At 37.2% G+C, this 72,089-nt stretch overlaps 1 protein-coding gene and 1 long non-coding RNA gene across 8 annotated transcripts; both read right to left on the reverse strand.

Moving 5' to 3' along the window:
* Window positions 1-6,280: 6,280 nt before the first annotated feature.
* Window positions 6,281-11,653, reverse strand: LOC142078214 (uncharacterized). Its single transcript, XR_012672157.1, has 3 exons — window positions 11,480-11,653; window positions 7,659-7,731; window positions 6,281-6,499 (listed from the first exon to the last, which is right to left on the reverse strand). It is a non-coding gene; the product is annotated as an uncharacterized LOC142078214 (long non-coding RNA).
* A 14,796-nt stretch (window positions 11,654-26,449) lies between these two features.
* Window positions 26,450-58,021, reverse strand: TMX3 (thioredoxin related transmembrane protein 3). Of its 7 annotated transcripts, none has more exons than XM_075142162.1 (16): window positions 57,922-58,021; window positions 57,572-57,626; window positions 53,043-53,082; window positions 51,647-51,770; window positions 48,414-48,459; window positions 46,752-46,832; window positions 45,247-45,346; window positions 44,915-44,992; window positions 42,587-42,653; window positions 39,871-39,969; window positions 37,787-37,844; window positions 36,902-36,955; window positions 36,530-36,586; window positions 32,842-32,971; window positions 30,525-30,593; window positions 26,450-29,439 (listed from the first exon to the last, which is right to left on the reverse strand). In XM_075142162.1, the coding sequence occupies exons 1-16, from the start codon at window positions 57,965-57,967 to the stop codon at window positions 29,173-29,175; spliced, it is 1,371 nt and encodes a 456-aa protein (XP_074998263.1). In that variant the 5' UTR covers window positions 57,968-58,021; the 3' UTR covers window positions 26,450-29,172. The 7 variants fall into 7 exon arrangements, 4 of the variants coding, with proteins under 4 accessions (XP_074998263.1, XP_074998264.1, XP_074998266.1 ...); XR_012672390.1 differs by having other exon boundaries at window positions 29,022-29,439; window positions 30,525-30,685; XM_075142165.1 differs by lacking the exon at window positions 26,450-29,439 and adding an exon at window positions 29,979-30,071.
* Between the last annotated feature and the right edge of the window lie 14,068 nt (window positions 58,022-72,089).

The following is a 72,089-nucleotide window of genomic DNA, read 5'->3' on the forward strand; positions in this document are numbered from 1 at the left end:
ATATACAGGGTCATCTGGAAAAGATGCAGAGCTATCAGTCAAACAATATGTACATTTCTAGCACTTCTGTATCTTCTACTTCACTGGATCCGTCTTTCTTTTCCTACCTGTTTTTGATTTATATTTTTATACTTTTAAACATTTTCAAGGGTGCGGGCTCTTTAAACACTCACAGACAATTCATTTCTACTTACAGCTAGATATTACCTTTATTAAGTCTCTCCCTGCTGTAGTACACCTGAATTACAGAGCTTGCAATTTATCTTCACACTAAGCTGTTCTAGGAGTCACACACTGTGCACTGAGAGTTGTGTATCTGGTTTTGATCAAATCAAAAGCACAGACAATGTGCATATTTGCCATGTAATGATTTTAGCAAGGTCATACAGACTCCAGAATTCCTTGCTATCAGAACCAGATATACAGAATTTCATTTGTATTTGTACTATATTATTTCATGGTGATACCACAGAATTCACAGAATCACAGAATGGTTGAGGTTGGAAGGGACTTCTGGAGGTCATCTGGTCCAACTCCCCTGCTCAAGTAGGGACACCTGGAACCAATTGCCCAAGACCACGTCCAGACGGCTTTTGAATATCTCCAAGGAGGGAGACCCTACAACCTCTCTCGGCAACCTGTGCCAGTGCTCAGTCACCCTCACAGTAAAAAAGTGCTTCCTGATGTTCAGAGGAAACCTGTATTTCAGTTTGTACCCATTGCTTCTTGTCCTGTCAAGACATTGTAAAAGTGGGGGAAAAAAAATTACACTACATCCCTACTACCATTAAGAAACCAAATCAAAACACTGGCTTGAACTTGGAGGAAAAAATAAAAAATAACAAAACAAAATCCCTCCTTGTTTCTCATTATTTCTGTGTCTCCATCCCTTACTTACCTTACTTACCCTTAATTGCAGCTAAGTAATAAATATGTTCAAAATTTTTACTCGTCACTAGCATTTTTCTTAAAACTATCTGATCATCACTAGAGTTCTTACCTGCACACCAAGGGTTAAAAAGGACATAAAAATCTCCAAGACATCGCTGATATGTGTGACCACAAGATGTGATTTGCATATTGAGAATATAACGGCCAATGCAGGCGTTGGAGGGAGGAAACACGCTGATATTGATGCATTTGGGCTGATGAATTTTGTAGGAAGCACTCCAGCAGGTTTGATCTAGACATCTGCCCATTGGGAAGGTACATTTCGTCTCATTTGATTCGCAGGGTCTGAGGCCTTTTCAGAAAAATAAATACAACTTCAATCAGACTAAACAAAGCACATGTAAAAGGCAAGTAATTTGCTTAGCCATCATTTGCAATGCAAAGCTCCCAAGGGTGGATTTCTTTTTCACTTGTCACTTCTGTAGCAGAGTGAGAAAACTTTATGTGTTAGCAGAACTGCCTGAGTTAGGGGAAGGTAGTCTTTTCACACAGAAGATGAATGAGTAGGTACTATTTGTCACTGAAGACTGTGGGAAACATTAATTACCAGCAAAGGACTGGGAAAGACTACACAGAGTTTGGGAGTGACTACCTGTCTCCACGGTGAAAATGGCCTGGTCCACGGAGTCATCCCATTCCCGATTTTGGAAGCGAGCATAAAAGCTGAAGGCTTGCCCTCTCCTTATTATCTGTCTGTCAGTTCCGAAGAAATGAGTATTATGAATTTGGCAGTTGGAAGCACAGTTCAGGTCGACTTCTCCCAGCTCAATGACTGCAGGATGGAGAAAGGAACACAAAGGAAAAAACAGATAATTCAATTCGCATCATTGGCTGACGTCAAGATTACATGAAAGAGGAGATAATGATGAAAGAGATAATGTTTTGAAAAATTCATTCAAGAGTTTGTTCAAAATTCAGCGACACTGAGATTGAGACATACATCCATAAAAGTATCCTTACAAGTTTATCACTTCCCTAGCTTGCAGGTGGAAACTTGTATAACACTTTGATTTATAAAGCTGTGCTACAAGTTTCACATCTTTTATATAGTGCCTTCTCGCTTTATAAATACCTGATGCTGAGGGACGGTATTAGTATCTCTACTTGAAAAATTGATTTTGCGTTGTAATATTCTCTCCACATTACAACACGCTGTCTACAGTTACTTTTCAACCACAGCTAGACAGCGAAAGTTTTGCACACGCTATCAGTTGGGAGTTGTTTTTTATACAAGCAATAAAATAATAAAGTAAATTGAAAATATTTGATAACAAACGTAGGTGTTTGTGACACCAACGTAGCTTAAGTGACACTCCAAATGAGTTATGAAAAAAAAAGATAAGAATAAATATCACCCAAAATTGTAAATACTGTTAAATATGCATGCAAATGTCTCAATCTGCATTTCCCAAAGTCATAAAAGGTTTGCAGACATCTTTAAGGAAATTAATGGAGAAGGAAATACTCACAAAATGTGACATTTAAAAAAATGCTGACAATCTATCCCAAGTGCTATGATTAGGTTGACAAAAATCTAAGCTGATCCCCCCTTAGGCATCCTGCCTGGATATCAGTCATTTAATAGGGGTAATTATGATCCTGGTGCCAGAAGGATGGGTGGCAACACTCATTTTTTACTTATTTGCATACAACTTTTTATTTTCAAAAGTGCTTCACTCTAATTGAAGACAATGGGATTCACAGATTCTCAGCAGTTTTGGAAATTGTGCTTACTGAACTACAAAGTCTTGTATATTATTTTAATTCTAAAGGGTTAAGTTTGGTCCTGCTAAGCCTGCAGAACAACGAAACAATGCAACTTCTCTAACTATATTAGCACTAAGTTGAATACAGAGTTGTCATTTAGGGGAAACTAATTTTTCCCATCCAGAACCAGGGTGTATCCACATAAAAGGAGACTCATAGCTAAGCCCATGGGACTGGGACACTTTTAACATAAACCAGTGGACTTTCCCAGGATCACATCCTGAAGTAAATCATAATTGAAATGAATTGGGAGAGAAGCGTGGGCAGGAAAAAAAAAAAAGCAGCTTTTTCTGATTTGTTTCCTTGAACAAAAATAATTTCATTTTTCATCTAACCATGTAAATTTGGTAATGAATTGGTCATTCAGCCCTTCAGTAAAGATCAGCAGATAAATGCAGACCTGGGCGTTACCCATGTTAAAAACATGCACACTATCAACAACAACAAAAAAATACGGCAATGCATTACATCATTATTGCTCATGAATGCATCATACCTGCTGACAAGAAAGAGTAACAGAATTAAACTGAAAATCTCATACCTTAATGAGAGTTGTCAACCATAACGCAAAGTGTTCTGGTTGAACAGAAAGGATTAGAAGTGATTATAGCACACATGATGAATTCCTGTGGTCAAGAACACTGAAAGAACCTGATAGATCCTCGCCCATCCTTTGGAGGCGTTTATAAACCAAGACAACTACACTTCATCCACTCATTAATCCAGCTGAACCGGAACATCAGGGAGTTGAGATATTACATGTTTCCCAGGGAAGTTCTCTAAAGTCAGCCCACAGTTTGCTTATCAGTGTTAATTATCACAACTGGATCACAAAGGAGCTAACAGTTGCCTTCTTAAGCAAAGGCAGCTCAGAGAAAATACTAAAGGCTAATCAATTTCACATCTCTCACTGGTTTTCTCTCTCTGGTAGAAACCCGACCTTCAATACCAGTCACTGGGTTTTCTCTATCAATTCCCATTTTGCCTTCAATCCAGACAGAATACTTCAGGTATCTGAATACTTTCAGGTATTGTGAAATAATTGCTTCCAACATGAGAATACTGAAAACTAGTACTTTGTAGTTTATGTTGGAAATAAAATGTATTCTTTTCCATGCTTTTTCTTATTCTCAGTATTGGCTGTGGTTTCACCGTTTCACCAATTCTTCTCTGTAGTTCTCTTTTTACTTTATAAAAAGAAAGGTTTGTTCCAAAGTTTTTTTTTTCTTTCTCACTAAGTCCACAAATAAAATCTAAACCATAGAAGTAATCCCTAGACTTGATTCCACACAGCAATATGTACATTTTTTTTTTTGTCCTTACACCTGACCTTTTAATTATTTCCGCTTTCAGTGCTGAGTCAAGTGATAGTAAAGTTTCAAGACACTCACCTTCCATTTTTCTTCTACATGTACTAGTATCTGAAGCACAGTACTGGTGGAGGTGCCTGCTCCTCAGCAAGATGCACTGCAACGTCTGGCTGATCTCCTCTGCGAACCAACCTAATTTCCTCTCAGTAACATTTATATTCAGAACTAAAAGGCTGTCACACATATTGCATCAACAAAATACCAGTTTACAAAGAGGCCCCACCCATGTGTCTACTGATGCTCATAAATGATTCATTTTAACTTCCAGCATTATTAGGTAGAGTCCTGCAGCTGAAGGGAGGGAGAGATCTTGCTACCTTACCTATAGCAGAGTACTTTCAACGTCCCACAACTTGCCATGTCTCAAAAATATTTTAAGACCAGGATGAACCTAAATATATTCAGCGTAAGCCATTATTTTTAGCCATTTAAAGTTCCCATAAATCCCAGCACCTACTGTTCCCTTCTGGCTAGACATCTTCAATCACCTACAGGAAAACAATAAAGAACACTAGACTTAAGCTGAATTTAGACTCTCTGAATATGACCACCAGTGAACATTTTTATTATAATAAAATCAGAAATCTCAGTTTTCAGAAAGTCTGCATGGCACTCCCTCCAAGTGGAGTTCAGAGTAAAATGAACAGTTACAAACTTTCCCAGCTAAATTGTAAAATAAACAGAGGACATGCATTAAATGTTTTTGAAGTTGTCAGTAAAATTTAATCTAAAAATTATAGAATTTATTTATACTTCGTGTGTATTTATGTTCTAGCACACAGTCAGTTTTGCAGCTTCTTAGCTTACTCCACCTCCCTTCCCTCAAAATTATGAAAACCATTTGAGATTTTTCCAATAATTTCTGTGAACAGAAAACATTTAAATATTTTGACACAAAAATGTATTATTTTATTTAGGTTCCAGGTATATTTAATAAAATAAAACAAAACAACTACAACAGTGTTCTCTCTGCACACTCAGTGATGAGGACATCAGCCTGCAAATAGGAGAGATGGATTGAAACTTCCTCTGCCAAAACCAGAATGAACATTTGCTACCGTTGCCTCCTATCATTCTTATGCCTCTATGCCAAGCTTTACTCCATAAGATATCCTTTGAATCTGTCCAAGTTATTCTAGTTTGGATTAAAAAAAACCCCTAAAACTAAAAAAAAAAAAAAAAAAAACCAACCTAAAACCAAAAACCAGACAAACCCCAGACCAAAAAATTATTCATTGATACAGAAAGAACACAATGACCGAAGTTCAGTGATTCGCATAACTGCCTGGATCCTAGACAATGCTTTAAGAAATCATAAAATGAAACAGCTTAACTAACAGTGAAATAACTTAGTAAGCATAACTTAACAGCTCAAGTATTGTGAAATAACTTCACAGAAATTAAAGCAAAGAAAAAAATCAGCACATCAAGGTTTGAAAGAGAGTGGTTAAAATAGTTCTATGACTGATGCATATGAAAGTGAACATAATATTCAATGTGTTCATATTTGAAATTTGTAAATATTTGGCTAGTCAGTAGGCATACATGAAAAAATATGTGAATCCTAAATATTTCATTAATTTCTCATATGTCTGAAAACTTTCTTTTTCTTAATATTTGTCATTTGACTATTAAACTTCAACTCATTGAAAAATGAAAAATTAAAATCAATACTATTCCATAAGAAATAATTTAGCAACCATAAACACATAATCAACTTTAAATCAACATGTAAAATGGGAATGGTAGTGGTCTAGTCACCGATCAGAGACCTGCCTACAAACATATGCCCATACTAGTGTCCAGAGAACAGAACAGAAAAGTACCAAAGTTGGTCATAGTTTCCAAGAATAGATTAAAATCCCCCCAAATACCTCTAGTTCAATCGTCTGCCTAAAATATTTTGGTAAATGAAAGCCTGTGACAAATAAAAGACAACAAATAAGCATCAGCAAGTGGCTGCACCTGTGGGTTCAAAGAGACTTAATTAAGAGTTTAAAATAATAAAGGCCTGAATCAGGAGCGGAACACTTTCTGTATGGATATGAGTCACTGACTTTAGTAAGTATGCTTGCTTAGATCCTTGAAGCTTCTTTGGTGCCTATCTGTCTCTGCAGGATCACTATATAGATACCCAGCCCCAAAACAAAGCCTCCCAGATACCCAAGGTCCTGCCTATCAGTGTTTGCAAAGCCATCCAATTGCTGTTGCCAGCTCACAGCTATCAGACTGGTTGGTCCTCTCACTCAAGCCCAAGTCCCAAGTGCCTAAAGTAAGAATCTTTAACAAGGTAGAAAATCATAGCATACTAGCTCTCTAGGTGCACTCAAGTCTATTCTTACCCCTCTTGCCTTCCAAGACCTGCATCATATGAGTTGGTCTCAGGTAGTCCATACAACAGGGCCACCACCCTAAAGAAAGAGGCGTGGGAGACCGAGCACTAACAGGAAATAGAGATATGGTTCAAAGAAAGGTTTTGCCTCTCAGCTTATGGCCTGTCTAAACAACTGATGCGTCCTGATTGATGACCTCCAAGGCAGGTTACTGCCCTCTATCCAAGGAGTCTCCTCCTGGATAGAAACAGTTCCCCTCCCTGCCTGACAGCGAGGTACGCCAAGCTAAGGTTGATAATCCCTTGGTCTCAGCTGGAGGTGCTTTTCCCCTCTGCCTCCGTCTTTTTCCCTAACACTTCACTCAGCGTTCACTCAAGCTGTCCTCTCCACATAACTACAGTATCTTACTTACGCATCCAACATTCCCTGAAATGTACAAAGAAGCTGTATGCCTGATGCAGGCCTGAAAATTCTGAAGCGTAGCACCTTTATGAGGATTTAAGCATTTCCAGAATTTAAGCCATTTAGGTTATTAAGTTTCTTTAAAGGCCTTGACTTTGGCCTTTACTGCACAAGCATCTCTGCGATAGTAGTTTAAAGAGGATTTTTAAATTTCTGGAGTAATTGGGTACTTACAATAGTACAGACCACATTTACCTTTTACAACATTTTTTTTTTTTTAATATTACTTGCATTACAATAGACTGACATATGATGAGCATTGACAAAGTCAAGTGGTGTGCCTGCTAAGGCTCTGAAATCTTCATAGCTTTCAATTGCCCATCATGCCACTAGGAAAGGGCGAGGATTGAAGAACAGGGCATCGCAATCACAGAAAGAACACCTGTAAACTGGCACTGATGCAGTTCCACTCAACACTAATATATTCGGGAACAATAGAGAAATTGCAGTAATCAAGCATTTAAGGAATCCTTTCAAGAAAAAGGAACACAAAATGACAGCCTAACAGGGGATAAAGGAAAGAATCGGAAAATATGGAATTGAGATTAAAAGTGTTTTGGTGAAAGTGTCATCTAGTGGAAAGTTGGGGTAACTACAATGCTTAAAAAACATTTTAGCTACTCAACTTAAGCATGTGTCAATAGGCAGCCCTAAAGTTCACTTTTTGCACTTGGTCATATAATTGTATTCCTTTGATCACTGGACCTCGAGTTCACCTTATTAACGAACTCACAATTTTGTAGAAATAGCAATGAGTGATACAGTAAAAAGTTACCTGTCAAGTTGGGATATTTGAAGTCATTAACTGGCATCACTATCTGCTCCCAAGAGTTCAGGAATATTCATGTCTAACAAGCAAAGGGGATAGAGAAAAAAAAAAATTGGATACCATAGGTTAACTCTAAAATAAGCACATGTTTGTCAGGAATCCACATCCGACATTTAGAAGCTTCGTATTACAAGGGCAATAGGCTGGAAAACTAACATGAACTCTGTCACAGAACACACCCACAAGTTTCTTAAAATTTTTAAATCAATTTGCAATGAGGGTGCCTTTCATTAAAGAACCTGAAAGCACTGGCAGCTACTCTGTTGAGTGTAAGCAAGTATTACAACACCCTATTTAGAGATGAATTAGGACAAAGAAATACTTCAAAAGAAATCTTAAACGAGAAGCCTGTATGTTTTAAGAAGTACATGGCAGCTTTGTCTTTCTAGAAGCTGGAGGAAATTAGTAGCATTAAATAATTATAGGTGGTTTCTGACACAACACCACCACCAGTCTTCATACAAAGAAACCAAAAACTCCTTCAAGGCAGCTCCCATCCAAGCTGGTCCATAGGACTCGCTTTGCGTTCTGATGGAACTACTTGCTCTCTTGTCTCAGCCTTTTGCTGTGTTTCCATTAATTGCCTAAGCCACTTTTTTGCTCCATTTAATAGGATGTTTTTTCCCAATATCCACAGTGCCAATGAGAAAGACACACACACCTATAATGTTGCAGTATATGCAGAATGCAGAAAGGTCAAACAATTATAGGATGTGTACCTCATAAGAGCAAGCAACAACATCATTTGTGCTTAAGGCATATTGTCATCATATTTAGAACAGAACCCAGGTAAAATGCTAACCTGAGTCATACTGTAGGCCTTACTTTTGTACTTCACCTTTGCTCTATAGCACTTCTATATATTTTTTTTTTTTTAATTGGCTCTTTTTTCATGCACCTTAATAACAGTAGCAACGGTGACCGGGTTAACTTAACAGAATAAAACTATAAACATTGCATAAATTGCAATTAATAAGTTTCAATAAAAAAAAAAATTTTGATTTGTCTACCAAAAAAAAACCAAACGCCTTTTCACAAACTGAAGCTAGAATTTATAGCTGAGTAATTTGCCAGGTAACCTACTCTGGGTACTGTAAGTTCACTTTCAAATGAGCTTGTTCAGAACTGTATTTAAAAACGGAAGCGGAATAAGCTAGCAGTACTGTAAATTCAAACCTCAGCTCACTAAGCAATAACTTTCCCACACAGAGAAACCTATAAACCATCAGGCCTGTGATTATAACCCACCAGTCTAACTGCCCAAGCAATGGAGTAGATACCATGGATCTTTAACTGGACACGCAATGCTAATTGGAAAAGATTCAGTCTGAGCAGTGTGAGTTGAAAGAATAAAACAAGGAGGGACATTTCCTGGGTTGGATCACAGGAGGTTTGAGGCTCTCTGGAAGAATGCAAGTTGGCTCCTATTCTGTTCCTTAATTTAAAGCTTCAACTTGTAACGAAGCTCGCTTGTTGTTTAAAAAAAATGCATTTTCTCCTCCAATGCTTTTTTGTAGATGTTAATTTAAAATTTCTTTATATAACAGTAGAGCTCAACAGGTCTAAAATATAGATCTCCATCCCAGCAAAGAAAGTAAGAGTCTCGAGTACTGATATTTACAATATAAAGAGCTCTTGCTTTTACCTGGGAACTATCTAATGTTAAAAACAGAGATGAGGAAATATTTTGGTTCTGACAAACTGAGTTCAATACCTGCCTGATGTAACTTTTTCAAGATTTCTAAAATTTCCCATGCATTGCTTATTTTGAAGTTAAAAAATATGTAGTTATGGTCTGTTTTTATTTTAAGCAGTTGGGAGTAGACGACTCATAAGTTAAAATTAACAGGGACAGGCTCTTAAAATTCTTGGCCATTTCAGATCTTTATAGTGGACATCTTACACATATACACAACATGGTATATAAAGAAGATAGTATTGTGTACTAAGAGTAAGGAAGAACCCATGTATCAGAAATGCAAACCCCAATTTTTATTCTTTTTTAAATATACATACAGACACGCGCTTTCTTCAATGAGAAATAGCATAGTAACTCGCTTGTAGGCTCCAATGTCACGTATTTTTGGTGGGGAAAGAAACAAATATATTTCAACCTATTTGCAAACTTTTAAACTTTTTTTTTTAGATTATCAGGCTTGACAGCTGGTGATTCCTCTGCTCATTCAGGAATGATTAGATAGCAGGTTTGGGCAGACAAACTAACACATTTGCTGGAATGCCAGGCAATGACATTGATCTAATGGTATTTGCCTCAGCTTTCAGAGCCTTCCCAATAGTAAGAGGTTAGCAATTGATTTTAGTGAAACATGAAGCTCTGTTTTCAGCAGTATAAATACAGCACAAGACATAGAATGAAAAGTTGTCAAAGAGGGATAGGGAGCTGGAAGCGCTGGTTTAGATGGAGGCAGGCAGTAGAGCAAGTCAAAGCCATAGCTACTGTTCCCCCATGTTGGAAGTAATCTTCCTGGATTGGTTTTAGATATGTAATAGGCTCCATTCTACTTCTGATTGCTCATCCAACTCATACTCTGCTCCTCCAACAGATTTTTTACTTCTAGTTCATTACTGTGGCATGAGGGACAGGCAGCTCAACTCAAACACTGATGGTAATGTATGAAAGGATGTCAAAACATAAGCCAGGACTAGCACGAAGACAGCTGATGTCTCTCAATATGAAGCAGTAAATACTTCCAGCTCCTGTACAAGCACGGTGTACAAACGTAATCTTAGAATGATGCAGCAAGTACTTCCAACTCTTTTACAAACACAGCTGTACAAACACAGGTATAAATGCCAACACCTTTTCTTTGAAGGCTCTTGCCTCCCTTTACTAGAAGTTCCTGAGTCAGTAGGCTTTCTTTACTTCAACAAACATTCTTGGCTTGCTTTCACATCTCTGCCTCTTGGCAAGATGATCCTTCATGTGTCATTTAGCACCTTAATATATAATGGCCACAATCAGATTTTTAACAAAACCATTTCATAGTATTTTATCTCTTCTACAATAGTTTCTGATACACACTTCATTTTATATTTATTAAGCTTTACTAAGCAAAATACCCATTAACATATTCTATAAAAGCTATATAGGTGCTACCGTCTTCAAAATGAAAAAGTATCATAACAAAAGGAACTACCTTAGCTTAACTTAGATTCAATATACAGTTTTTATTCAGTAAGCATTAGACATAGAAAAGCTGTAGTACATACAGTACTACACAACACTGTGGCAAAACATTCTGTAGTTATTCTTGATTCAGCATCAGTTTATACTATCAAAAGATATTAGAGAGTTCAAAAGAAGATAGCTGGTTTGGTTGTTTTTTTTTAGCAGGATGCAGTATATAATGTCATTATGCTCACTGGACTGAATTTTAAGTAAGTTAAAGATCTAAGTTAAGACAAGTGTAAGGTGCTAATTTCATCTAGTCATGGTTTGTTTTGTCCTGAAAATTGGCATGGACAACTTGTTTTCACAACTCTTAAAGAAATTCCTTCACACGTTATAGAAAAAAATAGCATAGGACTGAATATGCATCCTTTTATACCAAGATGACCAGTAGTTCAGATATGATTGGCTACGTACTGTTCCCCATTATACATAGGCAACTTCTTCACCTAACACATCCGAGCAACAATTCATGATGCTGAATTTTTCGCATATTGAATTATTTTCAGTAGAAAATCCAAAGTAAGATTCTGCTTTCAGTTACTCTACAGTAGTTTTAATTCCTAAGTACACAAACCTTCCAAATTTCAGCTGATACACAGAAACAAAATCCAGCTCACACCTTTCTTCTTGGCACTTGACTATCAGAACAGTGAAAAATACTTCATTAACCTGGCAAAAAAAAGTAGAATGACAACTTAATTGCATCATGAAAAGAAGCAGGGAGACATCTACACACCCAGGTATCACATATTTCAAGCAGCACCTTCCAGTTTTTCTAGTCAGCTTTTAAACAGGGCTATATTTTACGGACATACTAAAATGCTTTGGGCTAGTTTACTACATACAAGCATGGACTTTCTGCATGCTGAAGTTACAGTAGCCATGACCTTGGTTTAATGCCTTTTAAATTAATTCAGATGTCTTCAGTAATGTCTTTGTCTAATTCTGCTTTCAATTATGTTTTAAAACTTTTTTTTAATATCAAGTTTCTCAGCTTCTGTGCAAAGAAACTGAATATTCACAAGATCTATCACAAATAATTTTGCTACGCTTAGAAATCAATAAGAATATCAAGTTTATTCTTTGCTGGTTTCGAACACCACACATTAGAGAGTGCCATCCTAACATCCCATACAATAATCTGAAATGAGTTCTTTTTTCATAAGCACACATCCAGCTGAGCAATAATTACAGTGAAATATGCTGTCATCTTCCCAAAGAATAGTAATTAGGGATGTGAGCCTGGATGTCTTGTATGCTTATGGAAACATTTTTCTTTCCAACTAATGATCATCCAAACAGCAAATCATTAAAAGGAAAATGGCAAAGGGTGTGGATAGTGGCTGTCATCAGCCTTGTGCACCAGCTCCAAACTCTGTCATCTTCCTTTGGAAGAGAAAGCATGATGATGCAAAAGTTAAAATTCGTGTTTCTTTGGAGAAGAAAACAAGTACAGGTAATTAATCTTGTTATTTATTATTGGTAGTACTTAAAGACAAATCTCCCATGTTTCTCTCCCTTTACTGATCTGGGAAAACATCTTTGTATTAGACTATCCTTATTATGTGGGGCAAAGAGAGTCAAAGACCACCTCATACAAAAAGTAGCCGTGTATCTATGATTATTATAATAATTTAAATCAACACCTAAGAGCACAGGCATGTAAGTACCTCTCTGTCTGAAACCTTAGAATCATCACCAGCTTTCCTTTTTCTAATCAGACCAATTTTTAATACTCACATACAAGTGTGAACTGACTGTCAAAAGGAATGAAAAAGACCTCCTGGGCTGTATCGCTGCTCCATTGCACTGGAAACAGGAATCATTCCTGTTACGTACATGGGTAACAAGAATCTGGAGCTCTTTTTTTGTTTAATGTTTCAATGTCAAATAAACATTTAAACAAAGTAATTACTACCAACTCTTTGTATTATTTTTATTATTTTTCAATTAACACTACAAGGGCAACTGGTACCTTTTTTGCAGTTTTCCAAGTGACACCTGCCAATCTGTTACATGACCAATGCACCAATAACAATAACATTTTCTTGGGACTTAGCAGAACCAGCTTCCAGAGATATAGGAGAAGCTGCTTCAAACCAAACAGAGTTGGTGTGACTTTAACTCTTATCTCCCAAATCACATGTGATCTAATCCTAAAGCCCTTACGGCAAAGTTTTCTCCTCTCCACAATTTAGGTGAAAAATCATAGTGTTAATTAAATAAGCACCTCTTTCTTTCTCTTCTTTTTTTTTTTTCTCTTTTTTTTTTTTATCTCAAGTACAGCAAATTTCTGTGCATTTCCCCCTCAATGAGTGAGCACATTCCAATGAAAACCATTTTTTTCATCTACTGCTAATTTTGAACTTGTTCAGAAAAATATTTTTTAGAACATAGGACATGTCAGCACTGAAAGAAAGCTTGATAAAAATTGTGAAGAAGGAGACAGCAAAGCAGGACTGAGAGACTATTGTTTAATTAAAAAATGCTCCCCTCTTCTAAATACTTTGACCAATGTTGGTTGGTTTTTTTTTTTTAAGAACAAATAAATGTCGTTAAAACTATTAAAAATTATTCTTCTACCAAGTATTTGTTTTTCTTCCTCCAAGGAATAATACATTTCAGGTTGTGCATTTGTTAACCAATATACTGCATACAAACCACAGGCATGTTAAGACACAAAGCAACATACTATATTTCATCAACCTCACCGTGATGAAGCAGGTTCGTACATATTCCTGAAGCATGTTATTGCCCACTTTGAAGAAATTCCAAAAATGTGTTGGCTGCTACTCATGCTCGGGATATAAGAAGTTTTAAAACTGATAACACTCCACAGCAATATAATTTAAACAAAAACCCAGTAAAATACTATAAAAGATAGGACATAAGATTAGAACAATAATGTGTTAGGGCGTTATGCAAGATTTACAAACACCTTAGTTACAAGCTGCATTAAGCACTACAAGCAGGCTAATAACACACGGCTCATGGTTTAATCCCAACACAATAACCAGAGATATATATTTTTTTAAATGTTTGATGTTTGACATACAAAACTGTAATTATAGGGATATTCCCATTTACCTGTGCGTAAGTAATAGAGAACACTTTATAAAGCCTCACGTACAGAAAGAACACGCCTAGCAGCACCTCAAAGAGTATGTCTATCTAACATTTGTCATTTACCATGGTCAACAAATCACTCTTGCAGAACAGGTTACACATTTGTACTGAAATTCGACTGCCTTCATTATGACATCAAAGAGCTTCCAATCTAGGAAAGCATCAGGGCTGATCTGGATCTCAGAACTGGTTTGTCATTATGACAGTATTTCTCTTTAACCATTTTTATTTTTACGGACAAATATGTATCACAAATTACGTATTGTATGTTATACTAGAATAGATATACATTTTACCAGTCTTTTCTAACACTGAATGTATGTCTAACTCCTCCGTTACCCTTTTTTTCCCTTTTGTGTAAAGAAGTTGCAATACATTTTCCACCTTGAAAAACAGAGATTTGTTAGATCTTTTAATTAAGTAAATCCAACACATCCTTTAAATTCTCCCTATATCTCTGACCAAAATATATTCTTCCCATGATTTTCCCCATACACTTTCAATTCGTATTTATGATTTGGGGGAAACCATGATGAAGTTATGAATGATGCTCATTTGTTTTGGAGTCATTTATAATCTGCTGAAAATTAAATAATGCTTTCCTGTTCTTCAGTGTTTATCGATCGAAATTAATTTTGCTTATATATCAATCCTTGTTTACACCATGAAAAATCTGTATTTAAATCTGTATTCTGCTACTGTACAGACTTTTGAAAAGTATCTGTTCTGACAATCCATCAGTACAATATAAAACTTACAAAATTTTGGCTATATCTGGCATGTTAAACACTTAACTTTTTGAAACACTCAGCTGACACTCTTTCAAATTAATTTAAAAAAAAATATTCAGAAACTCTTGGAGTAATAAGAATAAGCAAAAATGACAGAACATAACAGAAAAATAGCATTATTCCTTACCATACATATTATTAACTGACTGTGACTATTCCTTCCCACACTTAAGAAAAGAGAAATTTAAACAGATTAAGCAGTCAAAAAATAAAAGCTCTTCCATTATACAGAAAAAAAACGTCTTTAATGATTATAAAAAAATTTAATGCTAACTGTACTCTAAGTTAGAATCTAAGTCTAACTTCTCTTTTTTTTATTAAGAATCACTATAAAACACTGGGTTTAAAAGGTAATCTAAACACAACTGGAGTAAAATGGCTTTTTTTAGAATGCCATGAAACAATAAAAAGCATTCATTAAAATCAGAAATGCAAAAATGTAGCCAAATAAGCTATATACAGGCACATTGTTGAATCTTTTTGTGACTTCTTTGTCCACCATTAATTAGTTAATTTATTATTAATTTCAAAAGAAATAGGCGAAGAGTAATCATAACTCAGCAAGTGCATTGTCAAACCCCTGGGGCTTTTTTCTTTTCTTTTTCCTATTCGTGAAACTGGCACAGAAAACAAGCATTAAAAATAGAAAATATTGGGGGGGGGGGGGGGAGGGAAGACCTACTGTAAAAGTTTTTGTTGTCTTTCCAGCAGTTCCTACAGGAAAATTATATACAGCTTATAGTCAGACTGCCGAAGTATCTAATATTTATGTATTATAAGCATGATACAGACATAAAATGTGTTGTATGAACAGCATTCAAGCACCTAAGCAGCTGAGACTGTTGTCTTCCTTTACATTGGCATTGCCTTTTCTTGGTGAAGAAAGTTGGCTTAAAGATCTTACATATTGCTCTACCGAATTCTCAGAAAAGGAATTTAATAGTACTGTTGGGAAAATAGGTAAAAAGTAGCTCACACTCCATTGTCTTGAAGTATATAAAAAAAGTTAGCTGGCAGCTCTAAGAGTTGCATTTCAGTAGAAAATATGATGTAAGAATCCCAGAAATTCAGTTATGTGACAATTTCATAGTGCATCACATTAGAAATGTTTCTAGAACAGGACAGTGTATCTTCATACTAGAAATGCATACTTTCACAAACTACAGTTGAGTAGAATAGTATGAGGAGAAAGATACTAAAACTAATAGACATCTAAATATAATCCACTTTGTTTTGCTGCCTCTGTCGTAAAGACAGACAATTGAAGAGTATCCCAGCATGGAGAAAAATAGCATATTCATGGATGGGCCACAACAGTAAAAACAAATGCATTGTCTTACATTAGTCTAATGCTCCAGAAAAAAAAAAAATAGGGCTGGTTTGGGATTTCTTCTTTTTGGTTTGGAAATGTCATCATCCTGTCAACATTCTGTACGCCCACTTGGAACAGCACAGCAGAGTAATTTTCAAGCAAATTCACCATTTTAGGTGCATGCATTCATTACCTGTCTACAGTAAGGTATTATTTTGGATTATTCAAAAGACAGCTCAAGATGGTAATCAAAGCATTTTAGAAAACTTGTTCATAAAAATCAAACAAATGGTTTGCAGCAGATAACTTAGCTTTACAACTAATATTCCAACTTTAACTTAAACCTCTAACAGTTAAACACAGAATGCATGAAACTATTTTAGAGCTGAATCAAACCCATGATTCATTGTAGCAATGTAGCCTTTCTTTTGATTCGTAGGGAGTTTTAACTGACAATCATCTTTCTCTCAAATGTATATGTTAGAATTTTAAACTGTGTTGACCAATTATTTTCAAATATAAAGCATGAAAATCCACTTCTGGGTTTTATTAGTCAGTTGTAACTAATGAGTCACAAAGCACTTTCTGAGTGGTGGGAATCATGAGAGGAATATGTTAGAACATTTGCAAAGAGAAAATATTAAAGGAAGAGACTTGAAAATATTATTTTTTGAAAATTCTTTTTAAAAACACTATGCTTTTTTCCATTGAATTATTTCTAAATATGTAATTATATTTCAGAAACTTCCAGTGGCCTTGCACTAGGAGGACTGGATTAGGCTGTTAATTATTAAGATCCCACATTAACACACAGAGTTAGATTCAGAGACTTGGCATTTACTAATATTACCATATTAACAGAGAGGCACTGCTGGAAGATTAAGACTCGAAATCCCAATTAAATTCCATGGTCTGTTTTCACAAGGAACTGTCCAGAACTGCGTTAATTTTTGTTGAAAAATGCATAGTGTTAACTACAGAGGTGTTCTTTTAACTTTCTGTGGAACCCATGGTATTCTAAATCTATTTTTCAGGGAAGACAATCTACATTTTCTCTATTAGCCTCCCCAGTAATTGAGTCACATGCTGTTAAAAAATTGAATTATACAAATGATTGACAGTTGTAATCTTTTTCTCTTTTTATTCATCAGTGTCATTTTTTCCTGAATCTCAGAAGACTTAAAGAATAGATAATTAACAATCCTTTAATATTGCCCTTGTGTGAATATATGAAACTGAAAAGACATAGATATTAATTTAAATAAGCATATTATCATTGTTACCTGTGTGATCTAGTAACACCTATGTGATCTAGGTATGAAATTTTATTTTATTAATGACAAATTTATTTTGAAGTTTTATATTTTGTCTCCCATTGGGATTCTCAGTTTTAGACACAGTTCAATTGTTTCTATACTTACACTGTCCACATTTAAAGACGTTTCATAGCAACTGTGTAGATACATAGAGTCTATAAAATTATAAATTTAGATTATTTACCATTATGCAGCAAGTTACTCTAGAACAGCATAAAGGTGCTGAACAACCTGATAGTCAATGGAATGCAAAAGCACTGAGACAGAAGTAAATTAACTTAGAATTCTGTTTCTTACAGCTGTGTTGCAGAGAGTTGACAGGGAGAGGTTATTTTGCTTTGAACAATCTGTAGATTGGCTTCTGTTAAAGTTAAATATTACCTTAGTCTTTCATCTCCAGAGACCATGGTTCAAATATTTCAATGAACCACAGTTTACCAGACATCAACTATGGTCCTGCAGGACCAGACTAACACAATTTTTTGTGGGACACCTGAGCTGTGGCATAGCCTAAACAGCACCATATAAAACCCAAACATTTCAGCTCATTGCAGCAGACATAGATAGTAGAAATTACACTAACTCGCAGTCTTAATGCCGAAGCTTTAATAATCACGGGCAAATTAACTTAATTTGTTAATTGTGATGTTTGGGGGTTGCATCGTACAAGAAAGAGTTTGCCGAATCATCATTCTTCCTGTTCCATTTCTGTAGGCTGCACAGAAATTTAGAACTTGCACAACTAGAAGTTTGCTAATATAATGCCATTGACAAACAAGCAATTCACAAAAAAAAATTACCTTGCGAAAAGGTAATAAACTACAGTGGTAGAAAGCTTTGAAGAATCCATAGAGATCTTATAGTTCTGCTGAAGCATAAACTATTTGGACTAATTGGGATTTATTCTTGTGAATATTACAGAAGCACTTGTCACGTCTAAAACAAGCAAAACGAGATGTTTTCATTGTGAGAACTACCCGCACAGCTTATCAGTTGCACAGGACCCAGTAGTTTGTTTCTATGTTGATATTTGTGTTAACAAAGAAGGGGAAGGAGAAAGATGTCTCCATGAATACACCTTGGCTAGATAAGAATCAGAGCGCCATTACAGCATTCTGGAAAAACAAAGAGCATTAGCTATGCTCAGTTAAGATAGTTTTGCCAAGAGAATAAATATATCAACTGCACTTCAACAGTAACCATTGTGTTTTCCACAGACGTTGTGCCATTGCATTAAAATGACTCACTTCTAGATCACATTATTATCTGCTTTCTCTAGATTTTACTCAGAAGTATAAAAACAGGAGACAGGGAGGAAAGAAAAGTCCTCTGAAAAAAAAATTGTTTTTCATTTTGAAAAATATATGTTTTGCATCCGTATTCTAATCAACTAGACATCAATCGCTGATCCAAAGATTAACTATATGAACAACAGGAATAGCAGATAAATTTATGTCTACAGTATTTTAATCACAGAAATTAATAATTGCCTAGAGGGAAAGAAGTAATTTGCAAGACCATGTTTATCATCTGAGGTCAAGACAAAATTGATCAGCAAATGCTTATCTGTATGGTCTTCATTGAAAGGAAGTCTTACATTTTTCATTATCTGTAGTAAAAATTCAAAAGAGGCAAATCTAAAATTATCCTGTTTTTTTAAATATAGGAGTGGAATGTGACAACTCCCAAGAGGAAGGTTCAAAGACAAGACATTTTATGTACTGCATATAAATCTGTTAAATTTCAAATCTGTAAGTTACCTGTAACAAGCTTTCCCCTTATTTTAATAATAAAATATCCTATTAATTTCAACTCAGCCAGTCAAAATTAATGAAAAAACCTATGTAAGATACCAGAATATTGAGCATGTTGGGCTACTAAGGAAACAACATCATTATGAAATAGCCTGAGAGGTCACGCAGTAGCCTGAATGAGATTTTTAACTACAGATTGTTTCATCGTTATCTGATATTTTCTGTATATTTCTGACTAATACATACGGAGGAAAAGAAAGGAGAATCAAAAAAAGCTTGGAAAAGGGCAGGGGAAAGAGAGATGGTAAAAGAGTTAGAGGGTACAATACAAAAGGAAAAGAGACAATGAAAATTAGAGGAAAGGGGAAAAGAAGGGAAACAAAACAGAATAAGTTAATATATATAATAGGCAAGTGACCAACTGCAGCAGGACTAGGGAAATTATTGTCCCCTTGTACTCGGCACTGGTGAGGCCGCACCTTGAATACTGTGTTCGGATTTGGGCTCCTCACTACAAGAAAGACATTAAGGTGCTGGAGCGTGTCCAGAGAAGGGCAACAAAGCTGGTGAAGGGTCTGGAGAACAAGTCTTATGAGGAGCGGTGAGGTGGGTGTTGGTCTCTTCTCCCAAGTAACAAGTGATAGGACAAGAGGAAATGGCCTCAAGTTGCACCAGGGGAGGTTTCGATTGGATATTAGAAACAATTTCTTCACCAAAAGGGTTGTCAAGCATTGGAACAGGCTGCCCAGGGAAGTGGTTGAGTCACCATCTCTGGAGGTATTTAAAAGACGTGTAGATGTGGCACTTAGTTTAGTGGTGGACTTGGCAGTGCTACGTTAACGGCTGGACTTGATGATCTTAAAGGTCTTTTCCAACCTAAATGATTCTATGATTCTAACTGATTGAAGAAAGCAGTCTTTTCAGCTAACAGGAGTGGTCAAGGCTGTCATTAGTCATCAGCATACATCTCTGGCCACTGCTGGTTAAAGGTGCCTTTTGCTTTTCTGTCAAGTTACGAGGAACATAATATATATAGCATTTGGTACTGTATCCTCTGTTCCTCCAAGATGACAACCACAATGTTCTCCTCTAACTTGGGAAAAGTGCTTCCGAAATAAAGCATTGCAGACTTTTCAGATTTTCATTTGACCTTCTCTTGCAACAGTTCTTAAATGTATCTACCTCATAAAGCTCTTAGATTCTCATACGGAAAATTCTACCAAAAAAATTGCAATTGCTGCGTGCCAGACAGATTAGTCTAAAATTCATGTAATTATTTTTCACTATACATAAAACACATTTCTCTCCTAAAATGCAAGTCTGAAAACCCTGTCCCTTTCTATAATGTAGCTCCTGTTTCTCTTAGTTATTTGCATAGCTAGTCATGCACAAATGAAAAGGATTGCTGAGTCTGGACTCAGACTTCAAGCATTCTGTGGTTTTAAATGTACATGCAGAACTGTAAAGCAGAATTTATCTACAAATGTATAACCTAGTGAGTCATCCCATCACTATGACAGTGATTGCCCACAGTTACACTCCGAGAAGTGCATCCTTCCCACTCTTACCTAGTTTTATCCTGTGCAAGATGCATTCCGCCTAACATGACAAGACTTAAGATTTTTCCTCTTCCATTTTAACTGTCTCCTAGCAAGGAGAGGTTATACATTATACCAGGAGATGAGATACATTACAAACAATATTACTGCACTGCCGCAAGAGGGATCATGGGATAGCAACCCACAGTTTCTTCACTGTAAGGACTCAGCCAAATCACCTTTGTTTTCTGGAGGAAGCAAGCAAAGGATGAAATAAATACCTAAGTCAGCATAGCCAGCTTGTCATGAAACATCCTTAAAAAGTTTCCCACTCTGCTGCTGCCTCCAAAACCTCGTTGCTCTCTCATACCCTGGCATACTGTTCTGTCCAAAGAGTTGTATTCACCTGGATCGTTCATTTATCCACTTACAGCACTGCTTTTCCAACAGCTTGTGTGGCCATAATTTGAAGGGCAGCATACAAAGGCATGAGGATAGAAACTCCTTAAGCCAGCACCGTCATTAAAGTTGCAGTATAATGAAACTATGGCCTAAGTAACTTGCCTAAAACTGCACCCCACGTCAAAGGAAGATGGCCAGAAACTGAACTTAATGCTCCATGGCATGTCTACACTCTAATTTAAACATGACAGGGCAAGTTCACTGCCCAAGGACCAACAGGCACAGACCAACCTACATCTATGGTCATGAACTCACTGTCCCTAAAATGGAGTGGCCTTGTCCTAGCGTCAAATGAGCATGCATGAGCCTGAGCAGAGGAAACACCCCACAGGCTTTTGTGTCTGCTCACCTCTGTACTTCATGTATTCTTCCTCACCTTATGATACATCATCACAGGGATGCAATGACGACTTTTTGAAGTGTTTAGAAAGAGTCCTTTCCCCTGTGTCTTCAGAGGGTCCTTAAAACTATCCACAGCAGCACTCGTTCTGCATGTCAAAGCTGAGGCTCCTGAATTCTCTGCTACTGCCACTTTTCAGGCTCATGTTCATTGTGGCCAACTTCCAACTCTTTCTGAAAACCATTGGGGCTAACCCACGTGTGTGCGACAGAGGCTACCAGAGCCACTGCTCACCAGACACTGCTCGGCGCAGTCGAGCTCCCGCTGCTGGGAAATGACGTGGGAAAAGAAACTGGTGTTGGAGCTCAGCCGTGCTAGTTCACACCAAGGGTCTCCGCTGAGGCATTGTTTCTCCTAAAGGGAAGAAGTGAAAAGAACTGCCAGTGCTATGGAAACTTTTCATTTTTTCTTACCAACATGGTGCATCATATCCTAATATAACCTTAGGCTTATCAACACTCTTTTCAGAAGACTGGAGTGACAGAGTAGCATATTATTTGAATGTGAATCTTACAAGTTCCGTTATTTTGTTATGCACTTCCTTTATAACTCTTTCCCAGCCTCCATTGCACCTTAACATGAGGAATAGTCTTACTTTAAGATCATCATGCCTTTAGCCCTCATTGTGAACTTCATTCCCCTATGAGCCTTCCTGCACGTTTCTAGCCAAGATCACACCTTTGGGATGCAACAGTTAGGGATGTCAGTATGAAAAATTCCTCCCACCTCATAACCATTATTTACAAAACTAAAAGAAGGCTTGCAACTCCTTTCTTGGGATCATTTAAGCCACAGATAATCCTTCTCCATTAGCTAACACACAATGCCCACATTTGATTAATTTTCCATACAGGGCTTGAGCATTTGCAAAGCTAAGTGAGCAACTCCAGGTCTTATTTCTAGTATGTCTTAGCATTTTGATTTCTGACAACTGAAGCTGACACGGAGTGTCACTGAAAGAACCCTGTGCTTCTGCATTATGCTTGAATTCCAGGTGCGCTCTGGAAACTAAAACCCAACACAAATTAGCATGAATGCACTGACAGCTTTCCTCTTGAAGACAGAGGAAATACTAAATTGTAACAACACATGATGCAAAGTGCAAAAATACTATGTTCAGGTCAAGATTTATATCTGCATTTAAACCCTGTTCTAAAAATCAAGTATTACTTACTCTCACTCTGCTAGAAATCCTTCTGTTTTAGATCATGATAATGTGATACAAGAAGCTCCCAGATACTTAAAGATCCATTCCAAAGAGTATTTTTCACATTCTGGTAATGTCTGTCACAGGCACTCAACACAGAACAATACTTCTGTTTACCTTTTAGAAAATACTTCCTTTTCTCCTTCAACCCATTCTGAAAGCCTTTTGATATTCTTACTTCACAGTAGGATCAGATAAATCTTAAGAAGTTAACACCACAATACCGCATCATCTCTTGCAACCTGTGGCATTTGGGATGTGACTGAAACATTTGGGGATTTCATAAATGAGCCATGAAGAATAAAAATATCCATTCCTTCCCCCTTTTTTTTTTTGTTTTAAAAGTATATATTTTTAAAAGGGAAGATATGCATCAAGTATTGCCATCTCAAGGTTTAACTCAATTCTCAGGTGTTTTTTATTTGCATAGAGCATAATTTCGCATGAAGGGACAGCATAGTTTATAACTATTTTCTCCACTGAGACTCAGACACAGCTATTAAATGATAAGTCTGCCGAAGGCAATTAATCTTTCTCTCCAGGTCAGGAGCAACTAATGCATTGTCAAGGACTTGTCTGGGCCAACAAATATTTCTCCCATCTTCTGCAGGAAATACCCTCAAATTTAATTTTCGTAGTGACTGAAAAGAAGGAAGTCTTAGCTTTCTTCCACTTTACATAAAAGGAGATCTCTTACTTCAAAGGAGAATTCTGTTCCTAGAAACTTTGTTTCTATACAAACCATCTACATGCCTTCCCCTACTTGAAATGCAGTCTACCATAGGACCACCTTTTTTCTATAACTCCTCCTGTTCTAACAAATGTTCTATTTAGGTACAGGAAAGTTATTCTGATACTTGAGGAGTTAAATGTTTTTTGACAAAAAAAATCTCAAAAAATGTCTTATAAAAACACTCTGATATTTTGATAACTTCTAAGTGTTTTGTTTTGTTTTTTTTTTTCCTTTTTTTTTTTTGCAGAGATTGCTTTTAGAAAATATTATCTAATAAATTTTAACATAGACGTAAGGACAACAGCATATGTTTAGTGAGTTGTGTGATCCTGCAAGAAGTGCTAGTAGAAGCAGCTCAACTGGCTTGATGTGCAAAGGTAAGATCAAAAAAGACTATTTACAACAGCAAAGAGGAAATAAACAAAATTAGCCAGTAGACATCCAAAACCAGTCTGCATTTCAATTTTTAATGTACAGTGTACTATTAGAGAAGCATACTATGAAAAAAATTAAAGATTAACTAAAAAGTTACAGTCAGTTCTAAATCAAAATTACTCTGATAAAAGAAAAAAAATTACTTTGGGAGGGGATTAAAAACTTAGGTACCGAGGTCTTTTTATTTTCTTTTAATATTGAGTCACTTAAAGTTTTTACAGTCTATGAACAGTACATTGTCTGCTTTGGATTAAGAGTCAATATTTACTATTCAGGTAAAAAGAATGAAATTGCAGCAACTGTTGCAATATTATTTTTTATTATTATTAAAAAAAAAAATTCTTTAAGATGAAAATACAAATCCTACATTATTGATTAGATCTCTAATGCCTGAAAGCATTAAGACTACAAGTTGCCACCTTTGCAAGAATTTAAATATACTCTTAAGTTATCATTCCTTTAAAGTAGCAGTGTAGCAACCTAAAATGAGAGAGAGTTGTTTTTTGTTTCAAACAAATGATGAACATTAAAGTACGTTATTTTGAGTGACTTGGAGTGTATGTTTCTGCTGAGAAACAGCAAAAACATCCATAAATAATCTTGACTGGGTAGTAATGCTACTTGCTTTATGTAAGGCAAACTTATCCAGCCAAAGGCTTTCTGTAAAGTAAATGGAGATACAAGATTTCTTTTGGAAGGACTTAAACTTCCACTAGCTATGCATGTATGTTAAATGTAGCTCACCCATATCAAAACGTAAGACACAGATATGAGAATACCTGACCCTGCTCCATTCCTTTCTCCCATTCCATTTCTCCTGTCTAAGCATTTTCATCCCCTTCATGTGTCAGCCTGAGTGCTTACCAAAGTTTCAATCTCTTAACTCAAGACAGGTAAATGACCCACCATTTTGGTCAGGACAGTCATTAACCCAGCTGAAGACTATGCCAACCTTGCAACAGGGGCTGCCGAGTACTAGAAGTGATGCAATGAAAGTGAAGTGACAGAAGCACGCACTAGATAAGCAAAACCGTTCTCAGTACAAATAAGTTGTCAAATTACACGCTCGTTCAGTGATGTTTTCTCTCTTCTCCAATCTAAACCTATGGGGAAACTGAGCTATAAAGCAACACTATTCCTCTCATTATTAATTGTCTTAAAGGTCTCCTTGCTCCTCCTCAAATGACCTTCTAGATCTTTCAGGTTTCATTGTTAAAAGCCACAATACTCCATTCAAAAATGCTTTATGTAGTCTATTTATGCTTGCTAAACAACTGTAAACATTTCTATACTCCTTGGTGTACAAGTAGAAGGAAGTTTACTAGCAACAGAAGAGTTCACATCTGCTAAATGGTGCTTTATGTCAGTAAATTGATATACAGGATAGTAGCAGTAATCCTTTAAAATGGTTAAAATTTCAGAAATCAGAGAATTGTTTCGGGAATGCGTACACTGCCTAGGCAGACTACAGAAACCTTGCAAGTTAAGAGTTCAACAAAGCATTCAACACAATATTTGCAAAATTGTCTTCGTCAGTTACAGCAATATAACATGCAACAGATTTATATGATTCAATCTGTTAGCAATGTACTCAGTGATGAGAACAAAACAGCAGAAAGCTGTTGTGCTCCCTGAGAAGATTTGAGAGCCAGTACCACTCTGTCACAGTATAATACAACCTGAAATATCTGTAGTCTCGTGAGATTTTAACAGCTTAAGGGAAGTACATTTTGGTTTTGCACCCTTTTCACCAACTTGAGCTTTTGGCTGTCATCAGAACAACTCTCCACCCTCCCACTCCTCCAAGTACAACCACTTCTTCAAACACGCTGACAAAAGAGGAACAGGGTAAATTAGTTCTGGGCCAAAACAGAGCAAGCTAAACCTTTTACTTAAATACTTCATGAAAATTAAGCACTTCTGTGCCATCTTCAACACATCAGATCTACCAGAGTGTAATCATTCCATCCTTTAAGCAGTGAGCACCACAGCACGGACAGTATCTGTTAAAACAGCCTAGGTAAATGATGAAGCAGTAAGAGATTGCACACGTCCAAGTGTCAAGGCTACTCAAGTTCTTCCAGAAGGAGATGTATACTAGAACAGTTTGCCTCAAGTTCCCTTTGCTACTGAAACTCTTGTAAGAATTTGAGAGTATGCTAATGGAATGAACTGGTGTTTTAAAATTTCTTTTTCAGAAATGCATTCGTTTTGTACTGCTAGGATGCTCACCAAATAAAAAACAAGTAAATATTAACTCCTACATCTGGAGAGTATTTTAAAATATTGACGAGAAGGTATCAGACAGGATGAACTCATTTTTCTTTTAAAAAAGCTACGAGCTGCATTTCTGTACTGTGTTACTCGGGGCCTAAAGTACGCTTACAAGGAGCGTCCCAGGAGAGACGGCCTCCTACACAATGTGTAATATCTAAGCTTAACACAGTGTAAATTAAGCAAAGGAAACAAGCTCTTTTAAATGTTTTTATTACAGAAAAACAAAAGGCTTACACTTGACTTAAAAAAGCAGCATTATTTCGTGAATTCGAAGTTATTACAGTGAAGTTGCTTTAAGAAACCTTTAGAGACTGAAGAAGAAAATAAAACGCCAGATCCCCCCTCAGACAGCATTCTAGATCACTTGCCACAGCAAGCCCCTTAATTTCACATCACTTCTGACATCCAGTATATGACTTTTATGCTTTTCTTCTCCCTGTGTCTTGTTGAATATAGCTGGGAGGATTTGGTGAAAATGGCAGTACATTTCAAGTTTAATTTTCAACAGTTCAGTACACATCTGATTGATATTACAGTTCAGAAGTGACTGAGACACGTTTTCCTCCTAACTCTAGCAGTTAAGTGTTACAGTTTTAACAGATCCCAGTGTGATCTGTTTCTTACACAGTATTTATCATATTCAGGTTAAGATCTCAGAAGATTTCTCAGCAAGTTATTTGGCTACTACTGATTATAAACACAAATAACCACAAAAATGAAGGCTCATAGTTGAAACAGTTCTTAGCACTGCAGCAGAATTCAGAATTATTATTTCTTTTATTACACACCATAGAAGGAACAGCAATGTTACAGTGACCACTTCAGTTTTTTTAAGTCAAAAGCTGCAGGTTTCCAGCCTGAGCAAAATTAGGTATGTAATTGATCTGTATTTGAAATCTTAAGAAAAGAGACAAATTAAGAAAACATATTACTGCCTTAATGGTCCTATATTTTGACTATCAGCACTGAGTCGTACTGAAGTCCAACGAAATTTTCAGGCTTGTCATTAAGTGATTTTTTTCTTTTTTTTGTTTTTAAAACTCAAGAGCTCTACACCATGTTAAAAAACTTTCTAAACACATTTTAAGCATCTCACTCTTCAAATATATGCTAAAACTACACCTCAAAGATTCTGCCAAAAAAAAAAAAAGCAAGAAAACTCAAGTCACTATGTACAACTAGCTATAATGACAAAAAAATTGAAAAAAAAAGGAGAAAACAAAAAGGGGAAAAAAACCCCACCCATACCAGACACCTGCTACTCAGTATTCTATGAACTCATTTTTTTTCCTCTCCTCCTGAAAGGAAAAAGGTTGCACTCAAAATCAGACATGGAAGTTTTCTGAAAAAATTCCTAATCTCCTTTGATATCACTTGTACTGTTTGATAACAAAAATCTTTTAAGTCAGGCATCTATTTACTGTACTCTGCACTGCAACATAAAGCCAGCTGTTACCAAGCTACTTAAACAGAAGAAAGAAGTTTCTTTCCTACAAGGAAAAAGGATGCAATACATTTTCCCTGGTTATGATTTATATCATCATCAGGTTTACTCAAACACAGAACTTGTCTATTTAAGCTTACCCATGTTTTTTATTTAAAATTCCTTAATTTAGTGCTATAGCATAGTAATTTCTTATGTGATCAAGCTGCCTTATAAGGAGGACATTGACGACATTATAATCTGTACTGTACAGTAACATAGCCCTAAAAAAAAACAAAAGAAAAAACCCAGCATGAATACTAAGAGGAAGAGCAATTTAAGTTCTCTTTCTGTGGTACTCCCGATGACATCGACGCCAAAGGCTGCTTTATAGCTTTTCCTTGGAGATTTTAACCCTGCACACAACTTAGTCCTTTTCACAGTCACAGGGTGGTATTAAAAGTGACTTTTATGATTAAACAGGTAACAAAATGCATTATACTGACCAATCTCTATGAATGTTAATATTATGCTCCATTAACTCCCTCCTTCAGAGAAGGTAACAGTCTCAAACAAAAGTATCAACATCAACCTCAAAGATATATAACAACCTCAATTAAACACTGTAAACCAAATTTACACCACTCAAAAAACTTGTCATTAGAGAGTTATGCAAAATAGTCAGAGGGTGTTTATATTTACGTCTTTCTTTATCAAGTTGTACTGTGGATTCAGAAAACTTAAAGATCATTTGCACTATAAGTTTGTGTAAGCACTCATACAAAACAATTTAACAGGCAATCATGTTCTAAAAGTTTTATAATGTAGTCTTCCACCATTTTTAGCTGCTAAAGCACTAATAAAGACTTAATTTAGCATACAACTCCCACATCCTATATCAAGTAAACATTCTTGACTGCCAATAATTATATTTTTACATGGTAAAACAGTCCTCTAATAATTCCTAACAATTTACATTTAACTTGCGAAAATAGAAAAGTTTGGAGTTTTTTTTCCAAAATAATGTGCAACAGGTAGAACACGTGACTTCTTGGAAAACTAAGTTGACTTTAGCTATCAGGCTCTGAAAGACTTTACAGATCTCTTAAATCTTTCTTAGTTTTCAGCCTTAATTTTATACGAATGAGTGTTTAGCTGGGCTATATTAGTAGTAGTTCATGACATACACTAAGATTAAGTAATGTTATCTTTATCTCACTGTTCTGGAAATGAAGAATTCAAAACTCTTAAAAAAAACAGTGTAGAATTGTACCTGTGAATTTCTTCAGTTGCTCTTTGTTAATCTATTACAGACAATCAAGAGAACATCCATTTTTTTTTTCTGTCAATTTCTCAGAAAATTTGAATACATGCAAATCAAAACTACCATAATGCAGACAAAAAGGTCCTCTTTCATGAAGATCATCAGTAAGTGACTAACTTCAATAAATAAGTCTATTTGGAAATTCTAGAGAATTCTTTTGCTAAATAAGTTAGTCTTTTTTCTTTTCCATTATGTCTTTCTGTTTAAGCTCTCCATCTGAAAGTTCTGTATATTTTCCGTTCTTTTCCTCCTCTTGTTCTTCCTCACTGCCTTCGTCCGTGAGCTCCCGATCACCATTTTCCTTTTTAGCTGCCTCATGTTCATCTACCCCTCCATCTGTATCAGCTGTGCAGATTCCGTAACACATAATGCTGATGACCCCCAGGGGCAACCCAAAGAGAAAGCATCCCAGAAGTGGTGAACTCTTGAACACAGACTGTTGAAACACAAATTTGAAGTAAAAAGCACTTTCAGTGACTAAACAAAATTACCGCATTACTTACTCTGTCTATTTATTCAGAAACATCCAAAATGACAGAGTCAGTTTTTGGGGGTTTTTTTGGGCTTTTTTTTTCCAGAAAGGAGGAAGAGTCCTCATTTTAACGATTCCTATTATAAGTTCATAAAAAAAAGACTTAGAAGTTCAAATATTACAATGTTGCATTGGCATAGTTAATGTTAACATGCCAACTGTACATCCTATTCATTATTTGAAGCTTGAGAAACCATTGTTCTAACAGCGTTAAAATAACACTTTGAAGCAATCAGTTTCATCTCTTATTTGCGTCTCATTCTCAAAAATTAGTTCGAGTAATAATGGATCTGCAGAAACATTCTGTTGTTAGACAGCTTCCTATTGAAGAGTAGTTTGGCACAGGAGGAAGGACTTTTGGTTTCAGAAACTGATGGCTAAATGTTGCACATTCACAGAAGTTTGGAAGCCACTCATACAGAAACATGTGAGTTTCAATCTAAATTCATAGCACAGGTTTTTTTGCTTGTGCAGGACAAGTGAAGAAATGGATTTGTATACATCTTCCCAACAAAATTCTGTTAAGCATAATTATCCTATAAGAAAGATGACAAAAATATTTACTTTAAAACTACACCAAGTGTAGTATTTAATCCCCTTATGCTCTAACTAATTAGACTGAAACCATAACATTTCTCAGAATGTGAAAGTGCTATCAATTTCAGTGAAAGAATGTTGAAAGGGTCAAGGAAAAGATTTTGAATTCTCCCTGTTCTCTCCTTAAAATACATGTCAGACTAATACAGAAAAGGAGTGAAAAATGAAGAAACTAACGTATGTTGAATATTTAGCACACTGGAAAATATTATTAAAAACTTTAAACAAGAAGTTCATCTGTTTTAAACCTAATGTATATAGACCTATAATATATACACAATATATATATAATATAAACAGACTTATATAAAAGTATTTCTAAACCCTCTGAAAATATTTGCATCTTGATTGACAAGGGCACCATCTAATTTAACAAAAAATAAAAAACTTACCACTACAGTAGACTTGGCATCATAGATTATTCTCTTGATTCGTTGCAGAAGTCCATCACCACCCTGTGCCTGAAATTTCAAATGGAACCATGTCAAAACTGCTGACACTTTTCAGTTATGATTCCAAAAGTTCATTCTTCAGACCTTGCAATCTTAAGTCCCTTTAGAAGGAAATGAAAAGTAATTATTCTTGCATTTCACAATGCCCAGAGACTCCAAGTTCTCAAGCATGGATAAACATTTCAATAGTCTCATGAAAAATTCTCTCACAATTGTTTTAAACAATCAGTGCAAACTTTAACAGTGGACTGGCACTCCATTCTCTTACCATAGAGGAACACTAACAGAAACTACCAACTGTCCTGATGTAACAATTATAAAATTGCAGAGATCTTCTGAACTTTCCTGCTGCTGATGGATATCTATTCACGGATTATGATAGAAGCAGTTAGAAAAATCTAAGAACTAAGTAACAAGAAGATACGAAGGTATAATACAGAAAACTTGTGTTAGGCAATGACAGACTATACCTACATTGCCACCTAATTTAGCAGTCTTCAAAATAACTACATGAATCCAAAGGCAATTTGTCTGTTGAACAGGACCAGTTTTCACCTGTCTTGAGTTGCCAGAAAAACAAATTGGAAGAAAACCTACATTTTGGAAGTCAACTGATCAGCATTTGACCCTGACCAAACCCCTCAAATTACAAAACAGTCCACAAAGGTGAAACAGACTCACAGAAGGCTACCTATAAAGCCTTACAGAAAATAGCAAGAAAGCCAAGGTGAATAACCCAACACTTCCCAAGGAAGGGAGAGGGGGAATGTTATACTTAGAAATTTCACTGTGAAAGTCTGCCTCCTATTATTTGTTTACCAGCACACTTTGAAGACTCATTCCTCAACAGCTGCACAATTTCTTGGGCCTGAACATAGTCAAAGCAGTGCCATTTTATGTCTATAGACAGCATTTAGCTTAAATGAAGTCACATCCTGTATTGTCTGTCTTGTATTAGCACTCTCACATACATATAGAGATGTGAATTTAAACAGACCTTTAATCGTTCTAGCTAAAATACTGCAAACAAAAGGTAGAAAGGCCTAAGTGACACTATGGCAAAAAACACAAGGCATCAAACACGAATTTCCTAAAAGTTAAAAAACAGACAGAAACCAATTTCATTTGTTGTTTCAACCAGAAGGATATATTTAAATAGAGTCAAATAGATGTTGGTAACATAATTCAATGCAATTAACAGAGCATTAAAAAAGTAAGAATTGAAGAACAAAGAACCACCAAAGAAGTTACAGGAATACCCCTCACCTTGCAACTGGAAGCATGGCCAGTAAAGTCATGAACTGCAAGCAAATCCACCTATATTATGCTGCTACATCAATTTGTCAGATTAAATAAACCAAAGTACCTCATATAACTGAAACGATCTACAGCATTACGTGTCATTACCTCCCGATGGGTATGCTGGCATAACATAGTGGGATTCAGCTAACACAGTAAGCATTCAATATGCAGTGAATTGGGGCTTAAACCAACATAGGCTTCTCCCAGGAGGCAGCCAAATGATTTGTTAGCGCTGCCCCTTTTCGTGGCAAAGCCTTCTTGCCCCATTAGCGCAAATGAAAGCTCTGATCCATGATCTCTTTCCTCATCCACACAACACAGCCTTCTGTCCAAGTTACAGTACACTGAGGGAATAAGCAAACCTGAGTTTGTTTTGCCAACATTAAAAAATTGTCCAAGCCATCAATTCCAGATAGATTTATTAATTCTGTTGTTTTAACAAAAGACAGCTCATTTTTAGTTTTAGAGCAGAGAGAGAGGGGTAAGCTTGTGTCTGTTTGTAATATGCAAAGCAAGTATACCACTGGTTTTTGAATCTGAACCTATCATTCGTCAAGCTATTGGATTTAGTAATTTACCACCCAAAAGAAAAGGTAGAGTTGAACTATAAAGAAAATTTTAAAAAAATACATTTAAAGCAAACCAGGAGATGAATAAAAAGCTCTCCATTTACCAGTGACACCAGTAAAAGGAATATCAAGAGAAGTCAGCTAACATTGTGCTATAAATAAAAAAGCAGCTTGCTTTCTACAAGAGGTTATGCAGTCAGAACAGTGAGAACAGCGCACCTCAAGAATTCACAGTCATGTATTCACTAACCCAAGACAGGAAGACAGCCAGGACAGGAAGATAAAACACATGGCATAACAATCAGAGTAACCAAATTTTTTCCCCACGTTAGCATCTAAGGAAATAAACACCAACCAACATATTCCAAGTCACAATGAAGACTTACTTCAGCTGTACCATCCAAGATATTGTTAATAAACTGAACCATGTCTTCTGTGTTCTCAATGTGCCTATCTGGTAGAAAATACTGCTGATTGGAGGTATTCAATACAACAATAGTAGGGATTGTCAAGTCACTGGAAACATAAAACAGATAGTTTACACATTTAAAGAACTACTGTGTAAAACAATGCAATTCAAATAATTCCTACATCATTTAAAATGGTATCCATTAATCTTCACTTCATGTTTGTTCCTAACAGCAGTTCCTTGAAGGCAAGAGGGAAGAGAATCACCTGAATGGTTCAAGCATGTTTCTCATTAATATGTTTTCCTTCACATCTGTGTCAGTGATGCTATTGAAGCTTTTGCATTTTACGTACCCATAGTGACTGCAAATCAGGTACCTTATGACTTGCCAATTAGTAAGAAATCACAGATAGTAGCGTTGTATATGAAATGTACTATTTGCACAACACATTGTTGTAGTGCACAAAGGCAAAAGTATAATCCAAAAATTCAATCCCATACAACTGATCAGCTCTATCAATCAACCTCTACCTGTTAAGGCAAAAGAATAAGCCATACTAACCAAAGTTTTTCTACATCTCTTTTAGATATGGCAGATGAGCTACAGACTTTTAAAATTATTACTCAGCAGTTGACCTTCACATGCATAAGCATTTTTTATTATCACAGAATCAGAAAAAAAGAAAAAGAAAAAAAAAAGAAAAAAAAGATTAGAAATTATCTCTGGAAATAAACCAGTATAATCCACTGTTCAAAGTAGCCCTAAACTCAAAATTAGATCAAGTTTAGGAAAATTTAATACTGCACAAGTACATTGTTCAACAAGAAAGATTTAAAATACATTAAATAAGTAAGGTGAAAAATCTCCTGTATTCTTTGCCAGTTTTCTACAGTTCTGTCAATAAGGAATTTAAATACTAGGCAGCTTTCCTTCACAGCAGAAGCAATGTAAACCTTGTTTTTCTACATTTTCACTCCTGTCTAATAGTGCCCCATCCATGTACATTTGTAATCCATGTAATATTGATGATGATTTCAGCCTTAACTGTGGCTATCAATCCATAATCAATTTTTTCATGAAAATATTGTTTAGCATTTACTCAAGATTCCCATTTTTCTTTGAAGTCATAGACATTATTCTAAGTTTTCCTCACACAATTTACGTGTTTTGTTTGTTTATTTTTTAACTTAAATTCAATTTCAAACCTAGAAGTGAACAAGTTTAATACTTATACATGAAAATTTTCTAAACTCCTAGAAAGCTGAATACTTTAAAATATAAGATGCAGACCACGTTCCCAGTACGCAAGTTGAAAGTATGGTGGCACCTCAGAAAATGTAAGGCCAACTGCAGAGAAAACAAAATAATTTCATCCTTTCAAGGGAACTTTAAAAAAACCCCACCAAACAACAGAACTTTGTCAACAGTGACAACCTGCAACATAAAATTCTCTAAATGCAATTTTTCCCTTGACATTTTTATTCTCTATTTATTAGGAACAAACAAGAAATATAAGTAGGGGGCAATCAAACCAAGTCAGGTGTTTTTGCAAGCGCCTGGTAACAAGTTATCAACCTCTGCCAAAATACCTCATCCCAGCCAAAACAGAGCACGTTTTATTACCTAGATGCAGAAAAGATATCCCCCCGCCCCAAAAAAAAAAGTGTTTCTATTGCATTTAACAGTCTGGTAACTGCGGTTCTTGGAGTTGGTTGTAGAGGAGCTGAAAGATAAACTCCATATCCAAATTTTATATGCTACACAGAGATTCATAAAAACACGTTTAATATGTTTCTTCCAAGAGCTGAGGAATTAATACTCTACATGCACCTACAGTTGACATTCGAATGATGCTATAAGGTATATACCTTAGCTTACACAAAGATGTATCTTTGCTTTCAGTAAAACACATAATATTCTGTTTTCTTCTTTTGTGCGGTTTTAACTATACCATTTTTAATCCAACAAAAGCATGTTCATCCACTGCTGAAGAGACAGATAAATTATAATGTCTACTAATGGAGTTACAGCCAAGTTCATAAGTGTACTTCTATCAGGGACTACTACTTCTATCCCCACGAATCACACAAAATATTGTCCTTTGTGAAGAAGCAGAATTTGTTCCTATGTGGATCTAGCACAGTAAAAAAGTATTCTGCAATAGATTTCTCACTATTCAGGAGGCTTTTTCTATTTCCACTTGCTGCCATCTAGTGGAAAACTGAAGCACTTCCAATACGGTTTTACCCAAATTATTCAGGTAGCCACATGAAGAGCAGCTACTTATAACACTGAATATATTTTGCTGCATTTTTTTGCTGCTTTCCACTTATGCTGGAAATGTATACACTCTGTTCAGAAAATAATTAAAAGTCTGTGAGTACTTTAACAGCAACTTCCCATATACCACAAATTATAAAATCAGGCATTTTGCACATTAAGTTAAACAATCCAGCTGAACAGATCTTGCCACTAGATCACTACCGCTGTAAGTGGCAGTTCTGTCTTCTTCCCCTTCGTCTTCTTCCTCCCAGGGACCTCATCTCCCTCCCCTGCTTCTTTGCACAGCAGTTCTGATACTCAGCAGAATACATGGGAAGACATTTAACAGTTTTGTTGGATCATTAAAATAACTCCCCTACTCGCCTAGCCAAAAAAGCAAACACTTTTCTGCCAGATAAACAGGCTGAAACAGCTCAGCGGACAGTCAGACATAAGAGCCTGAACAGGTGAAACAATTAATGAAGTAAGGAAGGTCTCACTTTTGGCAACTATAAAGCACTAGATCAATCACATCACTTAACTTCAATTGAGAGACAGCTGTTTTAAAATTAATTGTATTCAGCTGTTAATCTACAGTAATTCCACAGAAATATAGACTTTGTGCCTCCTGAGTCCCCATGAAGCTTGTAGAACCTTTGGGGGCACGAACACATACTTTGTTCATGCTTTGATCCCCAAGAAAAGAGTTTGGAACACTTGCAGAGCTGGCTTACTGACCCCTGCCTTTCCCTTCTTTCACTCAAAAGGCCAGAGGAGAACAAGCAGTCAACTGTTAATGCCAAGCAACTTAACTCTCTAATGATGCATTTTCAGACAAGGTTCATAATAAGGGCAAATGTCAAGCATCTTGTTGAACGACTTATGTATTTCAAAATGTACCATATGTATATCTAGTGCAGACAGCATCTTCCATGCATTTTATGCTGCTTCTCTGCAGAAGCATATTTCTATGCATGTCTTAAAAATGCATCAAGAATGAAATGTGTCTCTCCAGAAATAAAAACCATAGATTATGCATAACCATTACTTACATTTCCTATTACAAATTGACATAACTTTTAATTTGCCTAGTGCCCTGTAAATTTAACAAAGAGAAAAAAACCCATAGTTCTAATGGAGTAATTAATTTAAAGTAAGTAGACCTAGAAGATAAGCTTTGTCAATCAGCATTATCAGTAAGCCAAACTTCTAACATTAAACTATACAGTTTAATTTAACAAACAGCTGATACTATGTTACATGCTGAATTCTGAGGACAGCGATTTTTTTTTTGACCCATGAAAGACAGGAATTCTTCATAAGATGGTTTTCAATGTATTTTCAAATATACCTAGCAACAAATACAAGAGAAGAAAGAATATTCAAATAAGAATTTACTTACTCCATTAGTAAACTATTAATGTAATCATTTCCATCCATATGGCCAAACTGGAAATCCCTGTAAGAGAAGCAGTGAAAAACAGAATGATGAAAAAGAAAACAGAATAGTGGGTTTCAGCAAAAATTCTTCCTTAGATATTTTTCCTATACTGAAGACAAGAGCACACACTCAGCAATGTAATTCAAAAATTGATGATCTACAAGACAGTCAGCATCCCAAAACACACATGTTAATGGAATGATCTTATTAAATATCAGTATATAAATATAAAAGCAGGCACTATAACATTTTTATGTAGAAAAAAAATGACTGCTGTCTTAGAAAGGTAAATGCAGAGTTCATTTAAGATATCATAGTACCATGTGTGCCTACCTGTGAAAGTGATCCCTATAATCTCTAGCAACTTCCTGAATAATAGATTTTAGTCTAGAAGGGAAAAAAAAGTGACACTGATAATCCAGGATATACTCTGTCAAAATACAAACAATAAACATCGAGAGTTCCCCAGTAAGCAGCAAATAGTACCTCATCAGCAATAAGGATTCTCTATTCCATTAACAAAAACCACATCGTTCATCTTGCTTGGTTTCTAAGGGTTGAAAGGCTATCTACCACATAGTCTCAACATGAGAAAAACACAGACAGACAGTAAGGCTGCTTCACTCCATCTATTGCCTTCTGAAGATGCAGCACTGTGACTCTGAAGAAAATCCAAAGAGGTCTGCGAAAATAGCATACACAGTACTTGAACAGTATTTTCTTAGTCTAATTATGTATGCAATCAGAAAGGGACAGGGGAAGGCTTTGTTCCTTTCAGTCTCTTCAGCAAACTCCAAACCAACTGAAAACGCATTTTCTTGATATAAGTTTCACAGACAACTAATATATAAGCATCATTAAAAATTCATTTTTAATGCAACTGAGTTGAAGAACAGTCATTTGTTTAAACTTAAGTTCATCTCAAAGTCATCTGAACTCAAGTACTCTTGTCTATGTTTAAAAGGCGACATAATAGCTTTAAAAAGCTATGTGATCACTGTTTGCTCCTATGATCTCATTAACAAATGGCAGAAGAGTGATACAGGAACTCCCATCATCTCATTGAACTCACATGTACTTCCACAGAGCCACAAACTAAGTAAATTCAGTAGGCCATTCATTTAACCTAGCATTTCTTAATATTTAAGAAACTTCCAAAGTTCTCTATGTCATACCAGCACATTTCTCCCACAGTGTCACCAATACTCAATTCTGTACCTGGTATGTTCCACTGAAGAGTTTTTATCATCAATGACTGCAATAGCCACAAGTTTTCCTAAAACAAGGAACAAAATGCTTGAAACCATTTAAAAAGAAACACATATTCTCAGATGGAAAATACTCCAACCTAGAAGATCAGATACTCTCCAGGAACAGGAATTAGTTTTAAGTATAAACTGACCTTGATGCCTAATAGCCTCTTCCAGCTAACAAAATTGTGCTTTTCTTAAAGCTACTGAAAATAAATTAAGATGTGGCTTAGTGCCACACCACTAGCATTGTAGGAAAAGCCTATCTATAGAAAGAAGTTAAAAGGGGAAAAAAAAACAGATACAAATTAATTCCCTACTCAAGCTGCATATTTCTAAATATGAGGCTATGGAAACCTTTATCATATAATGGCAATTGCAAGCTAATTCTAAGTGATTGAATCACTATTGTATGGATTCAGTAACGACTATTTTTCACACTATTGAAAATGTGGAGTATTATCCTTACAGAAAAAAACACGGAAAATTTACTGGCAGAGCCCAGAATTCATTACATCAGAAAAACAACTTACTTCACAGACCTCTCTCAGAGGAGCTTAAAGACCAAACACCAGAATATACTGATCTTTTCAGGATTCACTTTGTGAAGTTTTTCTGATTAAAAGAAAAAAAAAACGAAGCCTCCCAAGGTGAACCAGATCAAAATATATTTAGAAAGCTGGTCAAAGGTTCTCCAGACCAAGCACTTCCTATTAGAAAAGCAGATCTGTTAACAGTGTAGTCATCAGCTGGATTAACTAAAGCCTCTAGAGTGCAGAAGAACAGTTTATTAAGTCTCTCTAGACACCATGATTCACTCAAAACCCTCCCCACCAAGCCAATCTATGGCTCGATGCCTACCTACCACCTTGCCACAGGAAGCTTTGCCTCAAAAAAAGAAACTCACTCTTGTTCAAGTAATACTGAAGAGTTTTGAGGGCAAGAACAATGATTCATTCCCAGGCTTTCTTGTGCAATAGCAATAGCTTCCCCTGCCCCGCTTCTTGCATACTTCAATTCTCACTTCTCCCCATTTCTTTCCACACCCTAAGACGCTACCTATTGAATACACTAGGAGACAACTACTTTTTAGACTGGAAAAAAAAATGTAGATAAATTCCACGTATTGTGTATTTAAACATAAAGCTCTTAAAAATAAATGATGGCTTCTCCATTGTATTAATAGTGTCACGATTTTTTTTTTTTGGTAACTTGAGGAATTGTTAGACAAAAATGTAACAGGAAGAAATATGTTACATTTAAACAATTTGTAACAGCTTTTCTGTAAATAACCTTTTAAAATGTAGGTGTAACACTATTAGTTTCACAAGCCTAGATGTTTCATAACCTTTAAAACCTGAGAGAACTCAATGTTGCATTGAATACAAACTTCTTTCTTTTGGAAGGAAATGTAGATTATAAGGTATCCTGGCCTGGAAAAATCAACACTTACAGCATTTCTTCTGCTACTTCAGAGTATGTATACCTTAAGAGCAGTACAAGTAATTTGCCTACACCAGAAGCCACCACTTGGATGCAAAGTTTTCATTTGGCTTGCAAAAAATTTTACTAGAGAAAAGCTCAAGTATTCCAGGACAGGTCCACTTTGGTACATGCTCTCCTCCCTTCCTTACCATATCTACTTTAAAGATATTTGAATCCATTAGATATAAGACATGTCTAAACCCTTCCATATTTGATACTTCTAAATCCAGTCATAAACTTCCCTGTAGGTATTCCAAAAGTTAATATATAATTTATGCAAAACCTAAGTTGCTCTTAAATTAAAAGTCCTACTAATTTTTTGTGAATACTACAGGATTAGACATATTAATTTTCATATTGTGAAGAAAGGACTAGTGTAGGCTTTGGATGAAGCCTCTAGTCAATAGAACAAGTTTCACCAACATCAAAAAAAGATTGGCACTATCAACTCTAACTCTGAGATTAATTAATTTTTGAGGTTTAAAAAACACATTCTTAGCGCTCTTTAATTTTTCTTAGTGTTAAGCAAAAAAGATGCCAAAGATTTTAGCGGTAGCAGCATCTCACCTGTATCTCCAAGTTCATACAGCGTAAAGCCATCCACATTAAGGTAACCTTGAAATCTTTCTCTGTTGATCCAGGACGACAAATCACCATCTTCATACTCTAAAAAAAAACAAGAAGAAAAAAGAAGAAAAAAAAGAATGCATTAAAAAAATATTTTTTTTTTTGCTAAGGTGGGCAATCAGATTTATTTATTTCAGTACTACAGAGGCAAACACTGTTTTTTTCCCTTTTTTCCTTTTATTGTTGTTAGACAAGATCTCACACATTTCCGGACATTTCAGTTTTAAAACATCTAAAGCTATTTTCAATTGTTGAACAAAAAATAAGTGTATTATAGCAAAGCATGAAAAGCTGATTTCATCATTATTTTTTCCCAAATCAAGGATAAACAACACTATTTCTAGAAGATAACTGTGACCCAGTGCAGAAAGGAACAGTTTCAATCCCTGTTTTTAAGGGGGGGGGGGGGGGGCGGGGAATCAATTTTCAAACAAAGTAGAGAGATACAAAAATATTAAAAACAGTATTTGTGAGTATTTGTGACTATTTGTCCTCAAATGAAATAGAAAGAAATCAAGAAAAAGTAGATGCATTAACAGCATTGTGAATGTAAATGAACAAATACTTACTTATTATTCAGAATCAGTTATACTGAAGGCTACAGTTTCAGATGCTAGATGTTTTAACCCGTAAAGAATCAAATTCTAACACATACCACCAACACCATTATAATTAGATCTTAATCACAAGTAAAAAAGAAAAATGTATATAAACATATCTATGATGCATATATATACACACACATACAAATGCACATTAAATAAATAAATTTGTGTTAAATCCTATCGTATAGAGTGAATAATCAATAACTTCTCGTTAACAATTAATTGTGATAAGATTGTAGCAAGCAATTCCAAGCATAAAGCTTCCCATAGATCTCCATTCCATTCCCCTATTATGGGGAAGAAAAAAAACCTACACAAAACACCAGATAAGGCCACAGCATTGAAATGGATTTTGCTAACCTTTTTCTTATAGTGAGCTCTTCAAATTTCTGCCCAATCATAACAGTTGCACATATAACCTTACCCAGTCTTTTATACTGCATCTTCATAACTTGTTTGATTTACAACAATGTTTCTAGTACGTTATAAAAGAGTAAAATTTTTACAAAGTAAATTAGAAGTCTGGATTATTACGAGTTTTGTGTTTGTTTTGAAAGGTGTGGAAAAAGCAAGCGGGCCAACAGCAAAAAGCAATTCAGAAGTGTTTCTCTTTGACAAGCTTTCCTTCTCCAGTTCCATTTATTAAAAAAAAAAAAAAAATATCAAATGCAAATCAAGGAGGCTGTAGAATGAATTTTTATCTGGAGGATGATTGGTAAGGCAACAGACTGAAGAGGAAGACACGTACAGCCATTCTTGAAATCACAAAGAATATCGTTGATGGCCATCTGGAGTATTTTACTATGATACTACTGATCCTCAGAAATTAAAACAGAAGAATATTCTTCTGAGTAATATGTTTTCAACTTAAAGACTTGCATTTAAAACAATCTAAATCAAGAGTAGATGTTTTTGTAAATAAGCAGTGTACCTACAAGCCAACCCATGATATACAATGTAAGTACATGTGCATACACGCATCTAACAGGCTATAAAGCATGAGCTTTACAGTATATTCTGAGTATAATCTAGCACTTATATATGGATATCCGTACATATGGATATATGCTTTTTACATAAATGGCAGGTGTACTATCAGTGGTGTTATGAAACACTACTAGTCTCAGGTGGCCATTCTACAGTCTACATGCTGAACAAGCCAGTTAAAGTAGTTTATCCAGCTTAAAATTGTGTATCAACTGCTCCGGTGACAACAGTCCACGTCTCCCTAACCTTTTTTTGTGAGGAATGCTTTCAGGAAGGGAAAAACAGACTGAATGGTCAACCGTTCTATGTATGCACAGTACACTCCGTCAGTTATACAGGGAGAGGTTATGCTGTCTGATCCTTTCCCACTACCAATATCCGAGTAACACAAATGTGAAAGTCACATATGCTCAAAGCTATCAGCTAAGGCCCTCCAAATTTTAATATTGGGAATAAAGACAGAATCAGTTTCCTCTTCCTCCACAGTTTTTGAAGGAAGTCTTGCTGTACTAAGAAAGTATACAGCCTGTATTGCCAAGGCACAAAAAGGTCAAACTGGATCCTTTTATGCAATCTCTGAGCAGAATACACATCTGAAAAAAATCAAGTTAACTTCAAGAGAGATCTGACTGTCAGGAAGAAAACTTAGAGAAAATCTGATTAACTGTTCGGAACTGTAAATTCACCTTCGTGTGACTCCTCTTCAGCAAGAGTTTTCTTCTATTTTGTATATGATGAATTTGAACTGTGAGTGAAGGGATAACTTTTATAAGCGCATTAATGCCAGCAAAGCAGTAATATTAGAAGCTACATTTTACTGATAACACAAAGCAAACATCATCACTTCTTCAGTATTGCTAAAACCAACACCTTCTCAAATGCATTTTGTTCCAGAAGAACTAATTAGTTTTTTCTCTTCTCCTTCATGAAGGAGCTGTTATTTATCATAAAATTGGGGAATTTCCCAGCGCCGCAATACAACCTTCAAAAAAATCCCAACTGTTCCAGTTTCTCCATATATACTTTAAATATCTTTTCTTAAGGTAATGTCAGCTTTTACTTACCATCATAAACAAAGTAAGTTCCATCTTTGAAGACCACAACAGCAGGGAATTCAGGTAATGTCACATACTGAAAGAGATGGTTTTCAATTAATCCATAGAAGATTAAAAAATTTTTAAACAAACAAAAAAAATCTTAAAATGTGAAAATGTAGTCCATGGGGAAAAATCTCAAAGTACATTTAAATGTTTTGTCTACATTTACTAAATAAATTTATCAGCTTCTGCATATTAAAAAGTAAAACAACATAAATGTATTTTGAGAGGCAGGTCTCACAAAGTGTAAATGAAGCAGGATTTTTACTAGTATCTGCAGTAGCATGAAGAGTATTTTATTGGTTGGACATGAACTTTAGACAGGCGATCATAACTTGAGGGTTTTATCAATCAGGCTCTCTGTTCCCAATTTGTGCTGTTGTCAGCATACCTGTCATACTGTTACTTCCACTAAATGGACAGTCAATATTGTAAGAGTAAAATAGTAACACTGATAACATGTCCCACTAAATCTGGGCTATTTCCTGTAGTTCAGGCTGATGGGAATATAAAGACACAGCTTCAGCAGACAGGGTTGCAAATAGCCCTAACTTAGGCAAACAGAACAATGAATGCCTGCATTACCATCCTAAACATGATATTTAAGATGGTCAGCAACACACTCAAAAAAAATACAAGGTCCAGAAACCTTTCCCTTGGAATCTTTCCCTCCGACACCTTTCCCTTGAAAGAATCTTATTCAATTCATGTTTTCAGTAAACTGCCACAGAAGAAATACTGCATCTACTCCTTACTGCTTGCTACCATTCTAAGTTAAAAATGTAATAGCATTTGTGGTTAAGAAAGGACTGTATCATGAGCTTAGTTCTGATGATTGTGTTGGCTGAATTGTCCAATTTACTGATATGTTTGGGGAACATAAGAACAGTATCATGAGTGCTTTTCCAAAAGACATGCCTTTTGTAATCATTCTGCATTATCTTTCCTGGACATAAACGTAAAAGCAGTAGGTTTATAATGTAACAGCTCATATGAGTAAGCAAGAAGGCGGAGATTCGAGATGACACTTTACTCTCTTATTTGCCCAAAACATAGTTTAGCATCTTTAAAGGGCAAATCAGTCTATGTACAGCTTATGGCTTGCAAAAGATGCCTGAAGCTTGGAACAAGATTACCTAAAGTGACAAAGCAAAGCCTAACAGTGAATACTGTCATGCAAAGCCTCATTACAATTAGCAACCAATGATTCCATAACATTTTTGCTTCTCTCCATAGAACATTGCATATCATCACTACTTCAGTTTAAATGATATTTGTGGGAAATTACATTTGGTGGGAAAAACAGCTCACCGCTTACATCACTGATCAAAGAATCTCAAAAAGTTCCAGCCTTTTACAATCTTTACACTGCACGAGTGAACAGTACTTTTCTTGCTCAGCTGGGGCTGAAGTGCAAATAGCAATATTCAAATTGAGGTAGCTTTTGATACAAGGCTTCTGGAAATCTAACAATACACTACTTATAATGAGGCCAGTTCTACTTATGATGGAAAATGCAGGTGCCTAAAAAAAAAAAATTATGCTAGTTCTCACCCTGCTAATCCCAAATGAATTTCAAAGTCATGTGTTATAAGGCATGGAGTAGGCTTAGGTCCCACTTGGAGATAACAATAAATGAAAAAGCCTCTTGATTTTGCTTCAACATGTAAGCAACAATGGTTAGACTAACAACAGTAGCAGCAATTTTTCCACCCTTGTGACTAACTGTAAATAATTTCCTTGTTACAGAATCCTCCAAAGAGCCACATGAGAATTCTGCAGCCAGTAGACTAGATCGGTTGATCCCTAGGCAGGCTAATGTTTTGAACAGCTGTATTGCACGAGGTGAAAATAACTTACCTTTTCACTTACTTCTCTTGATTATTAGGGCCCCAGTGATACTCCATGCCACAGACCCCCAAACTAGTTATAAAAGTGGTTGGGGAAAGGGCTGTCAGGAGCAACAAGGGCTTTGCATTGGCTAAAAATCAAAGTATCTACCTTCTTAAGCAGGTTGTACAGTCCACGTTGAGTTCTGTATTTCTTCTGTTTAATTTTATTAATATGACTGAACAAGTAATTTGGCCAATACAAAGCAATGACAGACTGAAACTCAGTTTGTATTCTTTCCCCATATAGACTCAAAAATTAAATGTTTCAGTGTAATTACTTTGAAATTTATCAAAGCCAAATATATTGTAAGAAGCCATCTCTGTGCCATCAAAACAGCGAAATTACATATATGAGGAGAGTTATACCATTTCTGTGGAAATAGTAGGAACTAAAACAGCTTACCTCAGGCAGCACATCTTCTGAGGCAGAAAAGAAGTACGTATAAACTATTAGTTCTGAAGCAACCTCAACGTATTTTTCCTGCAAAAATGCAAACAATGGTTTTTTTATTTCTGAACTTTTAGTATGCCTCAAACGAAAGTTTTGTGACATACCTTATCTTCAAAGAGTAATTAGAAAATACAGTTATGACCCAAGATTGTAAAAACACTTCAATAAATGTAAAACAAAGATGAGAATTCATTACAAGCATGCACTTTAGTCTTTTAGAAGATATTTTAAACTACATCTGTGAATAGCCAAAAGAAGTAACTTTATTTAATCAAGCTTCAAACCTTTAAAGGAGATTCACCACCAACATACACAAAAAGTACACGATGTCTTCTTTGCACATGCTCGAACATATGCTGGCTAGGAAGTGGCCTGATAAGAGGTCTGGGAGGAGGGAAAAAAGAGAAAGAAAAATCTTAGTTTCTGCAAGCTGCAAAACCCAAACAAATAAAAATCCCCAAGAAAATGCCACACAATTTTTTGTGTTGTTTTTTTTAAAAACTAAATTTCCCAATGCAAATTCAATTTAATTTTTCAATTTATTATTTCAGTTTCAACTAAAAGCAAAAAAACTAAAAATCCCACCAAAATAAACTTGTTATGTTCCTCAAATAGCACACTTCAATTTGAAATTAATATTTTAATACAAAATGCTGCTATGATATAAACATGCATGCCATTTACTGGCCACAGAATCACAGATTGGGTTGGGTTGGAAGGGACTTTAAAGATCATCTAGTCCACTCCCCCTACCATGGGCAGGGACATCTTTCACCAGATCAGTTTGCTCAAAGCCCCATCCAACCTGACCTTGAACACTTCCAGGGATGAGGGATCCACAGCTTCTCTGGGCAACCTGTTCCAGCGTCTCACCACCCTTACAGCAAAAAATGTCTTCTTTATGTTCAATCTGAATCTACCCTCTTTCAGTTTAAAACCTTTGTCCCTTATCCTGTCAGTACAGGCCCTGATAAAAAGTCTCTTTCCATCTTTCTTATAAGCCCTCTTTATGTAGTGAAAGGTCACAATGAGGTCTTCCCAGCCACAATAAGGTCTCAATTATGTGAGAGATAAAATTCTGAATGTAAGCACAGCAGTTAGAAAATGTGGCATTAGAAATACATAATCTTACAAAATTCTGGTAAATTATTAGAGATCAGTGATATTCCTAAACTACAGAATTCTGAACAATAATTAATATTATGTACCTATATGAATGCTTCTTAATTATATTTAAAAATGAAGGAAAGAAATGTGATTCTTTTTTCTCCCCAAAGATTACTGTCTATAACGTTTTGAGGCCACAGGTCACTGTAGGGAAGGAAGAAAAAGCCAACAGAAATTGTTATGAACAATTCTGTAAAAGCAATTTCCTTATGTTGCCAATTACTGCAACTTTTCAGATGCATAAGCATATATTGAACTGATCTTTCTAAGATAACTTTGGAGTATTAAACAGATTCTGCCTTAGTAATGATGTCTATCTATCAGCCAACATTTAGGTCAGTATTCTTGTTTCTGGCTTCCATGATTTTAATCTGTTCATAGTTTCCACTATTTTGAAAAGCCCTTTAGTTCTTGCACTGTAAAGAAGGGATTGTGACTAGCCAGTCTCTACTCACTTTCTCTGTGCCACTCACTACCAGTCTCACAAGCAACAACATGTATAGTACATATAGTTTTTAACTTTATGTCAATGTCTTGTACTTTTAAAAATAGATTTAATTTTTGACCCACCTCAAAATCCTACAGAAGTTTTAAGCCACCAGAACCAGTCTCACATACTTACCCTGCCACTCTATTAGCAAATTCAATTATATCATCTTTGGTTCTAGGTCCTCTATAGTTGTATGCCAAGTCACCTTTTAAGCTAGATAAATAGGAAAGACAAAAAAAGAACAGAATTGAAATCAATTAAATTATAGCTGCACATGTAGAATTACTCAATCTTCACATGTTTATTACAGTGACCTTTTAGCAAGTGATAAGCAAGGTGATTTTTCAAATAGATAAAAGAAGTGGTCAGCAAAATATAAAACTCAATAATGCAATACAACGCAATTATGGAGAAAAACTTATTTACACAATCTCTGATTTACTGACTTTTAAAAATAATTAACATTCTTTTACGATTTTTTTTCTAGTGCACAGCAGTCGTTTACTTTGTAAACACACAGATCACTTGGAACATTTGCTTATGACCACACAAAAAACCCCATACACCCAAACCAAACCCCAAACATTCAGCATTTATACAGCTTAGGGATTAGTCCTTGTAAAAGACAAACATATAAACTTCTTTAACGCTTTTTTTATAATGGAAAAGTATCAAATGATCTGCAAAACCTTCTGAATTTATGTATTAAATTAAGCTTCCATGAAGTGTTGGTCAGTTTACTATACTCTGCTGACAGGGGATGTAGCACACTTGCATATAAGAATATTCAAGTAAGTTTTACTAATTCTAACAGGCTTTCTTTGAATCCATGTACGTTTAGGAAACTCACAAGAAAAAAAAAAACAAACCATAAACCCAATTTTCTATGCCTCTATATGCAAATAAAGTTTTTCATCCTTAAAGATTAATAAGGTAAACACCTCTGCCACCTTTGTGAGAAAACTAACTTGACAGGATTTATTATATATTATGAATACTATTTGCTTAAGCAATACTCTGCTAACAAACCTAGTATGTTCATAGTAAAAGTACTGAAAATTTATAAAGTCTTTATTTAACATGACCTTGTACTAGACTACACACTATACGTGTTATAAGCAAGTACATATAATATCATTATGGACTGGTATTTTCCTATAAATTTTGTCCTCCACTGATTTTTTTCATTACGTGAAGAAAAAAAATACATATACTTCCCCTGTCAAACAACTGCGCTCACACTTTACCCTATATAGTAATCACTACTGTCATTTACATAAGATTTTCAGGTACACTGAAGAGAAGAGAGAGGTAATTAAAAATAAGAAAATGCAATCAGTAACTCACAAAGACTCAGGAAGATTCCGGCATGCACTTACTGCCTGAATCACTCTGAAGGTGTCAAATCAATTGGTGCATGACATTCCTTTTAATAATAATAATTTAATATATAAATTTGAAATATATATTTATATACACGCACTTTTACAAAGTTGCATAGCAACAGCAGCTAAATTAATTCCAAATTTGCTAATCTGCCTTTAAGAATTCTGTTTCTAAATAAGATGCTTGATATAACTGAATTTCAAAGCAAAACAGTCCAGTAGAAATCAAAGATAATGTCAAAATTAGATGGTGGAGTATTTTTGTTTGTCTGTTTTTGTTTTGGGGCTTTTTTGTGGTTTGTTTGTTTGGGATTTTTAAGCGAAGAGGACTATTTTTTTTTTTTTACTGTCATGAAATCAGGGGTAGAATAGGTAACTGTTAGAAATCCAATGGGAAGCATCAACTTACAGCTTAATTGTTGGATAGCCTCGCACTCCAAATTCAGATGCAATACCTGAAAGAAATGTATTAATGCCAAAGCGAACCAAGACTTTCTTGCTCTCCTACCTTAATCTTTAAGCATAGTTTACTATTCAAGCCACATAAATAAATGAAAAACTTATCACTTAGTTCAGCGTGAATTATTTTACTTGCTTTCAAGTAGCTGCTGTTATGAAGCTACATCATCAAATTTCGGACCCGTATCAGAGGTCCGTTGCAGAGTCCCAGCATAGGCTCTCAATTTATATGCCACAAGTCAAATGGCATGAGAATCCTTTAAATAGACATGCTTAGTCAGTTTTCACCAAAAGGTAGTATGCATTTAATATGCACACACATTGGCTGAAAATATCAGAGGCAAGAATTAAGCATCATGGATGTAGAGTTGTAAATACTAGTGCTTAAAACAAATATAAAAGACAATTAACTACTCATGTGCTGCAGTAATGGGTAATAACAAAAGTGCAGTATCATACTGCAGTAGTTACAAAAAAGTCAGTTTTTAAAGCATATTCTGCAGAGGTAAATGTCTACAGTCATCAAGTTCACCAGAAATAGACACTTTCTAAGCAATCAGTTACTTACCTACTGCTTACTAAAGTTGTAAAAAGTAAGACAATTGCAGAACTTTTTCCCCCAACTCATGTTTGTTTAAAACCTTGTATCTTGCTCCCATCAACTAGAGTACAATTTGCAACCACCCTTCCAGTTGTGAACATAGCAACTGCCACCTTAAACTACACTTTCCAGTTAATTCAGTGTTTCCCAAAAGTTAAACTAAGTAGTCTTCAAAAAAGGCTAAAATAAGTCTAAAATTCTGACACTTGTGTAATTCCCTACTGAAAAACAATCCCTGCACTCAAAATGCACCACATTTCAATACTTTTAATATAAACATTCTAAAACTACCAACCACATGCCAGAGCAGCAGATGTGGGAGGACTTGTGTGCAGGGCTCTGAATAACAGTTTAGAAATTGTGACCCTAAGGTTGTTTGCCTGGATCAAAACCCTAATTGCACAGAACTACAAATAAAACTAGCAGCTCACCTACCTGTATCTTACTCAAAGGAGACTGATCTAAGAAATATACATATTAGGATCAATTTGATTCTGATCCTTTTCTCTCATAGCTGTACTATATAGAACTAGAATGCGTTAAAATGCGTATTAGAACACTCAATCACAAGAGCTGTCAACAGGCAGTTAATTTCTCCTTGTACAGCTCTTGAGCACAGTGAGGAGAACTACAACATAGACATTTTTTAATATATTTTTATAAACATCCCAGCCATGGAGATTACTAAAATCCTCTCAACATCATGGAAGTGACTTATTTATTTACATCATCATCTCCACTTATTGATATGAAGAATGCAGTATAGGCAAACAGCAGCAATTATGGTAGCCCCAGGTGTGACTTATTTCTACTTAGATCACATTCAGCAGACTTCCAAGGCTAACGCCCACGAAAATTCAACTGACACCACACCAGGTAACTGTTCTGTTGATATAACTGCTATATCCTCATTCCACACAGCTACCAGAGGCAACGCTTATTGGATGCTTTATATGTTCAGCTGTGACCTCAACTCTCCGATGACAAGCTACCCGAAGTTCAGATTTTTCACGCTACTTCACATTCCTATTAGGAGCACAAACTATGCAGAGCCAACCATTTGTGTTCCTTCCTAGTTACATGTGTGCCCAGCTGCATTTCTTTCTGATACTCTCAAGATTGAATTACTTTAATTTCAGAGAATCTTTAGATTGGGAAGACATTAAGCAGAGTTGACTGAGTTTTTCATATTCAGATGTTGTAAAATTTCCACTTTCAAAATAAAAGCATGAAACTATTTCAGAAGATTTATCAGACTCTGTTCTTCATAAAACTGGTAACAAATCTGAGAAGAAAAACACTTCCAGGGCACAAAGGAACCCTTGCAGTTTTTAGTAATTTTTAAATATGTAAATCTGAATTTTAGAACAAAAACAAAGTGCCAATTCTGTTCTAGGTATCAAATACAAAACTTTAGTATCAGGATGACAGATGCAAATATTTCAGGGTAAGAGTTTATACAATTTATACGAGTTAGAATTTTATATACACGACTGGAATGTTAGAGATCCACCAAATCTATTCCCAATTTTGAAGTTACCTGGTTGCATGATCTTGAAACTTTTAATTCTCCAGACTTATTTTTCTTTAGCAAATAAGTATATTTAAGATTAACATGAGGTCAAATTTATGTGGCTTTACAGAAAAAGCTACATATAATAAAGTGGTGTTTGAGACACGATCATTTTGATCTCAGAAGACTAAACACTGCTATATGTAAGCACAGAAAAACTGAAAAAAGTATTCTGCATAATATTTTATGCAAATATAACAATCCTGAATAATCAGGTTTAATGGGTGTTAACTAAAAACATTACATGTATTAATAGGGTTTTATTACATACAGATCTCACTTGGGCCCCACTGCTCCCTATGCCTTCCCTCTTAAATATCCTCCTGGTACAACATAGATTTAAGTGAAATGACAATAAACAAGCGTGCTAAAACTAAGAAAATACTTTTAAGCATGCACCAATCCTCTAATGTCTGCCCAAACCACTTCTCTGACTACCTAAAGTTTTGGGTTTTCTCAATACATATAAAAGGCATCATCAAAAAAGAAAGCGTTAAAATAGCTGAAGTCGGTTCTTCAAGAAGACATTTACAGAGAAACATGGGGAGAAATTTGCTCAACACTGATGTAACGACTTCAGTGATTTCGGCAGGCTTTTGGTGCAACATCTTAAGGACTGATTACCTGAAAAGAATAACAGCAAGAACACACGCACTTATCCAACAGTAATACAAGGAACCTAAAATTCAATGCTGTCAAGAGACGCACCACAAAAAGAGGCTTGTATAAAGGTACTCTAAAAAGCATATCAAAAGCAGATCTTTGAAAAGCTTTTACCTTCCATTCGTCAGGAAGAATTCCCTACACAAGCAGAAACAAGTCTGACAAAAAATGAATCCTACAGCATGTTGTCACTTTTGGAAAGAAAAAGATCAGGAAATTGTTCTCCAATGACTGCTTGCATACATTTGCTATGATACAGAACAGAAGAATGACTTAATGAAAAAAATGAAGAACAGTTTCAAAACAGAGGCTGTCATGAAATTACCACTAACCAAACCATACTTACTAGAAAAGGAAGTTGCATCCATCTTCCCAACTTTTACTGGAGAGCCCATGGTTTTCATTTCTATACCCACTTCATTCCACACAGGCTCCAGTTTCTTGCAGTGGCCACACCAAGGTGCGTAAAACTGAGAAGCAAATACACTTGATTTAAAAAAAAAAAAAACTACAAAAAAAAAGTTAATGAAGAGAAATAATTAAGAGAATGATTGACCCTCAAATACATTAGCAAGGTTTATTTTCCAGTCGTGGTGTTCTTGAAGTCTTAATAAAACTGCAAGTTAATTACAAAGCTGGAATGACAAACAGAGCTTTTGTGATTTGCTGCTACTTTTAGTATGAAAGCACAAGTTTGAAAAGAATACATTGAATTGCTGTACTATTATATGATTTCTTATTTAAAAATAGACTGTGTGGTAACATTTGAAAAAAAAAAAAATCTCTGTTGGAATATTTTCCTCTTTTTTTGAAAGTTAAAAGACCATGTAATCAGTCTATCCAGGAATATCAACTTATTTGCCAATACACAGAACACTATTCTTTGAAAGGAAGGGCAACACATACATATATGTGTATACTTCCCCAAACTGCCCTCTGGATTTCAGTTCTTCAGCAACTACTTTTATACAAGCACACTGTAAAATTGACCCCTTTTTCTCAGGGCTAAGCAGATCTGAGAGACTTCGCTTCATCTTTCTGCCTATGTCTTGCTGCAACACCTCAGCGAAATTAATAGGGAAGATATCAGTGTTTTGGTATAACAAGATCAGGTCACAACGTGACAAAGCTGGATTTTGTTTTCCTATACATTACTGATCAATTCTGCATCAGCATATATAGTTTTCCCCGCTCAAAATCACAAATCTGAATTATATAATTTGGGAATTACAGTTCATATTTGGATGAGCTAAAAAGAATTTTATCTCATTCCAAACAAGCTCAATCTTTTTAATAATTCCTTGCCTCTGAAATAAGGAGCACTGAATCTTTCCAAATATGTTAGGAAAGTAAAAGAAGCCTCTCATATATTTGATGTTGTAGTGCTAAATGTCTAGAACACAAATTAGCTGGTATAACTAGAGAATGGAACTGTAAAAATTCTGAACAGAGATTATCACCTCCTGACTGTGTTAGGTAATCTGCTTTCCTTTTCTAAGGACTGTAAAATATAGGATAAAGCCTATCTGCATCCAGTACTCAGTCTAATTCCTGGTTCATCCTGAACAATATAGACAGATTGCTGATCCATCCTGTCAGAAGAATTACTGTCATGTAATTTTTCTGCACCATGTACAAACGATTTTCCAAACGATGAAGCAGCTTTAGTACAGAGTGTAGCATTGTACATTTTGTGTTTTGATTTCCACTAGCAGGTCTTCCCATTCTTCTCATATACTCACATCTACAAGCCAAATATCATCTTTACGGTTTTCTTTAAACCTAGGAAAGGAAAAAAATGAAATCAATATATGATATATCTGAAAATAAATAAGTGAAGCGTGTGTGTGAAACTGGCAAAGTCTACAATTAAGTTGGTATAAAACTATAGATACAAGAATTCTGTTTTGTTTCTTTCTTTGGGGGAGAGGGAGAGAGGGATGGGGAGGAGGAAATAGTTATTTTTCAGTATTAAGCTTGCCCTTGCACACCATACTACATACACAGGTGTACCACTTAGGTTTCTACAACTATTTGCCCAGACAGGGAAAAAAAACAAACAAACAAACAAACAACCAAAACAAAACAGAAAAACAGTAAGAAATCAGAAAACACAGCAAAACACACAGAAGATATTTGATTAGGATATGTAATCTAGAGGGGAAGAAGTATTTTGCAGCTGTTCTAGTTATATTAAATACTGCTGTTGACTGTTTAGAAAATCTTGCATTTTTATAGATCAGCTAATACAGACTCTTAGAGCATTGATTTACACTGTTAATCTTAGCTTTACTGAATGTAGACTTAGTAAATTGTCTTTAATGTTAACATGAAAAGCAATTTTAGTTCAACTTCCTTCAACATTCTCCTATAGGTGTATCAGTTTATGTTTTTATCAAAGGTGCACTCAAGAAACCAACTTATTGGAATAAAAATGTTAAAGTTATTGATAAAAGCCACAGATGCACAGGTACTACTGAATATTCTTAATGTTAGACAAATGACATCTTAATGAACTGACTAGCTTTATTAACTGTAAATCTGTCACCAAATGCTAAAACCTCTAAACCAAAAATAGAACATGATAAATCAAAGTTCCTTGTGACCTCTTGAAATGTTGCTTACACATTTCACTGAACTGTTGTCATTACAAGGTCATAGAAACTACCACATTGCTTAACTATTTCTATGTTGAGAATTAAATAAGCCACAATTTTAAAGTAAGGTTTATTTTTGTAAAAGACGGGCTTTGTAAAAGTGGCTAGAACTGGGAGTAATGTCACATGCTATAAAATACACTGTACAACATTCTTACTGTAACACTCCTATTGTGAAAGGAGATTAATATATATATAATTACACAATAAGTGTGTGATCTACACTCAAAGTTAAGATCCAATTAATAGAAGTTATAGCCCAACTCATCAATTCCCAATATGCAGCATGCCTATAAATGACTCATAGGCAGTAAGCAGAACCAAAAAATATTTATTATATTTTATTTGAAGTTGAATAGATTTGTAATGGTCCATAATGGTCTTGAAGAAATACTAATACTGATGCTGGCCTACTGTTTGAAAGAAATAATTCAGAAATCATGAATACAATCTAATTACAGCACCAAGTGAAACTTAGAAATGCAGCATTTCACTGGTAAATTCAAGCCTTTTTTGTTTTATTGATGGCATACCAAGGTTGCAATGCTTGCACAGCAGAAAAGGTATTTGCAGTGACTAACATAAAACTGCTACAGGAAAGCAGCATTTTTAAGTCACAAAATTGCTTAGTTGACCACCTCACTAAAAATTTACTTCACCACCCTAAGTGCTACAGAGCTAATGAAAGAACTAGTTAGAGTCTAGCATCTCTTGAGAACTCTAATGAAGCTCCAGCTAACTTCCAATTACAATGTCAAATAATTGGTTATGATGCAAGAGGCAGAAAGCAACTACTGAATCATCAGATCCTGGGCCGTGGTTCAATTTAGAATATCACCTTTGGTTTGTAAAAGAAGAATTTACGACGAAATGTTCTCCTCCCCCTGCCACAGTACGACTGTTACGGGAGACTGCAAAGTAGCATAAAAACACTGAGAAAGGTAGATTGAAATCTTACAAAACCAGTAGACAGCAAGGAAAAGAGGGAAAAAAAGGAAACGTCTGGAGGCAGAACATTCCAACGGAATTATTCACTTTGGCCTAAGATATTATAAAAACTACTGCAGTTTTTACAATAATAAATTTCAAGTTGTACCATTCATTTACACACATCTATTTAATCAACTTGCAACTAAAGTTTATTTAATCAACTTGCAACTAAAGTTTATTTAATCAACTTGAAACTAAAATCTAAGTGTGACAAAAACCAACTATCAAAATTCATTCTAGTTTTGCTAATGTCAATGATTAAATTATTAGACAATATTAAGAAAGTTCAACATACTGTTGAAGAAAAATAGAAATCTCTGAACAAACAGGTATTTAAGCATTTTCTGAAGGTGCTATTTCTAGGCCCTAAAAATACACTTCCGAGTGTAAAATTTCAGCATCTCTTTTTAACTGTCCTATGCAATCCTCTCTCTGTCAGCTGACATAGGCACGATCATACTGGTGGAAAGATGACATTGGTGTTGTGTATCCTTGAATCAAAAGTATTTGTCACAAATACATACAACTTCCCAACATTTGGCACTACATGATCAAATGTTGCCTCAACCTCCACTTAATCCATGCACCCCACTTAATCATCAACGGTTAAAAGAAAGCAGTATGAAGCAAAACTGAAGACCAAGGCCACAACTCCAAGGGCCTTAAACAAACCCAGCTGCTGTTTCTATTCCTCCCTGACACCCTTCTCACCCCCCCCCTGCACCGTTTCTGATGCTTCTCATCCTGGGTTGAGCCACCAATGCATCCTCACAGACAGAAAAATATTTCCTTTTTTAGTCAGGTTACTTATCTGCTTTGTTATCACACTGGAACAAGTCAGCAGATATCGCAAGATGAGTACTGATCTGAGGCAGCCAGCAGTTCCATCAGCGTAAGCTGATAAGAACATAGCTCTTATTTTACATCCCTTCCACAGCCCAGTTGGGTGATGCTGGGTAACTTGCACCTCTGTTAGTCCTTCTCTGCTACTTGCTTTCCTATATCCTGTAAGCTTGGGAAAGGGACCTGCACCTTGTGCCAGCAGGCATTGTTTGCAACTACCAGAATTCAAATAAAACTCAAAGTTTTCAGCAACAGCAAAAACTCCATAATGTTTAGGTATCTATAAAATGGAAAACTTCAAATTTTCACTAGTCACTGCTCCCAATCTTTTTTTTAAAGTTATCTTCCTGACCTTTTTCACCATTTGTCAATTAGCTAGAAAGAAAAAAAAAAACCAACCCTGTCCTGAACAACTCACCATTTAATTCTTATTCCCAATTGCAAATACAGGCATCTGTATAGTTTTGTAGTTGAAAAATCCAAGTGTTCTAAAATAGGATTTTCTTTTATCAGCTCTTTCAAAAAAGTTATATGACTACAGAATTATGCTTCTTCACTCCAAAACAGCAATTACATTTAAATTTACCTGTGGAAACATGGTATGGGAAAGTGATGCAGGAGCACAGATACATGCTATTTTATTCACTTAGCCTCTTTATCTTCAGTCCTTGAAAATATCAGGCATGTTTCAAAAACAAGCTTTGAAAATCAAGTCCAAGCAGCTCCTGTGCTTCAGTTGCTTTTTCACACCACTTTAAACACCAGTCAGAGATGCTGATGTATCTGTCTTCAGTACCCCTTCCATACGTTCCCATTCCCTCCCCCGTAATTCCACTGCACCTCTTTTGATCCTATGACTATCTGCTCTAGCTGAATAAGCAAGATGGCAAAAAAATGAATGGTTTTCTGACTGTTTAGCTCTATCATGCAATTTATCATGGATTGAACCCTCATGAAAACATCGCCTTTCACTGGCTTAAGTTTATCACAAAGCAGCCATCTAATGCCACCTTCTCCTCCCCTACCAGCTAGTATTTTGTATACCTTCTATTCCAATTCCAATAATCGTGCTGCTTTGTAGCACTTTAGATCAACTGCTGATCTGACAAAAAAAGATTAATTTCACTTTTGGAAAGTTAGTTTTTATTGGGAACAGCAAGTACGTAGCCATCAAATTGCTAAAGCAAGGCAGTACACAAACAATAACACTACACAACCAAGTTGAGGGCAGGACTACCCATTTCAACATCTCCACAGTCACAGGGCTAAATCTGTTGTAAAGGCACATTTTTACATTGGAACATAATTGGCGCTTCAAGCAGCCATGAACTAGTGCTGCAGGCCTCCTTCTCTCTTCCGCTTCTGGCCACGCATGAATGCACTTACACTCGTTCTCCCAACTGCTTGTGGCAGTTATGCAGCAAACTCTAATGAACACAATCAGCTTTTATTTGGGACAGGCATCAATCCACCGATATATTTACTCCAGCAAAAAGAAAGAAAGAGCAAGGAAGCCTGAGAACATTTTTGGCAATAGCACCCATAATAACAGCTTTAAAAAAAATTGCAAAATTAAAGTGTTCCTCAGCTTCATTAATTCCCCAGCTCCTACTTAACACAGGCCACAATCCTTCTGCCATTCCTGCTACGAAAAAGACAAACTTTTCCAGTGTCGCTTTCTTGATAACCACACTCCACACAAAGCTGTCAGTCTGGGGTCATCCCCCCCACAAAAAGATAAACAATATTTAAGTAATAAGACAAGACATCCCGGTACTTACGACTCATCTAGATCCTCCACAAAACCCGCACCTGATGCCACCACGTGTGCAACCACTGCGAGGTAAGGGAAAGCGTACCGTGAGTCATCTCCAAACCCAGCTGGGGGTGCTCACCCACGCCAGCTGACAGCCTCAGCGCCAGCGCGCCCTTCTCCCTCTCCCCTCACGCCTTTCCCGCAGCCCCAGCCTTCCCCGCTGTCCCGCACCTCCCGCCCGCACCCGGCCGCCGCAGCGCTGCCCGCTGCTCCCCTCGGCCCTTCTCCTGCCTCTGAAGCCCACCGCTTTTCCCCGCTTCGCCCGCCAGGCCACAGCCTCCAGCCCGGAGCGGCTGGCGGCCGCCCGGCGGTTACCTGCCGCCCAGAGGAGCCACCTCCGCCGCTCGCCCGCCGCTGCCATGTTGACCGGAGCCCCGGCACGGCCGGAAGGGGAAGCGGCGCGCGGCGGCGTCGACCTTTCCCCCTGCGCAGGCGCGGGGGCCGCGGGCGGCTGGGCGGGGGCGGCAGCGGCCGCTGCTGGGCCGGTTTCCGCGTGCGCGTGGGAAGGCGGAGGCGGGTGTTCCGCCTGAGGGGAGTAACGGCAGCCACGGTCCGGCCCGGGGGCGGCGTGCCCCCCGCCGACTCCCGGGCCTCCGCGCCGCCGAAAGGCGCCTTTGAGGGAGGGGGGGCAGTTGTGACACCCTGGCACGGTGACGGGACGCGGCGTGGGTGGACGTTGTCATCGCCCCAGTGGTTTCCAGAGTTGGGGCTCGCCAGATTCTCTCATTCGGTAAAATCAATGCTCTGGTTCCTTGGAAAGTGAGTTTCGGCAGAAGAACGTGTACCACCTGTCATGTTGCCAGCTGACTTCCATGGGTAGCGCTCATCCCGTGCCACTTGCTGACGCTGCTATGTCAGCAGCCCTCCTTCAGCACGTTTATAAAAAACACGGGCTTGCTCCCTGCTGCTTAATGTCCGTATCATTCTCTTTAGCTTTCCTCATTCTTTCAAACCTGTTACAGTCTTTCCTATCTTCAACTAGCTTGTCTTTCTTTCAGTACAAATCTGCAGGTCCTGGGAGGGCAAGTAATCCAGCTGAGAAACCTTTTTTTAAAAGTTAAAGCAGGTCTGGGACTATTCAGCCTGGAGAAGAGAAGGCTCAGGGGGATCTTACTAATGTGCATAAGTACCTGAAGTGAGGGTGCAAAGAGGACGGAGCCAGGCTCTTTCCAGTGGTGCCCAGAGACAGGACAAGAGGCAACGGGCACACACTGAAGCAGGAGGTTCCCTCTGAACATCAGGAAACACTTTTTCAGTGTGAGGGTGACCGAGCACTGCCCACCAGTCTCCCACCTTGCAGATACTCAAAAGCTGCCTGGACATGGTCCTGAACAACCAGCTCTAGGTGACCTTGCTCAGGCAACGGGGTTAGACCAGATGACCTCCAGAGGTCCCTTCCAACCTGAACCATTCTGTAATTCCATGATCTGTTCCTTTTCAGTTTTGACTCCTTCAGTGTAAGTTCTTACATACACCTTTCTCCACTATACTGGAATTACTTTCCTCAGCTGTACATGCAAATGTTTGAGGTCTTTGTTGGGGAAGGATAGATTATTTCCAGTGACAATTCGGTTCCTCTGACTTCAGTGTTCAAGTCTTTTCTTCCAATGATAGGGTCTACAAGCAACAAACATTGCGGTTGCCTCACTTTTGGGCTGCTCTGTGTGTGTGTGCACACATGCGTGTATCCACATGTATGTAGATACATGTTCTCCTCCTCTGGCAATAAAAATGAACTGGCTATTCATTACCTTCCTCACTAGGCCACACCTGGCCTGGTGAGGACCTCCCCTTCACTTAATGCTTTGTGGTATAGCATGTTGGATTCATCAGATGATCCCCAGAGTTGTCCAGCCCTTTGGAAAAGCCAACTACCACATCATAGGTTTATTGGCTGAGAAACAGGTCAAGACCTGAGAGTGCATGCCATAGCTCACATTAGAATTCAAAAGTATCTGACTCTGGCCTATGGTGGACGTATCTTTTTCTTACCTGTGTTTCATGGAAAGATTATACAGCATTACACATCTTGATAAGACTATTTCACTTTTTTTTTTTCTTCTCCCCCCGCCCCCATCAATAGGAGAACTAATAAGTTGCTAAGATCTGTTTTGGATAAACTATGAGAATTACTCACTGAATACAGAGAATTTCTGTTCCACAGCATTTCACTTCCTGTATACCGCAGTTAGCTAAGTGGTGTCTGTATGCCCGATCAAATGAGAGCTGGCATCTGTTTTGATCCTAATCTAGCTTCTGTCTAGACTGAGACAATGAAAACAATTTACCCCATCAATCCTTTAGTGGAAAATCCATAGGGGAGAAAATGGGAATAGCCAAGTAACTGTTAAATTAGTATAATCCTGTTCTTTTACTCAGTTCACGGTTGGCTTTAAATAGCTTTTAAAGCGAAAGGAACATTTTATATAGTTTCGTATAGATTTGAATAAAGCTATTTGCACATCTTTTAAATCCTTTTTGTCAGCTGTGAAGTTTATTCTCTCTGCAAATAATGGAATATGATTTTTCTAACTTTGGCATTTTGCGAGCCAAAGTCGTCTTATGCAAGCCTGTACACTATTCTTGAACTATATTATTTTGAAATTGAAGGAGTCACAGTATATTTACTTCTTTGTAACTAAATTTATGTACACCCACATACACAACACTATGCTATATTTATTTATACAATTTATAGTGCAGCTTTACTGCCTAAAATGCGATATGCATATAAAAGATAGTTCTTGCACTGAAGCCAAGTAACAAAGTATTGTGGGAAAAGCATGTGACATGCAAAAGGAATATATAGGATAATGATAGATGAGGTATAGAGAAATCTCAAGGGTTTTTTGTGTTTGTATTTTTTGTATTACGAACATTTCATTTGAAAAAAATACGGGATTAATAGATTACTATTAATAGATTACTCAAGTCACTGGAGTTTAGCGTAAGAAAGATAATTAAAGAAGAAAAGGGATGAATTTGGTAAATGACCTGAGCAGGAGGTATGAAAAAAAAGACAGAGAAGGATAAGAAGCAAAAAGCACAGAGAATACCGTTGAAATCCTGGGAGGTACTGCAGGAAAAAGTGGGAATTATATGGAGATCAGCAATCAGTGAAACACTGGAAATTGAACAGACAAGTTCACATACAAGGTTTCAAAGGCTCCTTCAATCCATATTGTGTAGGAAAATTTAATGGTCCTGCTGTCCCAGATAGCTCTTTTTTTGAATCTGATAGAGGGGAGGTTCAGCAAAGGCAAGATACAAGCTTTGCCTCGTGGCCGGCTGAAGGCTGCTTTTCAGAGCTTTTTTGCTGTTGCAAGATTTTCAGTCTGTTTGTGCAGCTTGCACTGTGTGAAGGGCAGGGAAAAGGTCTTATCTGTAACTCTGTCTAAATTATACAATGTGGACTTATTTTTACGGGAATCTGTGGAATTTTGCCTTGACAGAAATAATCTCTTTCAAATAATTTCCTGTCTAAGATTCATTAACATTGTAAACAGAACACCAAGGTCAGTTTCAATACGCATAGGTATAAATAAAATACTTAGAATATTGAAGTTCTTTGTGCACATCTCTGTTATTATACAGTGAACAGCGTATCTGTGACACCACGCTAAAGGAGACTTCCCAGCACTGCCCAGCTAAGCATGAAAGGTTGTAGGGAAGGATCAGACTAAAAGTGTAGAGAGGGGATGGAAGACTGGAAAGAAAAGAAAGACGGGAGGGAAAAAAGGAAGGAAGGCAAAATGAGAGCATGAACAAGAAGAAGCAGCATAGAAGAATATTGAAGAGCATTCTGAGATGGACAAAGTTTTGGAGCTAGATTTGGTGGTGAGATGATCATGCAACCTACAAGAGCTTACAATAGAGAGGGAAGAAGTTACAAGATACAGAAAGCCAAGAAGCAGAGATGATGAAGAGAGAAGGGATTCTATCTAATGAAGAGGGCAAACCAAGAAATTCACACGCCTTCTAATTTTGCCACCAGTAGTATTTCTCGATGATGCTATTATTTGGGGGTATATTTTACTACTTGTTTTATATAAATTTTACTGTATTTTGACTTCATTGTATATTATTTACTAAATATATTTGCTATTATAGAACATGAAATGTGTAAACATCAATTTTGTATAAATACAAAATGTTTTCCAGCTATTCGTGTTTTCCTTGCTGTTACGTGAAATCTGAGAATGTGTGAAAAAATATATATTTTACTTTTAGTAGAAGTAGTTCCAGAATTAACTTAGTAATTTCAAAATTAAAAGAGATTTCTTTTTGAAAGTATAGAAAAATATGTTTCTTATTAAGTAATAAGGTACAGGTGTTCTGTACTTCGAGAATATTCACCTCCTTGGTATTTACCTTTTACAGAATCATAGAGTGGTTTAGGTTGGAAAAGACCTTTAAGATCATCATCTTCCACACTCTGCAGGAACCTCCTAGACTGTTTCCTCTCTGCTGTATTTTATTTCCAGAAGACATCTGGTAAGTTGAAGTCCCCCACAAGAACAAGGGCTAGCGATTGTGAGACTTCTCCCAACTGCTTCTGGAATATTTCGTCTGCCTCTTCATCCTGGTTGAGTGGTCTATAACAGACTCTCACCGTGGTATCTGCCTTATTGGCCTTGCCCCTGATTCTTACCCATAAACACTCAACCCTACCATCACCATTATCAAGCTCTAGCCAGTCAAAACACTCCCTAACGTACAGGGCTACCCCACCACCTCTCCTTCCTCGCCTATCCCTTCTGAAGAGTTTGTAGGCATCCATTGCAGCACTCCAGTTGTGGGAGTCATCCCACCATGTTTCCGTCATGGCAACTCTATCATAGTTTTCCTGCTGCACAATGGCTTCCGGCTCCTCCTGTTTGTTGCCCATGCTGCGTGCATTGGTGTAGGTGCACTTCAGTTGGGCTGTTGATCCCACCACCTTTTTTGGGGGAGAAGCCCTAATTCCTACATGACCATTCTCAGGCGCTTCAGTGGTTTCTAACACATCAATAATGCTTGCGTCTTTGGTGCTGCATGGATCTCCATCTCTCCTTCTGAAGGACCTCACTAGCACACTGTCCCTCAAACATTGGCGTGCTGCCCTCAGGCTTATCTCCAGAGAGCCTGGTTTAACCCTTTCCCCCTTCAAATCTAGTTTAAAGCTCTTTCCCTTTGGAAAGTGAGCGCTGCTAACTCCTTTTACCCCTTTGAGACAGGTGTACCCTGTCTGTCGTCAGCAGGCCTGGTGTCGTGCAGACTGACCCATGATCAAAAAACCCCAAATCAAACAGAATTAACATGTTAATTGTTCATTAACATGTCAGTGCTCAAAGACATGTTAGGCAAAACAAAAACCTAAATAAATACTACTCAAGTAGCTTTTCACATAAACCAGATAGGCTGTAGCAATGAAGGGGAAAGGAGGTTATGCACTTTAATTTGAAAGCGGTAAGGGCACATTTGTGAACAAACGCTTCTTGTGTTGTTACATTTTTACAAAACACATCTATGCACTCTTGTAACTACATGCCAGCTACAGAAGTGTTTGTCTTCATGTGTAATACAAGCACTGTTACAAACAAGTAACTGATATCAGTATTGATATTTTGTAGTATTGAATTCAGTATTGAATTTTGTAATAGGCAATACGCAAAGTTATGCAGCTATAAATAGTTTATATTAGTGCTGTTTATTTCTCTTCCGTTACAGGAATAAGCTGTACTGGTATGTAGTATCTTCCCATAGTGACTGCATCTAAGACAGTGAGTTTGTACCACTTTAACTGTGTCAATACCTTCCTATAGGTACAGCCTAAGTCTGTTTCATAAAATGAACTAAACAGTAATACGGTTGTCATTAATCATAGTTAAATTCAAAGTAGTGATAAACTTGTAGTGAAATCATTTCGTGTCTAATTGGAAGAACAGATAATTGCACATGTTCTGGTACACTGAGGATTTTTTTACATGGTTTGCATGAGAATGCTTGCTGTTTTTGCAAGGCACAACATGAAGTAGAATCTGAATTAAGAACATACCTGTGATAGCATTAATGCTGTTGACACTGGCAGCAGAACTTGGCTGATGTTGTATTAACATTTCACCATTCCATATAACTTTAGTTTTTAGAACAGCTTGAACTGATCCTTGGCGGGGGTTGTGGGTTAGAGATTGAATTTTTTTTTTTAAACATTACATTTTTACATTCCTTTTATTACAGAGACACCTCGTGGTCTTTGGGTGTATTTACAAAAACAACATTTTCCTTTTTTTTGTCTGGGTTTACTTTAAAGTTTGCTTTATCATTTATATCACTTACATTTAGAACCTCCTACATTATGGTACTACATAATTTGAAAATTAAATTGAGAACACTTACATGTTATCCAGTATGTACTGGATATTGATTCTCCTGGTTGATCATGGGTATTTTTCTTGTATCTTCCCTATCAGAACTATATGGAAGAGAGATTTGGGCATATTATAGGCTAAGTGAAGTAAAAATGTATTTCTTCCAAAATTTAATGTTAGAATAATCAGTATTTGGTTTTCATGTTTTCAGCATTCAGTTTATGTGTTTTGTTTTTGATTTGTCTGTTTTAATAGATTGAAATGATGACCAAAAAGTTATGTCAGAACCGGTTCAATGTCCAGATCAACATGTTAGTACATAAAGGAAGTGCTTTCTACACTAGAAACACTGGCAAGAACAGGACTATGCTACCATAGTAAAGTTTTAATAATACTCCATGCATATGGCATTTGATAAATAATAGGCAATTGTAGGTAATTACACAGCATAATAGGTAATTACATGGAATCATGGAATCATTTAGATTGGAAAAGACCTTTAAGATCATCCAGTCCAACCGTTAACCTAGCACTGCCAAGTCCACCACTCAACCATGTCCCTAAGCACCACATCTACTTGTGGAGAGCGATAAGGTCTCCCCTGAGCCTCCTTTTCTCCAGGCTAAACAACCCCAGTTCCCTCAGCCGCTCCTCATAAGGCTTGTGCTCTAGATGCTTCACCAGCTTCGTTTCTCTGCTTTGGACATTCACCAGCACCTCAATGTCTTTCTTGTAATGAGGGGCTCAAAACTGAACACAGTATTTGAGGTGCGGCCTCACCAGTGCTGAGTACAAGGGGACAATCATTTTTGTCATCCTACTAGCCACACTATTTCTGATACAGGCCAGGATGCCATTGGCCTTCTTGGCCACCTGGGCACACTGCCGGCTCATGTTTAGCCGGCTGTCGACCAACCCGCCCAGGTCCTTTTCCACCAGGCAGCTTTCCAGCCACTCTTCCCCAAGCCTATAGTGTTGCATGGGGTTGTTGTGACCTGACACTTGGCCTTGTTGAACCTTATACCGGCCTCGACCCATCAATCCAGCCTGTCCAGATCCCTCTGTAGAGCCTTCCTACCCTCGAGCAGATCAACACTCCCGCCCAACTTGGTATCATCTGCAAACTCCCCTCACCCAGATCATTGATAAAGATATTAAATGGAACTGACCCCAATACTGAGCTCTGGGGAGCACAGCTGTGACCAGCCGCCAACTGGATTTAACTCCATTCACCACAACTCTTTGGGCCCAGCCATCCAGCCAGTTTTTTACCTACCGAAGAATGCACCCATCCAAGCCACGAGCAGCCAGTTTCTCCAGGAGAATGCTGTGGGAAACAGTGTCAAAGGCTTTACTAAAGCCTAGGTAGACCACATCCACAGCCTTTCCCTCATCCACTAAGTGGGTCATGTTGTCATAGAAGGAGATCGGGTTGGTCAAGCAGGACCTGCCTTTCATAAACCCGTGCTGACTGGGCCTGATCACCTGGTTGTCCTGTACGTGCCAGTGCCGTGTGATGGCACTCAAGATGATCTGCTCCATAACCCTCCCTGGCACCGAGGTCGGACTGACCGGCCTGTAGTTCCCTGGATCCTCCTTCCGGCCCTTCTTGTAGAAGGGCGTCACATTTGCTAACTACACGGGATACTAACCTTAGATCTCTTTTCACACCACGTCCAAACTGTCAGGCAGGCAGAGTCAATCAGATCCTGGAGCAACACCTCTGGTGTTACAGCAGCTTCTTCCAGTTTCCATCCCTGTAGTCATCTTGCCACAGCAGCTCTTGACACCCACGCACAGCAGGGACCTGTTTATACAGCTTCATTAGATTCATCACGTCCTCGTAACGCAGCTGGGCATGGCCATAAGCAGCTGCAAGCAGGTGGACAGGCGCTGTCATCCAGCCATGGCCTTCTTAACCAGCAACTAGGTTTGCCTTTTAGGTAAAAAAAAAATCCCCATCCACCCTTTCCCCATGGGCATGTACTGCAAAGTAAGTTTTAAATACAAGGTATTTATATTTTACTCAGAATGGGGGTGGGTGGGAGTCAAACTGCATTTTTGCTGCTAAAATGAACGCTATTCACTTCAAGGAATACAAGTAACATAGGAACATTCTTATCCTAATTTAGAATATGGTTTTACAGCTTTTACCTTGGTGAAACAAAGTTGGCATTGCAGTTATTTTTATTGGAAATAATTGTGAGTTGTTTTTCGTTTTTTTTTTTTTTCATTTGGCAGTTATTGGACCTGTGCCCATGATGTCATTTGACAGTCTTTAAGGGCTAATTAATGCAGTCTTTCTTTTTGATTTTTTAAGAAAAGTTTACAGACACTTTGAAATTATTTTTTGCAATGCTTACAATTGCACTGCAGTTGAGCAGTGGTTTTCACATCTGAATTTCTGTTATGCTTATTGCAGTGATTTTCTGTATGTTGCAACACTGATTTGATATAGTTTGAAAATCCAAGAGAATAATTCATGCAAAAGAAATGTATGAAACTCTAGGGAGCTGTCCTATGCAAGATTTTTATCTAGCTTTATTATACTTTAACTTTCACTCTTCTGCTGGCTGCCAGGAAACTTGCCCATTACTCTGACTATAGGAGCCAGAACAGATTCATGGTATTTTTGGGAGATCTAGAGGAAATGTAGAGAGTTATTCAACAGTACTTTCTCCCCAACTTAGCAACATCATATTCTAGCAAAAGTATTCAGCATATAGGAGGAAAGAACAAGAAAACAAAAGAAAATATGCTTTAAATTAATGTTAGTTAACATAGCTTGTGGTGTAATTTAAGTCAAAACATATTAGTAACGGTGTGGTCAGATAAATTTAGCAGTATTCTTGGTGTGCAGCAGATGCTGCTTGGCAAATAGGAACCCAGTAGTTTGGGTCAGGAGACAGGCAAAAAGTTGAAATGACACATAGACAAAGTTATTAGTGAATTCTTAAGGACCTATTTCAGGGGAATTAAAACAAAGATTACTTGTTTGTCCTGATGATTTTTAGACCTGGTCTAGAAAACTGAATGCCTGTATTTGCAAGTTTTGTTTTTCTTTAACAGAGAAAGACGGTTGCAGCCAAAGAAATAATGCTTTTGGAATTTACATCGACTCGTTTGGCAGGAAGTTCTTCTTTAACTTGCTGGAACTGTGCAGAATCCAGGATCTGAGAGCAAGCTTCCATTATCGTCACTCACTTAATAAGGGAATGGCTCCCAATGGTACGGAGTGAGTGACTTGCATGTCCCATATGCTCTGAATCCACACCAGATGTAAAGTTAAACTACAATACACTTTCCTATTAGGTTTTATCAGTTTTTTTAAAAAAAAAAACAGTGTCATTGTTTCTTAGCACTAGTAAGTAGAGTTATCCTTTCCATTTCAGACTTTTCAATTATGTCAGTATTTAACATAATAGAGTTACTAAGGCAATGGTTCCTTGCTGATAAACAATGTAACATAGCTTTTCTCTGTCATCCTGATGACTACCTGATTGGGTAGTGTCATGTAAGTGATGGCACCTGCAAATCTGCAGGCGGAGCAGGAGCATCCTCTGAGTGCCAGAAGTCACCACCTTCCAGCCTTCACCTCCATGGGAGGCTCCATTTTCCAACCCAATAAGCACAGACTCTACCTACACCTCCTTTATTATTGTTGAAGGTTCAGACTGTTGAAGCTGCAGGGTCTTGGAGAAGATCCAGTTGTTAAGGAGTGTTATAAGTGAGCATCACCTCCATCAGCTCTAGGCACAGGGGTTCCTCCTGCCTGGCCTCTGGAGCCCAGCCCAGTGTGCCCAAACAGACAGGGATCTCTGTCCCAGGCCAATGGATATGGCTGCTGCTTTCCCGTTTGCACGTTCAACAGCGGCAAAGCTGAATGTCTATCCCAGAGACACACACAGATGCACAAAGGACACTGACATGGCTGGCTACACAGACTGCCACAAGCAAGGTGCTGCCTTCAACAGCACCTAGATAGAGGACTCACATAAAACATAAGTATAGACGATCAAGTCTCCTTCCTCCTCATTGGCTGGTAGAGATAGAAGTTCATTAATGAAAGCACACACCACTCTAGATCCAGAAGCACATGTACAGTCATAGATCCCTTAAGTATCAGCACAGCCCCTCTGTCTGATAGCACTGTCTGGATCCCAGGTCTTCCTACCTGCTCCACAGGTCTCCTACTCGCTGAGTGGTCCAGCTCTGTGCTCACTAGCAAACATGCATGCACTCATAGAGGCATCTCACAGGCACCTCACCCTCGTGGGTCCCCCCCCAGTACCAGCACAGATCCTCTGCCCAAACCCAGGGCCTCCTACTCACTGTCTGGTCCGGCTTGAAGTTTGCTAGTGAATTACACATGCGCCCTCCCATGCACACCAGGTTTGGGGAAGTTGCAAACACTCCAGCGACCCCCAGCAGCCGGCACCAGGCACATGGGCTGTGACCCACAGTCCTGCTGCAGCTGCTGTCCCTGAGCCTCTCACTCGCTTTGCTCGCCCCAGTCCCCCCAGTAGCTGCGCCTGGGACACCCACCAGCCCCGTCCCAGTGGCTGGAGCAGAGACGCCCATTCACTCCAGCTGCTGACACCACAGGCTAGGGGTGTCTGCGCCCTCAGTCTGTCTCCAGTTGCTGGCCCTGTCTGCACTCACTGGTCCTTCCCGTAGCTGGCACACCAGACACTAAGTCTGTGGGACCCAGAGAGATGCTCCCAAGAGCTATGGCCCCCCTCCAGCTACTGATGCTAAGACTCTCGCCCGCTCCAGTAGCTGGCAAGAAATCCACGGACACCTATCATCTCACCTGTAGCTGTCACCTAGCCCTTACAGCACTCACACACATGAGACAGAGAATGAGATTCCACAGAAAGATAGTTAAGAAAGAATTTAATGAAAGGATAGGACAGACTGCGGCGATCAGGCGCAAGGCTTGGTCAGGCAAGTGGGCTGGCCCACCATGGTCCCTTTTATAGCCCTTTCTGTCTATTTCCCACTTTGTTGCTCCCCAATCCCCTTCCCCCAAAACATTGCTTCAAAGGTTTTGCATGGTCCCACAGGCTGCCCTCAAATATCCCAAATCCTCATGTTCCTCTTGTTTCCTACTTCTTACCAGTTACAAGGTCCAGGCTGGCCCTTTCCAAAGCTGTGCCTGCAGTTTCTTGATGGCCTATCCATTAGCAACTGGAGGCTTCTGGTCCTTGGCATTGTCTCTGTTATCCTTTGTTTATGACCAGGTTTATGTCTCTGTGGGCTCTTGTTTATGGTTTCCCCCTTTACTCATTATTGAGTAAATAATGATCAATGCATTGAAAAGGTCCTTGATCAGATGATGACCTTAATGAAGCAGGTGCTCTCTCCTTCCACATGCCCTTACACCAATCTATTTCTCATCATCTCTGATGCTGCACAGGTGACCTCCTTCTGCAGCTCCTTTGCTTGGTCACAAGATGAGCAGGCAGGCAAGGACCCCATCTGCCCCCCCCTCAGCAAAAGGCCCCAGGCATCCCTGCAGCCCCAGCTCTGCAGAGCTGCGGCTCCTTCAGGAGCTCACTCTGGGTCGAGGCCTCTGCCGTGCGGGGGTAGTTCCTCCAGTGGAGGTTGGGGACTGTGCCCTGTGGGACATCACCACCACTGCTGAGCACAGGGACGCTCTTCTCGGCAGAAGATCGGGCCCTCTCTGTGCGCCCTTCTGTGCCAACTGCTGTGTCTGTTGGCTGCCTCCGTGGGCAGTGCCCCGTGTCTGCCAGCGTCCCTCACCAGTCACACCAGAGTGGATCTGTAACTGCTGGTCATGAGGTCAAGAAGCAAATACACTAAATGTGGTGCACTGCAGATCACAGAAAGATTCCAGTCGTGGCCTGGGGACAAATCAGGTAGGTGGAGAGGGTTACCTTGACTAGTGCCATCAAGGGACTAAGAATTCTCTCTGGGCTAAATCATGTTCTAGCCAGCTGACACATGATAATATGGTAACAAGCAGGTAGTGTTGAGACACAGCCTTTACAGAAGAGGAGTGCTCTGTCTGGATATGCTGCAGACCATCCTTGTTTGTTTATTTTTAGGACCTCCATATAATGGTTTCATTAATCAAAACATAGCTGCCCTCTGATGATAAAATAAAATTTATGTGTTTGCCTGATTCTTTAGATGCAAAGAATATTTCAGATTTTCAAGTTTCTTGCTTCCCCCCGCTCCTTGTTCCCATATAAGTAAGAATATGTAGATTCTATAAAGCAAAATTCTCAGAAAATCTTAAAGCATTTTCCTGTTTTGGAGATGGGGAAACTGAGACACACAAAAAAGAGAAAGTGAGGTGTCCAGCTTTAAGAGATAACCCAGAGTCCTGTAATATAACTATGTCAAAAGCCAAAACAAGCACCTGGAGTACAAAATCACTAATTCTAACAAGTAGCCATTCAGCTACATGTTTGGAAAATATACTACATTGGTCAAGGAAAGATAAATGCAAATGAGCCAGGGGTGTCTTACATGAAAGGGAGAAATCTACAAAAATGATGCCAAAGGTCTTTTCTCCTGTGATAACTATGCTGCCTTGAAAATAGTCACAGCATACGTTTAGAACTTACCTATACTGTATCTCAAGATCAGTGACAAATACATTTGAAGTATAAAGACTGCATTTTCTACTTTGAAATACTGCATTTTGCTATATATGACTTCATTCTTATTGCACCTACTCTGTAACAGACATTTTGCTTGTGAAGAGTCCAGCTAATAATAATGTTATTTTATATAATTTTCGTCTGAAGAAATTACTTATGCCTGTATGATCAAGGAGACAGCTTTAGTAGCTGAGCAGCTAGTAGAATGTTCTAATTATTCACTTGTTAAATATTGTATTCACTATACAATGAGTGAATAATGAGATGCTAATAGGTTTCATTTTTAATCGATTTGCTTAAAATATACTTCTACCAATTTTGAATTATTTTATGTGCCCAATTTAATTCTCATAATTAGTCACAGTAAGCAAATCTACATAAATATTACAGCTATTGACATAAAATGTAATAAACAAGCATTTGTATTAGAATTTGGATTTTAATTTTATTTGATCCTACCAGCCAAAGCAGTCAGTTACTATTCGCAATTAACTGTATGCTCAGAATGCATAGACTAGAAATTGGATAGATATAATTTGCCGGTTACTTAAAGGATAAATTGACAGAAATATTTTGAAAGAAACAATTGTAAACAAAAGCAAAGAAAGAAAAATATTAAATTTATTTTATTTAAATAGTTTAGTATAAGTTATTGTCCTGGTATGTGAAAAATCTGATTTCTCCCCTCACTAGGCCCTGTTTCATGTATGTGGAAAACATATTGTCAATGAGACACTATGCGTGCAACATCTGCATGAGGAATTGGGACACAACGTGACTGTAGTTGCTCTGTAGCTTCCTTATTCTTTCTTTGGCAACTCCACGGTTAAAATTTTCTACTGTTAAAATAGAAAATGATTTTGCAATATGAGGTTAAGGTGCCATATCAGATTAAATGTGAGTAAAATAACTTCTTAATACCGACCACTGTAATTTTAGTACCTATAGATGTCATTAACCACACAAGAATAATCCCATTTAGTTCATGCAAGTTATGTGTCACTATGTGTTTGATGGCCATTACCCTTCTTGAATGTGAATAGGTTAATTTTTTACTCTTGGTCTGCACATGTCCATGTATCACCAGATACCTAAGTATTTTCGTTCTCCTCCTTCTAATGGAGGGTTTTTATAGACATACTGTAGCATGGGCCATAATATGCTTGCATCATGAAAAAAAAATTAAAGAAAAATAAATTAATTTTTGTTTAATAAGAACAATGTTATATTATTTTAGATAGACATGCAAGCAGATTTTTATTTGTTTGCAATGATTCTGACATTTTTGCTTCTTCAAGGGCCCTTTGACAAAGAGTGTGATTAATTCCCAGGGTTTTTTTCTTTGGTGAAATAGTTTCTAAATTGTGGATAATAGCGAACATCTGCAGAGCTCTATTTGTAGAGCCCACAGGATGCAAGTAGATTGTGGGGTGCTAATGTAATAGCTGTGATAAAAAACAGACACTGTACTAAAGAAAACCATCCTCTTTGGCTGGTAACT

This window comes from Calonectris borealis, chromosome 2 (assembly GCF_964195595.1).
Source record: "Calonectris borealis chromosome 2, bCalBor7.hap1.2, whole genome shotgun sequence".
In the NCBI taxonomy this organism is placed as follows: Eukaryota; Metazoa; Chordata; class Aves; order Procellariiformes; family Procellariidae; genus Calonectris; species Calonectris borealis.

Coding starts and splice junctions, on each gene's coding strand:
- TMX3 (XM_075142162.1), bottom strand. CDS start 57,967: ATGGCAGCGGCGGGCGAGCGGCGGAGGTGGCTCCTCTGGGCGGCAG. Junction 42,654..44,914: donor CAGAAGATGTGCTGCCTGAG/GTAAGCTGTTTT, acceptor CATCTCTTTCAG/TATGTGACATTACCTGAATT. Junction 36,956..37,786: donor TCTTCAGTGGAACATACCAG/GTACAGAATTGA, acceptor TTTCCCTTCTAG/ACTAAAATCTATTATTCAGG.